The sequence below is a fragment of the Tenrec ecaudatus genome, chromosome 13 (genome assembly GCF_050624435.1).
Source record: "Tenrec ecaudatus isolate mTenEca1 chromosome 13, mTenEca1.hap1, whole genome shotgun sequence".
Taxonomy (NCBI): Eukaryota; Metazoa; Chordata; class Mammalia; order Afrosoricida; family Tenrecidae; genus Tenrec; species Tenrec ecaudatus.
Genome location: NC_134542.1, coordinates 48,289,740 through 48,361,828, shown reverse-complemented (window position 1 = coordinate 48,361,828; position 72,089 = coordinate 48,289,740). Strand labels below are relative to the sequence as shown.

Here is a 72,089-nt window from a genome sequence, read left to right as displayed (position 1 = left end):
CCAGCGCTGGTGGCTGCAAAGGCAGAACAACTCGGCAGCCAGTCCTTTCCTCAGAGATTCGGGTTTGGAAGAAACCCGCGTCGGCTGCTTTCTGCCACAGAAATATCCCTGATTATAAAAGGCCCTCACCCCGCCACCCTCGCTCCTAAGGGGGGGGCGGGTATAGTTGCATCCATGTACATCAGTCATCACCGAGCCATGTCGTCTCGGTGGTGGGTCAGCAGCAGCGCCATTACTTATAGGCTGAGAATGCAGCCGTTTAAACAGTTCTAGAAGGAAGCTCGAAGCCCCAGGGGCCTCCTCCATGCCTTAAGTTGCAACTATTAGTAATTAATGTCCTGAGATCAAGCATTTTCACATGTAAGAAATCAGAGGAAACACTTAAAAACAACAAAATGACACTGAGCACTATTGTTATTAGCACCGTATCTGTCACTCCTCTTGCAGTAACACAAAGGGAACAGGACACAAACCCCGCCGGGGAGGCAGGTAAGCCATCCTCCATTTCCTTGGTCCTTGCATGTGCACGTCCTGGCAGGCAACGCTGTGTTCTCACTGCGCTGCTGAAACGCTTTGGGGGTGGCTCGCTACCACCCCTAGGCAGCTGTGCTTTCAAGTTGTATTCTGGGGTACACTGCAGGCTTTCTGGTCCCCTGAGGTAATGGTCAGAACACGGGTAAGCGTAAATATGGTACTTCAAGAAACTATACAAAGTGAACAGCCTTAAACCCACTGCCTAGGACAAAAAATGAAAGAGAGAGAGCCTTTTGCCAATACTTCAGAAGCCCACCGTGCCCCTTCCAATCACCGTCCTCTTTCCTACTGCAACTGCTATTCTGTGTCTCCCACTTGCTGTTTGATTCTTGAACTCGCTGAGCAGGAGAACTGTAGCCACTGGATAAAATCCATACTCTTTAGTATGTCACCAGGCCACCATATAATTTGGGCTCCACTCCTCATCTTCTGCCTGTGCCCTTGCCACATCTTATTCTCAAGTAATTGGAAATATTTTATGTTTCATTTTAGTTTTACAGTACTTTCTCCAACCCACAGCCCATGCTGATTCACTGCCTCTGTGCTTCTGAAGTGGCTGGGGGTGGGGGTGTGTGCCCAGACTTCCTGTGTCTTTCTACTGAGTCCATTCTGTAAGGCCTGCCCAATTGTCACCTTCCTGCAAGGCCGCAGACTTTCACCCCTCAGCTCCTCTCAAGGTGGAAGCATCACGCTGTCCACTGTGTGACTAAGAACCTCGTGTACCATAGAGCAACTACTTACCTGGGCTGCTAAACCCAAGGTCGGCTGTTCAAAGCCACAAGCTGTTCCTCAAGAGAGAGATGAGGCTGTGTGTTCCTGTAAAGAGGGACAATCTAAGAAACTCAATGGATCAGTTCCTCTTTTTCCTGTGGGGTCCTTGTGAGTCAGAATTGGCAGGATGGCAGTGCATTTGGTTTGGAGGTTCAAGAACTAAGACAGAGAATCCTTTTAAAACGTTCTTCTGAGCACAGAGACCTAGAGTGTGTCCCTCTGTAGGTGCTTAATTACCGAACAGATCATCTCCAGGAGTCAAGATCTTTGGAAGAGAGCCTTGGCCATGTCAACACCTTTGGGTCTGCTTGAATCTGATCATGCTCTTCCTTGTCAAGGGGAAAACACAGTTATCGGGGGAGCACTGGGTGCCTAAGGGGGTGGGGGGAGCAAGTGAAGAAACGGGTGCAGGTTGGGTGGTAGGAGAGAAGAGCGCTGTTTCCTCCTGCTCTGCCTGAGTTCTGCAGAATGACCATAAACCAGAGTGTTCTAGGATATACCGGTGAATCTACTGCACCCCAAGTCCTCTCTTCTTGCTCTGAGGTGACTCCCAGTTTTCAGACCACTGCTTCGTGTGGGAAGTCTAGACTGTTCAGACTTTTTTACACCTTTTTCTGCCTCTCCTTGTCCTGACAGTGTCTATCAGCTTCTCTGACCTGAGAATTGCCACCTCCTCCTGTCAGTCACCTGCCTATTCCTTGACCTCAGCACACCGAGAAGGTGGAGCGCTCCGTTCTTCGAAACTCCTACCCATCCATAGTATGTATGAGTGGGAGGGCCAGGCAACAATGGGGCACACAGAGGGGCCTTGTGTAACTGGAGGATCTGGATCTAAGCATCTGGGCAGCCTGCCACAGGAGCCTTCCGAGCAGTGTAAGTAGTCCTGACACAAGTGAACCTCCCCTGCGAGGCAGGCGGGAACGTTGGAAGAACAGGAATGAGAAGAATGGCTCAAAAGGTCTTAAAACCAGGAAAGATCCTGTGCAACAAAATAACCCCTCCAGATAGATAAGTTTGTCACCGATAGATTCAGATTCAGACCCCGTCTCTTGGGACGTCAGAGGGAAAGACGTCGCGGGTGGTTTGAGCCCTGGCAAAGTGCTTGGGGGTTGCTTTGGGGCTCCGGTGATCAAGGCCACATAGAAACTGTCCTCCTGGGAAAGGGTTGTGCTTGGAAAACACATCCAGAGGGGAAGTCTCAGAGAAAGGGGGCTCCTCGTCTTTCTCTAAAGAACCATAAGACGTCTGGCTCAGATGGGTCTTGAACAGCTTTGGGCCTGGGGAGACGGGCTGTACTGCAGCACCACGGGACCAGAGCCGAACTGTGACATCACAGGTTGTCCAGGCGCCACGTTGGTCACTATTTGGGCACAGAAGTTCAACAAATCCCACTTTTGAACTGTACAACCTGGTGGGCTATAAAAAGTCCCTGGAGTACGGGGTCCTCAAGAAGGAGATATTAGATTTCCTGTGGATAAATGCATCAATCATTAATTAGGGGGAAAATGAATTATTTACAGCTGATTAGAGCAGTTTAAAGTAGCAATGGCCATACATAAACATAGGAAAAAACCCTAATAAGTCTATTTTGAACCAACCCCCCCCCCCAAAAAAAATAAAGCTAATATAAATCCCCAAGAGCATAACTTTACTCAGCCACTCAGAGTCTCGATGAGCTGGAATGAGCAGGATGGCGACTGACTGGTTATGAACAGATACATTGTCTGATCCACCACAGGCACTCAAGACTGTGACTGGACTGATTATGTAATGATGTTCACTATATATTTACTGGGTAAGTTCCTGGTATTTGTTGCTCTCTTCAAATAGCTGGATAAATGTGATACAACTGTATTTTTGCTTTTATCACATCCTAAGTAAACCATATTTGAAGCAGTATTTTTGTGAAAAATAACATTTTCTCCCTGATTTATAAGTAACATGTGTACACTTTTTTATAAAAGATGTTGTAATAACCTCTTCTGAAATGTTTATAAACTTAGAGAAATATCTTGGAAGTGAATCATGGCCGTCTTGGGCTAGCTGATGAACATTTCGACCAAAAACTTAAAGAAGGGGAAAATATGTAATGCCACCCTGGGTGGTACAACAGCTGCAAGGTTGGCAGTTCTAACCCACCCAAGGCAGGTTTGGTGATCTGCTTCCCAAAGATCATAGCCTTATACCTCCTATGCAGCACAGATCTTTCCTGTAACAACTGGGACCCATAAGTTAGTTTAAATTTCCTTCCATATTGACTTAGGTCCATAATTATGGATTGTAATGTTCTGTATGTTACCTGCAATATAATATGAGAATTTCCCGATACTAACCCAAACCAAACCCATCACTGTCACATCAATTCTGATTCAGAATGATCCTGTAGAACCCAGTAGAACTGCCCCATAAGCTTTCTAAGGCTGTGAAGTTTTAGTAAAGCCAAATGTGACATCTTTTCTGGGGAAGCAGCTCAAGGTTCAAATAGCTGATCCTTTGGTCAGTTTGCATCAAGTGTGTTACCCACTAGCTCATTTCCCAATATTACTGTATATTAATTGAACATATTCTATCATGTACATGTGATAGGATTTATTTAGCTAACTCATTATATTGGATGGATTTTCCCCCAACACTATCAATGATGTTGGGATAGCCTTTTCTTAACCGTTTGTCAACTTAGGACAGGATCCTAGAAGTGAATCATTTGGATCAATCGTGAGAGCACTTGAAACCCTGGTTCAGTTTGCCAAGCTGTCCTTCTATAGCCTGATTTTAAGGAATACATTTCATAGTTGAAACAACTTTACTCTTCTAGTTTGAAGAAGCCTTTGCTGAAGTAGGAAATGGGGTTGGGTGAGGGTGGGAAGCAGCAAGAAGTGGAAAATGAAGAAATCAAGGTCTTTGAAATTGTGACTACTGTAGATTGTTGCCAATCTGATGAGTCCCTCTGGGTAAGTCCAACAATATAATTCAAAGTGTGAGGCTTGACCTCCACAATTATATGTGAACAGAATCATGTTTGATTTCCTGGCTTGGCTTTAATGGTCTCTTATTGTATGGTATACTGCATTGCGCATTGTCTTTTCAAAGTGTATTCAGTATAGGGCAACTTGTGACATCAGCCTAACTCATTGATATAAGCCCACTTAGTTTCTCTGTTGAGCGATATGACCATTTGGTACTATAAACAAACCAGCAGAAGGAAAGCCCTTGCTTTGGGAGGGTCATTTTTGAGCCCATGCAATCTTTCTTTCTCTAGCCTGACACATACTTAGCACCACCACTCCCAAACGAAGTAACAGTCACATACAGGCTTGATACAGGCACGTACACATGTGATACATAGAAATGGTAGGTTGGCCCTCTTCTTTGTTCTCTTCGTACAGAGTGCTCGCAGTAACTTCATCCCAGTCTTTACCTGTCCCAGGTCAAGAACATGATTTTGTGGCTAGCTCAGAGGAATTGATGTGAGGGTGGTCTCTTCTTGGCTCCCCCCCTCCCCCCCCCCCCGCTGAATCATGTCTTCAGGGACTTTGTCTTGGGTTTTTACTTCTCCCAGACGTGGTCATGTTCTCTTCCCAGCTTCTCACAAGCGCACAAATGTCTTCCTGAATCTCGATCCTCTTTCCTCTTCTTTCCAACAGGTGCAGGCTACCTTCCTGTGCCTGCTCTCTTCAGTTGTGCCTTTTCTGAACTGGAAAAAGCCCTACAACATCCTGGCTGACAGAGAAGTCACACACCTTTCTCAAAGAAACAAACCCCGCCAGGCACCATTCTGTGGCGTGCTTGCTTGAAAGGAGCTCTCCAGCTGGCGGGGCCTTCGTGGACTGGGATGGCGATGGAGAGAGAGAAACAGTAGTGTTTAAGACAGTGAGCAGAGACCCGCTGTCCATCTCAGCATATGGGCCCCCACATGGCAAACCCAAGCATGTGATTATGAGGGTCACGAAAGCCCAGGACAAAGTGGACACATGGAAAGGGCTTGGGTGAAGTCCAGTGACAACAAGCAGAGGATTCTTGTTTTTTGTTTAGATGTACTCTCCACCACAGCCCAGGTAGTTGGCCACCTACTGATAATCAAATGGCTTTGTAGTAGTCAGTGTTGCCGAGCCGTGGAATGGTGTGAAAATGCACAATACAAGCCTTGCCTGGTGAACTGGAGGAAAAGAAAGGGGTGGGAAGAAGAAAGAAGGAGTAGCTGAGTTGTAGCCAGGGTAACCTAAAAGAGTGGGGAGACAGGAAGACACACAAGGCTCTAATCCTTTAAAAATGTCCGAAAATTATCTTTAGAGTCTTAAAAAAAATTCTGTTTACATTCTCTTTCATTGAAAAAAACAAGCCTTGAAAATAAAACCCAAAGTGTTCTTCATTCAGTTCAATGTTTAGTTCTATTTACTGCCCATTGTTTCAGTATTTCTCTGCCTCTTGTATGAGCAACTTATAGTATAGATGTCTTTATGTACGGTGGACACATGGATCAGATCGAACGCTAAGCCTCCACCTAGCTAATCCCCCCAAAACCCATCCTTCCCTATTTCCATTTGCATGTTATAAGGACCTATAGCAGTGGGTGGGTTTGTAGGACACTAGTGGCACAGCAGTGAAAGCAGTTTGGCTGCTAAGTGTAAGGCAGGCGGTTCAAACCCACCAGCGGTGCTGTGGGAGACAGATGGGCAGTCTGCTCTCATAGCGACTGGGTCACAGCCTTGGAAGCTTGATTTGGCCGTTCTGTCCTCTAGGATCACTGTGGATCAGGACCGGCAAGAAGGCAATGGCTCGGGCAATCTTAGGAAACTAAACACCTTTTTTTGTTCTCCCCACACAGATTGCATTTCAAATTAAAACCAATCAATTTATAAATAGCTATTGAAAAGTAACCTAGTCGTATGCTGAGAAATTTCTGTAAAATATTTTAATATAGTTACAGTCATTATGAGGGAGTTGAGCTACATGAACTATTTGTACAATTCTTTATACCTTAAGGTTCTAAAGTCTCTTGTAATAAAATCCATGAAGATATGTTTCTGCTTTAGGAAAGCAGGTATATATAAAGTTATTGGCTCTTGAAATTATCTTAATAACTTACTGTAAAGAAACTGTATAATCTCTATATTTTTAAATGTTCAAATCTCCATTCACCTGAAAAATAGGTTTAATTCTGATGCAGGTTTTGACCAAAATGTATTTCTAAAATTTTAAATTTCATATTGCAAAATAAGGGAAACCTTTATTTTAATTATATTCCTAGTAATATGAATATTGCACATGACTCAGTTAATTGTAGGGCCACCACCACACTGTGGAAAAGTCAGGAATATGGGATTATTCTGGGGCAATCAAAGAAGAGAGGATACAATTACATTGTATATTAGATTATATTGCTTGTAGTCCAAATGTTATTCTTAGAACCTTTAAAATATAATCTGCTTTCTTTTGAGTCAGTAAAGCATTTTAAAGTAAGAAGAATTTCTGGAAGTAATAAATTAATGTTCTTTTTCATTCAAAAATAAGAATCGATACCAACTTTCTCCAAGCTTTTTAAAAAATCTCGTAAATTTTTATTAACAGCATGCTGATGATTACATATTCAGAAGAGAAAATTATAGACGTGTCATAAGTGGAAAGGCACAAGGTAGCCTTGAAGTTTAAACTTCTGCAGTTCATTGTAGATTCAACATTCTTTACCAACATGACTATTCAATTGTATTAATTGTTCTTCACTCATCCTTTTCCATTGTCCATATGTATGTTCCAAATATGCATGAGGTATTGAAAAGATTACAGCTTGGGAAGATAAACTGGAAAGTTGCGATATGAAATCTATCTTATATTCTCTTATTAGGGTCTCAGGGCAACTTGGAAATGAAATTCAGTCCATGATTTGCACATGATTTATCTGGTCATATAGTAAGGATATTATAATTCTGGTTTTGTTGGGGTTTTTTTAGTCATTTTATTGGGGGCTCGTACAACTCTATCACAATCCAGCCATCCATCCATCCATTGTGTCAAGCACATTTGTACATTTGTTGCCCTCATCATTCTCAAAATATTTGCTAGAATTGGGGTCATGATAGTAGGGGGGGAGGGTAGGTAGCATTTAGGAACTAGAGGAAAGTTGTATGTTTCATCGTTGCTACACAAAGGCTGCAGTTCTTAATCTTAACCAGCAAGTGCTTCAAGTCCTCCTTGTTTTAGCAAGCAAAGTTATTTCATCTGCATCTCACAGGTTGCTAAGAAGTCTTGCTATAATTCCAATACTGCATTCTTCATATAATCCAGGTTCTTAGCTAATTTGCTGAGCATACAGATTAAATAAGCATTGTGTCAGGGTACATCCCTGAGACACGCCTTTCCTAATTTTAAACCTCTTGTCTGTCAGTTCGTCACACTGAGGTGGCTTGTGTGTATCTGTGCTGCTGGAAGCTGTGTCACTGGTATTTCAAATACCAGCATGGTCACCCAAGGTAAATAGGGTTCAGTGGTGCTTCCAGACTAAGAACAGACTAGGATAAAGGTACAGGTTGTTCACTGCTGAGGGATAGGCCACTGAAAAACCTCATGAATAGCCTCAAAATATTGTCAGCTATCGTGCCAGACAATGAGTCCCTTAAGTTGGAAGCCATTGCAAATCCAATGAAGAAGAGTTGCCTCCTCAAAGTGGAGTTGATCATAATGATATGAAGGGTGTGCAGCTTTCAGGACCTTCAGGTGCTGATGGGCATGACGCAACATGAAAAGAAAGAGCTGCAAACACTCATTGATAATCACAATGTGGAATGTATGCAGTATGGAAAACTGCAAGTTATCAAAAATGACATAGAATGCCAAAAGATGAACTCGACTGACTCACATCGACTCGAGGACACCGAAAACAACATGATTAACCTTTTTAAAATGAGAATTGTTTGAAAATATAATGTGAATTTCTATCATTCAAACATTACTTTGAAATTTACACCATCCTTTTAAACATTTTCTTAATCTCAATACTTCATTGAGATTTAACCCTTTATATAACCAGAAAAAGATACTGTCAAGCTCACATTCTTCTATTGCAGCGGCTCTCAACCTGTGGGCCATGACCCCTTTGGGGGTCGAACGACCCTTTCACAGGGGTTGCCCGATTCATAACAGTAGCAAAATTACAGTATGAGGTCGCAACGAAAATAATTTTATGGTTGGGAGGGGCGGAGTCACCACAACATGAGGAACTGAATTAAAAGGTCGAAGCATCAGGGAGGTTGAGAACCACTGCTCTATTGGGAAACATACTCTGTAGTCAGAACATCCACAAAAGACAAACACTAGGTTCGATAGTCAGATCACTTTTCCATGCAATGCAGTTACACCACAAATACTTATCCAGTGCCTAGTAGAAGCCGGTTACTGTTAGTCCACGCAGCTACAGCCGTGACTAATAGACCTAAACAGACACAAGCCCGTGTCTTCTCGGAAATTACATCCTTGTGTCTCTGTATAATTTTATTGAAGTACAACATGATAGTGCTTCTTCATTGGCGTTATCTCAGATATGGAAAAATGCCTCCATTCTCTTTTGAGCGACCATGTTCACTACAGTGTCGTCATATAAATCTACCTAACTACATGCTTAAAACCTTTAAAACTGATCTTTCCTTCATTATTCTTCTTCTCACCACCGCCCCCAGCACCATAAGGTGATGAAGGCAAAGGAAAGTGGGCTAAAAATGCCACTCTTAATGTAGGAAGAATATACTTTCTAAATGTGCCCAGAAAACATAGATGATCCTGTGTTTAACTGTGGAAAGAACCAACCAGTTACACATCAGTAGAAAAAGATCTGCCCTCACATATTTCTTTTTCAGCATCCTGCTCAGTGATGGTCTCTCTCTCTCTCTCTTTCTCTCACAGGATTTAATGTGGTTTCCTTCAATTCTAGGAGCAACTTAATTGGTAGGCTCAATAGTGCAGGTATAAGAGAACGCTGTGTGTGACTCACAAATCATTGATTATATATCGTTATGGAGTTTTCCTCTAGCTGTTCAAAACCACAAATGTGTGTAAAACATCCTAGTGTCAGAGATGAAGAGTAGAATTCTGCAGATTTCATCGCCTGAAAATCCATTGATCTATATGCCTTCCCCATCCTGTTAAGAAATTGCCTGCAGTCTTAACCCTGCAATAATGTACTATTAACGTTTTCTTTCTCAGACTATGATCCACAGTGGAAAAACCGTAACATTAGAAAGGCTAAGAGAAAACTTGCAGCAATGATTTCATCAGTTGAAGAAAAATGCAAGAAAGTAAGTACACATAGTTATTTGAAATATAAGCCCCTCTACACAGAACCTTTCACCAACACTGGAAAAGAGGCTTGGCTTTAATTTTTGTCTGCTGGATTCCATGGTGGCATTACTCATGCCTAGCGCACATGTTTGCAAAAAGAAGGGAAAATCAGTACTGCAATAAGCTCTTTTTCTTTCAATGTTATCATCATCCTACCCCGTGCGGCAACATAAAGATGTGGAACGAAGAATTTCCCATCTCAAAGAATGCCTTGTACACCCATGAGCAAAGTGGGCACACTCTGGAGGCCAGCCAGGATGTGGGAATGGCCTCCTAGAAAACGGAATTTTTGTATGTTTGTCAAAACGAGATTCTACCTGTATTTGCAGCGGTTTCATATTATCTAATGTCCTCCACCATCCAAGAACACACTGCTGAAATTCAGATAATTCTTTCATTTTTTCCCCATTTTGGCAAAGAAATGAGAACTAGTTCCGAAAACAGATTTCCACATTTTTTGGCAATACTATAAGTACATTTTTGGAGGTGTTTTAATACTTTCTTTGGTTATAAAAGTTTATGTAAATCGAGCCTGTACACTGGAACATATGAGGGCTGGAGGTACAGGGAATCCAGGGTGGATGATACCTTCAGGACCAAGGGTGTGAGGGACGATGCTGGGAGAGTGGAGGGTGAGTGGGTTGGAAAGGGGGAACTGATTACAAGGAGCCACATGTGACCTCTTCCCTGGGAGAGGGACAGCAGAGAAGGGGGGAAGGGAGACTCCGGATAGGGCAAGATATGACAAAATAACGAGGTATAAATTACCAAGGGCATATGACGGAGGGGGGAAAGGGGAGGGAAGGGAAAAAAAAAAAAGAGGACCTGATGCAAGGGGCTTAAGTGGAGAGCAAATGCCTTGAGAATGATTGGGGCAGGGAATGTGTGGATGTGCTTTATACAATTGATGTATGTATATGTATGAACTGTGATAAGAATTGTATGAGCCCCTAATAAATTGTTAAAATTTAAAAAAAAGTTTATGTAAATCAAACTAAAAATCCTGTAGCATGCCTTATTGTTGTGTGTTAAGTGCCTTCGTGTGAGTTTGACCCTGTATCTACCACAAAGTGAAACACTGCCTGGTCCTGCACCATCTTCAAAATCCACAGGCATGTTTCCGTCTCGATGGCTTTCACGAATCATCGTCCAAGTATAATGTGCTTTTCCAGGGACCGATCTCTTCTAATTACCAAGTCCAAAGTCGGCGCAACAAAGTCTGGCCATGCTGGCTTCTACAGAGCACTCTGAGCATGCTTCTTTCAAAGTAGACTTAGTCCTTCTGGCAGCCCCGGGTAAACACAATACTCCTGGCTAACCCCATCAGTGGAGGTTTCACATCTTCTTTGCTCTAGCTTTCTCAGGCACGTGAGGCCCCTGAAAACAGCATGCCTTGGATACTCTATTTTGACACACCCCAAAGCTGTACTAGGGCCGTGGGATTTCGACCCCAGGGAAATAACCAATGGTAAAGCAATAAAATAATAGGTTTTCAGGAGAGCTGCGAAGGTGGGAATTAAATTGCCCAGCGAGCGTGGTCGTTTTCAGACGCGCGCTTCGGGGTGGCTAATTTCCCGTTCCTTCCCTCCGCGGTCTCCGAACGCCCAGGCGGTGGTGGGCGGCGGCCGCAGGGGCGAGGCCCAGCTTCTCCCCAACCCGGCTTCTTCTTCCAGCGGAGCACACCTGCCGCCGAGCTTCCTTTCGAAGGTCGAAGCCTCCTTCCTGCGTGCGGGCCCGCTCGGCCCGCGGGGCTGGGGCCGCACCTGGGCGGCCGGCCCGGCCCACCCCACCCCACCTCCGCGCCCTCCCAACGTGGGCGGGGGCGAGCCCGGCGCCCGGAGAAGTGGGCCGGGCGCGCTCCTTAATTTTTCAAGTCTCCCCGCCCCACCCCCAGCCCCGGGGGATGTTGGATTTGGCTGGGTGTGCCCTCTGAAATACTATATTGGGAACCCCATGTTAAAAAAAATATTTTTTTCTTCCTTTTTAATTGCGAACCTCGGTCTCTCCGCAGCTGGAGAGCAGGCCCGAGGCGGTGTCTCCCAGTCCACGCCCCCACCCCCGCCTCTTCCCTCCCGCCCGCGCTGCCGGGAGCGGCACTCGCAGGAGCCTCCCCCTGCCGGGCGCCCACTTGGTTCCTCCCAGCTGCCGTGTGAATGGGCCGCCCTCCGGATCCCGCGGAGGGGGCGGCGGGAAGAGGCCGAGCCCCGGCCCCGGCGGCCCCCGCCCCCGCCCCGCGGCGGCCCACGCCGCGATCTGCGTCACTCGGCCGAGCGTGGGCGGGAGCCGGCGCGGCGCTTGTAGCAAGAGTGGAATCTCCCAACGTGACAGCGTGCGGGGGGGGCGGAGGCGGAGGCGGGCGGGCGGGCGGGGGAGGCGGAGGGTGCAGCGCGCGCGCGCACGGCGGGGGAGGGGAGGGGAGGGCGCGGCGCGGGAGGCGTCGCCGCCGCTGCCCGCGCGCCCTGCCCGGAGGAGCCGCGCCGGCGCGGCCAGCGAGCGCCGTCGGGGCGGGCGGCGAGGAGCGGCGGGCCGCAGCGGGAGGCAGGCCGGGAGCGCGCACCCACCACCTTCCCTCCCCCCTCTCGGTGGGCGCGGGGGCGTCCCGGCCGCCGCCGCCGCCGCTGCCTGAGGAGAGCTGGGGGCCGTCACTCCGGAGTTGGGGCTGAGCAGTCGGCGGAGGAGGGCGTGCGAAGACCGCTGCAGCCGCTGCCCGAGTACGTACCGGGTCGGTCCCCGCGCTCGCAGTGCGGGACGCGCCCTCGCCGGTGCGGCCGCGGGCCAACTTGGGCCGGCGTCCCGGGGAGCGGGCCTCGCGCGGCCCCGGGGGAGGCGAGGGCGGCTCCGGGCTCGTGCGGGCGCGGCGGGGAGGGCGCCGCGCGGCGGCGGCGGCGGCGGCCGGGGCTCGAGCGTTTCCTCGCGGGGAGCCGGGGTCCGCGCGTCCGTTGCCCGCCGCGGGTCGGGAGGGTCGCCAGGCGCCCCGGGGCGTCCGGCTGTGCAGTGCGCGGTGGGTGCTTGCCCTGCGAGTGCGCTCCGGAGCCCCGACTTCTGCAGCGACCTTCGCCGGGGGCGATCTTCTCGTTTGTTTACTTTATAAAAGTGTGCCGCTTACCGTCTAAAGGGGAAAAATTTTTTCCTTCCCCTTCTGAGAATCCGCCCCTTCCAAATAAGAGTTTTCGTCTTCAAAGCGGAACGAGAGTTTTGCTTGGAAGTAGCGTATAGAAAGGAAGCTTGGCGCCGAGGCGCGGGCGAGCAGGAGACTCATTGTGCTAGTTCAGGCCGAATGTGGAATTTGCAAACACATGTGGGACGGACTGGCCTTGAACGCAAAGGTGTGTGGCCTTCTTCATAGAGAAACATTAAAAGTGTCATCAAATACTTGATTTGTGTATACTTATCCCACCCCCTCTGAGATCCGAGACCATGGAAAATCGTGGGGTGGCTGTCAATTTAAAATTTTATCCCAAAGAGTCTATTTGGAGTAACCTGTCACTACCAATTGGTTTGCAAGTGACGTGTCTGCAAACTGAAGGAGTGCAAAGATCAGAAGCGGAGAGGCAAATTCTCAGATCTTGTTTTAAAATATTTTGGCAGTCGTAATAGGTAATATTAGATTGCATAGGCACAAAGAACCGAATTTAAAACGGATTAGTCACATAGGAAAGGCTTGGCTGTTTTGTTAGGAAAAGTGTTCACGCAGGGAATTCTGCTTAGATTTTCACTTAAAAAATTTTTCCCTCCTGTGCAACATAGCCAATTATGACATTTCTTAATTCGTGTGTGGGTTTTAAGGAGGAATATAGGAAGAAAGGATGCGTAAGATTTGCTTCCTCTCTATTGTGGAGGTTTATCTTCCTGAAGATTTAAAGTACTGCTTCTGGTCTAATCTAAGTGCCAATTAAAAATAGCTGTTAAGATTCAGGGGTACCATTTTCCCCCCTCCATGTTTGTGTTATTGGAGACATTTATTGTGGCCTTTTATGAAGTCCTAAAATTACAGGTGTTAACATGAAACTAATTCTCTTGAGAATTTGTAGATGAATGACAAAGTCAGCCTTTTTTACCCTGCTTTTGGTATTAGATGCTGGGAGATTAGTTCTTAAAAGAGAATAATTTCAGAGAACCGATGGAAGATTGCTTGCTTGCTTTAATTCTGTGTACTGTGCTGCACTGCACGTAATAGCTCATTGTAAGGCCTTGTCAGTGTTGGAGGGATTTACCCTTGTTCTGAATCCCCTTGGTGGTGGTAGTGGGGAGTGGGTCCGGTGGTGGCCTGTTGAAATCAAATACATTGCATAATAATGATAATAATGGTCATAATAAAATGCCACTGAGGCTTTTGTGATTTTTCATTCTACCTGCTAATTGTTGATGTAATTCAAATGACAAAAGTCCTTAGGAATTCCAAAGCTCATCCAAGAAAATGTGGTGAGCTTTTAATAAATACATTTAGCCTTTCATATTCCAAACTAATCACTAAATTTAAATAACCTCAGCTAAGTTTAATTTGAATTTTGACTACCTCTTTTTGACTACCAAATAAGATACACAACTCTGTAAGATAGTCAGATTTTCAGTTTCCTTGTTGGATCTAGAGAATCAACTAAAACGTTAGATCCTTTGGTTTAATCACACTAAGAACTTACTGGTTTATTATCCAAGATTTCTGGGATTTGCACTGTAGATGCCTTTCAAGAAGAAATTATGTATTTCCAAAGAGGATACCATTGAAGAATTTGCTGCATAAACTTTAATAGTTTTAAGTAAAGAGATAGTTGGGCAGAAATAGAAGTATGTCACATCTTGGTGTATGTTGGACTAAAGTCTGTCGAAAGACTTAGGCCTTATCTATTTCCTTATAATAAGCTTGTCGTTTTGGTGGTGCTATTCATGGGCTTTGTTAGCAATGAAAGTCCCGAAAACATTTACCTTTAAATGTATGCATTTAAATGTATAGGCAAAACTATGAAATATTTTGTATTAATTTTAGAGAAATGACCATGCCATAATGTGTTCTGACTAGCTTAAGATCCCCCAAATGTAGCACAATCAACTTGTCTATGAGTATCTCATGATGGAATTTATTAAATATATTACAGAATAAGTAGTACCAGCTCAAGCATAACATAGGATTCCTTTCTCTTTGGACTTAAAATCATATCTAGTCCATTCTTTTGCATAGTAAAGTGAAGAACAGTGTGGTTGCTATATTAAATGCAAATATCCTTTCTGTTGGCCTAAAGTCTGTCCAAAATCTGACGTATTTAGTAACTGATCCAATAGTTCCATGTGCTCCCTTAAACGTAAAATGAGCAAGTGGGAAAGTGGAGAAGTTGATGTTGGAAGAAACTTTGCTTTGTTAGAGCTCACCTAGCTAAAACATAGATTTGGCTTGCAGATAGTTTGTCATTTTTTAATGCTTTGTATTTGCATAGTCTCTTAATGATTTTTAAAGGGAAATTTCTGAGTGTGTGTATACACACCTATTTCATACAAAGTACTGAAAAACCACTGCTGTGAAATTGATACCTTGTCATCAAGACCCTATTATGGGATATAGAACTGCCCAAAGCTGTAAATCATTACGGAAGTCAACTGCCACATCGTTCTCTTGCCGAGCTGCTGCTGGTTTTATCTGCTGACCTTTCAGGTCCACGGGCATTAACTACTGTGCTACTGGGCTTTTAATGACTTGATTGTTGATTGACTTAGGAATTTTAGTTCTATTTTATGAGAGCCCTGGTGGTGTAGTAGTTATGAGTTGGGCTGCTATCTGCAAGGATAGCAGTTTGAATCCACCAGCAGCTCTGTGGGAGGAAAATCTGGGCTTTCTACTCCCATAAAGGTAGTCTCAGAAATGGACAGGGGCAGTTCTACCCTGCGCCTATGGGGTCGCTATGAGTTGGCATAAACTCAATGACAGGGAGTTTGTTTCTGTTTTTTTTTTTAAGTATTGCCTAGTATTAATGATTAAATAAATGCATATTGTGTAATAGCAAAAATAGTTTATATTTTCTCATTTTGATAGGTAAATTCACATTACACATTATTGAATACTCTCATTAAAATGTTAATGGAGCTCAGAGAAATAATTCTCCCCCTACCCCCATCCAACTCCAGGCTTGCTGCTGAAAAAAATAAACAATAACGTTTTTCATTTCCAACGTTGCTATTGATTTATTAGAGGTGAAGGTTTAATTTATGGTTATGGAAATAATGAGATCCCAAAGTGTCTCGTCTTAGGGTAGATCTCTGTTTGGACTTAAACCACACTACAGAAGAGTTAGTACCTAGGCCAGCTTATGTAATCTTGAGTAGCCCAGGATGGATATATCTGAACATAATTGTTTTATCTGGTGTTCTGAGTTCTAGGCCTAGTATAAAATTCATCTTCTAGACTTAAGATTCATTCTTCCCTTTTTCTAAACCTTGACAGTTTTATCCCACAGTATGCCCATCTTACCTTTCTCCCCAGGTCTCCCTAACTTTGTGCAGCACCCCTCCAAACTTGGCAGAGCTTCAGAGGGTTTCCATGTTGTCTCTGCCCTGACTGACATCTTCCATTTCCTTCCTTCCTGTGTCCCATCTCCATCTTCTATCCACATCCCCATCATGTGCGCAATGGATCCAATCCAGATGCTGCAAGGAAAGCAGTCTGCTGGAACTCATTCACCTTCCTCTAAATGACTCATGGGTTTTAACCCTCCCCAAGGTTTTTCTCTCTGTTTTACTGCCTGTAAGAGCTTGCTGTTAAATCAGATGATCTTTCAAATTTTTAATTGAGATTTAATATATATAACATTCCATAGTTCAATCAAGTCGAGCAGAATTGTATAATTGCTATCACAGTCAGTTTCTAAACATTCGTTTTCTACATGGACTCCTTCACATAATCTCCCTGACACCTCCCTCACCATCACTGTACCCCTTCTCCCCCAAAACCCATATTCCACTTGATGTCTCTATAGGTTTGTCAATCCCGGGTTTCATATACCGATAAGTGGAAAAACATATAACATAACTTCAAGAGGGTAACCTCCAATGATGTGACATCTCTGAGATACACCCTAATATGAACAAGCAAAAACCAAATCAAACAAAACAAACCAAAAATACAGAAAGTGTTGAACACCAGATCAGGTCCAGCATGCATCAGAGGGGAATCTCCTGATAGTTTTACCTCTTCAAGTCAGATTTATGCCTTTGATCTTATAGACTCATCTCTCCAAAGCCCTCTGTTTGGTAACCACTCTCTTCCCATCCCTTGATTGTAGATAGAGGGAGTTCTCTGGAGACTTACTCCTTCTGTAGTTCCACAAATGAATCTTGGGCTCCTATTGTCGATCGTAGCCTTCTGCACACGCTTCCCCCTCCCTCATGAACCCTTGATAATTTATAAATTATTATTTTGTCATATCTTGCACTTTCTGATATCTCCCTTTACCCACGTTTCTGTTTTCCGTTCCCCAGGGAGGAGGTCACATGTAGATCCTTGTAATCCATTCCTCCTTTCCACCCCACCCGCCCGGTATCGCCATTCTCACCACTAGTCCTGAAGGGAGCATCTGTCCTGGATTCCCTGTGTTTCCAGTTCCTATCTACTAGTGTATATCCTCTGGTCTAGCCAGATTTGTAGGATAGAATTGGGATCAAGATAGTGGGGGGTGGGGGGGTGTCATTTAGGAACTAGAGGAAAGTTGTTTGTTTCATCGTTGCTACACTGCACCCTGACTGGCTCGTCTCCTCCCTGTGACCCTTCTGTAAGGTGATGTCCAATTGTCTACAGGTGGGCTTTGGGTCTCCACTCTGCACTACCCCTCATTCACAATCATATGATTTTTTGTTAGGATGCCTGATACCTGATCCCTTCGACACCTCGTGATGAATAGGCTGGTGTGCTTCTTCCATGTGAGCTTTGTTGCTTCTGAACTATATGGTAAACAAGTGGTTGTTTACCTATCAAGCCTTTAAGACCCCAAACGCTATATCTTTTGATAGTCGGGCACCATCAGCTTTCTTCACTACATTTGAACAGCAACCTTTCTAGATGCCGCTCTACATTGAACAGTTGCCTAGGAGTAGAGGGGAAAGATGATTGAGACCTAGTCTCTGTCCTCAGGGAACCTGTTACCTGAAAGCCACCTGTTCTGCAGAATCTGGTCTCTTCTCTGTTTCTGAGGTTCCTGATACGTAAGCTTGATTTAACTTGTATCACAGTGTATTTACTTTGTTTGTCTCCTTAGCGGATTCTCCTTAAAGGACCGTCTTCCCTCTGTATTTCTAAGTCTGGCTCACTGCTTGGCATATTTAAATAAAGGGATGAAAAGTAAGAGAGGAAGGTAAAATATTGAGAGTACAGACAAGGGAGAGGACACCACCCAGAGGAAGTGGGAAAGACTTGTGGAGGTTGGAGAGGGAATTCCAGGTTGGAATCTGGCCCTTGGGCAGAGAAGCAGGAGTCACATTTGGGGACTGTCCAGTGTGACTGTTGGGCATGTTAAGAGCAACGGAGAGAGGCTGGGGTGATGTTTGGGGTCTGGGCTTCCAGTAGCATTCTATGTATTTTTTCCACTCTGCAGTGGGGACAAATGACATTTTAGGGTAGACACTGAAGGTGAAGACACTGTTCTCAAGCTGGGAAAGAGGCCACAAGAACTAGAATTACATTCTTTGCTTTTGAGGCAGAGAAAGGAAAAGGGTGTTGTAACCCAGGAACATGTGGATTGAAGAAGAAAGAGAAGAAAGCAAAAATGGAGCCCCTTTTATTATTTATCCAGGAAACTTGAATCATAATAATACAACTAAAAGAAATGTGGGTGGGTTTGTGAATCTGGAAAGGAGGAAAATCAGACAGCATAGTTACTTTTGTGCATTATCAAAGAGAAGTTTTGATAATCCCCAGGTGGCAGCTGAAATGCCGAATTATCATTCAGAAGAGCAGTTAGGCTAATAGGTCTCAAATTTTTCAATTATGAAGACAAATTGTTTTGTTTTTTAAAAAATCATTTTATTAGGGGCTCATACAACTCATCACCATACATACATCAATTGTGTAAAGCACATCTGTACATTTATTGCCCTCATCATTCTCAAAACATTTGCTCTCCACCTAAGCCCCTGGCATCAGCTCCTCATTTTCCCCTCTCCCTCCTTGCTACCCCCTCCCTCGTGAACCCTAGATAACTTATAAATTATTGTCATATCTTGCACTGTCCGATGTCTCCCTTCACCCACTTTTCTGTTGTCCGTCCCCAAGGGAGGAGGTCACATGTAGATCCTTGTAATTGGTCCCCCCTTTTGAGGACAGACTATTATCTGTTAAGTAAAATTTATAAATACCTAACCACTGTACTTTTGGTGATTGAGAATACAAAAAGTGGTTATGTCTGCTATGAATTTACTTACATTTTAAAACTAAGACTGTATTTTTTAGTCACCCAAAACCAGAACCCATTGCCTCAAGTCCATTTCAACTTAAAGCGACCTTATTGGCCAGTGTAGAACTGCCCCATAGGGCAGAAGGCCGCATCTTTTCCCACAGCACGCAGTGGGAGAACACTGCATGTTTAAACTGCCAACATTCGGTGAACAGCCAAGCATTGAACCACTGCACCCCAGGGTCTCCCTATCTACATGCTATACCACCCCTCCAGTCTGTCCCCTCTCTTCACCCCCTCTGCCATCAAGTCAGTGCTGACACCTGTTAGCTATACTTTGGTTCAATATAGACTCTTCCTGTAGTGGGAGGGCAAGCAGATTCTCCTGTACGTGATCTAGACGTTAGAAGGTATTATCAGGACTATGGTGTTACGAACAGGAAGGTGAACGTAAAGGGCTTGTACAGCCATAGAACTATAGGAGTTTGTGGTGCCCAGAGGCTATATTGAATAGGGATCTTCTAGTGTAGTTTTACCAAATAGCCACATGATGAGACTTTCCTGAGTTGCAACTCAGGGGCTTGAGTCCTGATATTTTTCAAAAATACTGTGGTTAGTTTCCTGGGTATTAGCAGAGAATGTCATTCATTGTTAGCTGCCAACAAGTTGCCCAAACTCAAGGCAGCCCCCTGCACATGGAGTTGTACGCTGCTTAGTGTTACACTGCTCAATCCCTGTGGCTGTTTGCAGACTGGACATTTGTGATCCATAGGGTTTTCTTTGACTGATTCTGTAAGCAGATCCCCAGCCCTTACTCTTATCTGTCATAGTCTGAAAACTCTGCTGAAATCCATCTAACATTATAGCAACTTGCAAGCCTCCACTGATTGCTCCTGGGCTATATTGGCCAGGAATTGAACTTGCATGGAAGGCAAGAATTCGATCACTGAATTACTAAACAGCTGTAGCAGAAAATAGTGTGTTCCTGTTCAGTCACTTTGTGTATTTTTGGAAGTCATCGGGTCAGTAGGACATGCCCATATCAGCCATTTTGAAACAAATAACCGTAAATTTGAGGAGCAAACTTCAGCTCCCCAGAGGGTTTCAGGAGACGAGGCTACCCAGGAGTTCATTCTTAGCATGGCTGGGAGAAACCCTTTTTCTCAAGGTGACTACAATTTGGGGTAACATTTTGGCTGATGGTGTACAGTACAAGTCCCAGGTGTGGTGCCTTCCTCACCTTGAGGGATGTTTCTGACAGTCGTCTGCTTGCATTACACCCCTTTAATTATTGCTCTCTTCTGTTCTGAAAGCAGTTATTTGCATTTAAACCTCCTATAGTTTTCTCCCTAGAAGGCTACAGGGTTATTTTATTCCTTTGGCTGCTTTGATTACAATAAGTTTGTTTGTTTTAAATGGAAGTATTTGGCCAACTCCTCTTTGTATGTGGGAGGTCTGCAGAGAACTGTGTGCAACACTTGAAGGCCACCAAGAGGTCAGAAAGTGCTTTCCTGGGCCCTGTTCTCTCTCTTTAAAGCAGCGGTTCTAAACCTGTGGGTCGAGGCCCCTTTGGGGGTCAAATGAATCTTTAACAGGGGTCATCCGATTAATAACAGTAGCAAAATTACAGTGACGAAGTAGCAATGAAAGTAATTTTATGGTTGGGAGATCAACACAATATAAGGAACTGTATGACAGCCCCTGAGACACAGAGTGGGAATCGTGCCCCACCCGATCCCACCACACCGAGGCAAAGCACTGGGGGAGTGCAGCGGAACAGCAGGGGAATGGAGCTGCGCTTTGGGCCAGGGCGTGGTGCCCCAACAGACTGGACCAGAAAACACTCCTAAAGGCCAACAAACCACCCTTGAACTAACTGCAAGCTTTTCTTTCTTGTTGTGTTTTGTTTTGTTCTTAGTGGTTTGTTGTTGTTTTGTTGTATACTGTTGCTTTGTTTTCCTCTGTCTTGTTTTTGTGCATGTTGTTATCTCCGCAGGTCTGTCTAAATAAGATAGGCTGGATGAACAAGCTGGAGGAAAAACAATGGGACCGACAGTTCCGGTGGGGGAAATGGGATAGGGGGAGTTGGGGGGTAAGGTAGTGGTGTTAAATCTAGGGACAAGGGAACAACAAGTGATCCAAATTGGTTGTGAGGTGGGTGCGGGGGGCCTTGTAGGGCATGATCAAGGGTAATAAACGAAGAGGTATTGCTGAAACCCAGGTGGGAACTGGGCATGATAGTGGGACAGGAGGAAAGTAAAGGGAAATAGAGGAAAGAGTTGGGAGGCAAAGGGCATTTATAGAAGTCTAGATAAAAGACATGTTCATATGCAAATATATATATGAGGATGGGGAAATAGATGTATGTGCCTATATTTATAAGTTTAATATTAAGGTGGCGGAAGGACATTGGGCCTCTACTCAGGCACTTCCTCAATGCATGAATATTTTCTTCTATTAAATTGACATCCTATGAAGCTCACCCTCCTGACACAACCGCTGAATGAAGACAAAGCAGGTGAATATGTAAATGTGAAGAAAGCTGATGGTGCCTGGCTATCAAAAGAGATAGTGTCTGGGGTCTTAAAGACTTGAAGATAAACAAGCGGCCATCTAGCTTAGAAGCAACAAAGCCCACATGGAAGAAAACACCTGACTGTGTGATCACGAGGTGCCAAAGGGATCAGTTATCAGGCATCAAAGAACAAAAAATCCTATCATTGGGTGCATACCTCCATGATACGATTGCCTAGGACAAACGGGTGCATAAGCAAATGTGGCGAAGAAAGCTGATGGTGCCCGGCTATCAAAAGGTATAGCGTCTGGGGTCTTAAAGGCTTGAAGGTAAACAAGCGGCCATCTAGCTCAGAAGCAACAAAGCCCGCATGGAAGAAGCACACCAGCCCGTGCGATCACAAGGTGTCAAAGGGATCAGGTATCAGGCATCATCAGAACAAAAAAATCTTACCATAGTGAATGAAGGGGGAAGTGCAGAGTGGAGACCCAAAGCCCATTTGTCGCCCACTGGAGATCCCCTCACAGGGGTCTAGGGAGGAGATGAGTCAGTCAGGGTACAATGTAGTACCGATGAAGAATATAGCTTTCCTCCAGTTCCTAAATGCTCCCCCCCCCCCCCAACTACCATGATCCGAATTCTACCTTGCAAGTCTGGCTAGACCAGAGGAAGTACACTGGTGCAGATGGGAGCTGGAGACACGGAATCCAGGGCGGATGGTACCTCCAGGACCAGGGGTATGAGTGGCAATACTGGGAGGGTAGAGGGTGAGTGGGTTGGAAAGAGGGAACTGATTACAAGGATCTACATGTGACGACCTCTCTGGGGCATGGACAACAGAAAAGGGTGAAGGGAGACGCCGGACAGGGCAAGATATGACAAAATAATAATTTATAAATAATCAAGGGCTCATGAGGGAAGGGGGAGCAGGGAGGGAGGGGGAAAAAAGAGAACCTGATGCCAAGGACTTGAGTGGAGAGCAAATGCTTTGAAAATGATGAGGGCAATGAATGTACAGATGTCCTTTACACAATTGATGTATGTATGGATTGTGATATGAATTGTATGAGCCCCTAATAAAACGTCTAAAAAAAAGGTCGTGGCTTTAGGAAGGTTGAGAACCACTGCTTTAAAGGCAGGCCCGTGTCTTGGACTTTCAGTGTGTTTCTTCCTAGCCTGTGTCCTAGGCTCTCTGCTGCAGCAGCATCGTACCTCTCCAGGCTGTTTCACATGGAAGATATTTCTTATCCTACCCTTAGCCGGTTCAAATGTCTTATGTTGAACAGGGTATTACAGGATCCTAATTTCTCTCTGTCCCTAATCATCTACCCCCGTTATCTTCAGCGTTTACTCCTGTAGGCAACTGTCGTTGACTCTTCTCTCCCTGGAACCAAAGAAAGTATAGGCTAATGGTAACGTTTTCCTCTCCATCAGTTAATGGAAAATGTTTCCTTTCCATGCTTAACTCCTGTGTGATCACCAGGTCTTGCCACTCACTTGTTTTAAATTTTGCTGCCTTTTTCTGTTTTTTAAATTTATCACACTGTGTTCACATCTCTCAGTTCATATTGAGATCTTTCTTCCTCCTCCCTGTTAGACTGTTCTTGCTAATTTTCTTTATCTGCAAAGTAGAAATAACCATACCTGTTTCACAGGGCTGTTGTGAGAACTACACATGATGTTAGGTAAAGCACCTATTTTATTGCCTGGCATAAAATAAGTTTTGAAAAGATGGTACAGGATAGACCTTTGTCTCTTACATTTGGACTCCACTTTTTGCCTGTACCATGTAGTAACTAAGTGTATAGTCACAAATATGGGCTGTTGAGCCCTGTGCGGCCTTGGGTTGCATCCCCAGGCCCTTGTTTACTAGTTGTGAGACCTTGGGAAATTCACCACCTTTGAGCGTCTACATTCTCTTTCTTAAAGTGAGAACGGGAACAGTGGCCCTGAAGGTGGCTGGGCATGTAAAATGAGATGGCAGATATAGAGCGGCATATACATACCCTTCGGATGCCCTTTCACAGGGGCCGCCCGATTCAGAACAGTAGCAAAATTACAGTATGAAGTAGCAATGAACATAATTTTAGGGGCGGAGGGTGTCACCACAACATGAGGAACTGTATTAGCGGGTCGCGGCATTAGGAAGGTTGAGAACCACTGATACAGAGGGAATGCTTCCTAGGAGCTGGTTGTAGGCAAATGCTTCTTGTTTTTATTCTTTTTAATCATTTTATTGGGGCCTCTTACAGCTCTTTTCATAATCCATCCTTCCATTGTGTCAAGCACATTTGTACATATGTTGTCAACATTTTCATTCTACTTGAGCCCTTGGTATCAGCTCATTTCCTCCACTCCCCAGCCCATACTCCCTCCCTCATGAACCGTTGACAATTTTTTTTCATGTCTTATCTTGTTTTTATTCATATATTACATTTCTAAATCCAATGATATCTAACTTACTTGGTTTAAGGAGTTTGGGGAAAATATGCTAAGTATTTCCTGTCTTTTTTTTTTTTTCAGGTTAAAACCCATCCACAGTAATGGCTGCAGCGTTACCCAGGACCCTGGGGGAATTGCAGCTATACAGAATATTACAAAAAGCCAATCTGCTCTCTTATTTTGATGCCTTTATCCAACAAGGTGGTGATGATGTCCAGCAGCTTTGTGAAGCCGGAGAAGAGGAGTTTTTGGAAATCATGGCACTTGTGGGCATGGCTAGTAAGCCCCTTCATGTTAGAAGATTACAAAAGGCTTTGAGAGACTGGGTTACAAACCCGGGCCTTTTTAACCAGCCTCTGACTACCCTTCCAGTCAGTAGCATACCCGTCTATAAGATGCCAGAAGGCTCACCAACATGGCTGGGAATCTCCTGCAGTAGTTATGAAAGGAATAGCAATGTCCGGGAACCTCACTTAAAAATCCCTAAATGTGCTGCCACCACCTGTGTGCAGAGCTTAGGACAGGGGAAGTCAGATGTGGTGGGGAGCTTAGCACTACAGGGCGTGGGTGACTCCAGATTCTGGCAAGGCCACCATGCCACTGAAAGTGAGCACAGCCTCTCCCCAGCCGACCTTGGCTCCCCGGCTTCCCCTAAAGAAAGCAGTGAGGCACTGGATGCTGCTGCTGCCCTCTCTGTGGCAGAGTGCGTGGAGCGGATGGCCCCCACGCTACCCAAAAGTGACTTGAATGAAGTGAAAGAGCTGCTGAAATCCAACAAAAAGTTGGCCAAAATGATTGGTCACATCTTTGAGATGAGCGATGATGATCCACACAAAGAGGAAGAGATTAGAAAATACAGTGCAATCTATGGCAGGTTTGACTCAAAGAGAAAGGACGGGAAACATCTCACACTTCATGAGGTAAAAAGTGCACTTTGTTGTTCATTGTGTGTGAGTGCTGCTGCTCCGTAGACTGTGCTTGGTAATGGTCTGCAACAAGGAAGATGGTGACCTCTGAGGACTGTTTCCAAAACATTGAGGTGTTGGCCCCCCCCCCCATTGGACTCTACTACTCCTACGTTTGGGAAACTCTCAGAATCTAAACATTGAAAATTGAAGTCTTTTCATTTATAAGGCAGTTTGTATTTTAACTAGGAAACAAAATAGTATAAGTACAATCATTTGTTCAAAAAAGATATTGTAAAAAACAACTTAAAGCCATTTGAGCTAGTGCAGGGAACAATGAGATGAGCACTGGGAACATTGTTTTGATTTGGCATTAGCTCTTCTGGTTTCATCCTTTGAGTGCGCTCCCCAGAAATAACCTGTATGTACAAGGAAAGCATGCACACACAGCTTCTGCAGTGACTTCCTTTCTCCTAGTATCTGTCCAGCCAGAAAAATTGATGCATTTCAAAAGTTTAATTTTTTTATTATTATCCTTTTGAAGGATTTTTTATTAAATTAAAAAATAGTACTATTCTTTTAAAGAAAGAAATAAAACCTTGGAAAAAATGTCCAGGTGAAATGCAATTATTTCGTGTTTAACATCAGGTCTTGTCCCCTTGGCCTTCTACTTTAACATGAAATTGAATATGTGCTCATGCTAAAGATCCTCCGTCATGACAAAAGGATGTGAAATAAGCAGATGCCTTTCTCTTCATATAAGAGTGATTTAAAAAAATCACTGTTTTGTATGTTGGTGCTGTTAGTTACCATTAAGTCTCCAAATAAACACTATTTTAGGTGTCTTTTCAAGCAGAACCCATAGAGCTACATTGTTATTTTATGGGCTGTATTGTATTCCATAGTATTGATGTACCATAATATATTAGTGGTTTTCACTTTAAATTAGTTGTTCTCTTGAGTTATTTAAAATATTTTGGTATTATATACTGTGGCACGTGAACACCTACACCGACTTGTGTATATATTTCTATAGAATGGGTTCCAATGCATAACATTGTAGGGTCAAAGAAGATGTAGATTTATCACTTTAGTGACAACAACAAAGCTAAACCTAATGCCATCAAGTCCATTCCCACTCTAGAGACTCCATAGCACAGGATAGATGTGCCCCTAGAGCATCCAAGGCTGTAAATCTTCATAGAAGCAGACTGCATATATTCCCTGGAGTGGCTGGTAAGTTTAAACAAATGACTTTCTGGTTATCCGCTGATTGTTTAACCACTGTACCACTATAGTTCAGCCCCCAACATTATAACATTTTAAAAGATAACTAAAAGCCTAAAACAATTTATTTATACTTCTGTCATCATTAAATGCAAGTGCCCCTTTCACTATATATTTGCTAACATTAGACTTTACTTTTTCTTTTACCCCCCCCCCCCAACCTCTGTCAGTCTACCAGAGCTCACTGGTGGTGTAGTGGTTACAAATTGGGCTGTTAACCACAAGATCAGCAGTTTGAAGCCACCAGTCTAAGAAAGATGGAGCCTTCTACTCCCATAAACAGATAGAGTCTCAGAAACTCACAGGGGCAGTTCTGTGCTATCTTACAGGGTTTCTATGAGTTGGCATCAACTCACTGGCAGGGACTTTGGCTTTTGGGCGGTCAGTTTAATAGATGACAAGTTTTCATTGTTTTAGTTTGCTTTCCTATTGAAGATAAATCTTTGCACATACTTAACAGAAATCCAATATAAAGTTCATTTTCTTTGTTTTAATGTTGGGGTTGTTGGTCTTCCTTTTGAAAAGTTAATGGAAGAGCTTTGTGAATTTTGAAGAGATTAACCCTTTGTCACAGGCTGTGAATATTTCCCCAGGTTTGCATGTGTTCTTTGACTTGGCAGAGTGTTTTTCCATTTCAAGGTTAATGATATGGAATACTTATATATTGATCTTGGCCTGTATGGTTTCATTAATTCAAGTCTCTAATCTTTAACCAGTGTAGACTTTAAAAATTATTAGAGTTCTGTAATATATTTTGATATCTAGAAAGACAAAGACCCCTTCATTAGTTTTGATTTCTGCCCTTCTGGGATTTTTTTTGTTTTGTTTTTTAGCATTTATCCTTCTAAATGGAATTTTAAATAAAATAATATGTCAACTTCTTCATAAAATTCCTGTTGTTTTATTTGGCAATGCCTTAAATGTGTGTGGTAATTTGGAGAATTAATACATATACAACAATGAGGCTTTTCTTATAGGATTATGGTTATTGTATTTAATATTTAGATCTTTTATATTTCTCAGTAACAGTTATTTTCAGAAAGGTTATGCACATTTTTGTCATACTATATATTGTTTATGTATACTAATTGTCTACTATACCTTTAAGAATGCATAATTAGTTTCTTTATTTGGAAATTGCAGACAAACTCATTACATTCTTTTTTTAATTGATTTTTTTAATTACATTTTTTAATCTTAGGTATTTACAAAAACTTAATTAATCTTTTTCTGATTTTTAAATACCATATATTACTTGAGTATAAGCCGACCCAAATACCAGCCAAGACATCTAATTTCACTAGAAAAACTGCCTAAAAATTGTGCTGGAAAACTTGGCTTATCAGTCAGGGTGCAGTATAGCACCGATGAAACACAACTTTCCTCTAGTTCTTTGGTGCTTCCTTCACCCCACTATCATGACCTCAATTTTACCTTACAAATCAGATTAGACCAGAGCACGCACAGTGCTATAGACAACTGCCCGCAACACAGGGAATCCAGGCTAGATAAATCCCCCAGGCCAACAAAGAGAGTAGCGATACCAGGAAGATTAGGGGAGGGTGCGGGGAGAAAGGGTCAACATATATAATCCCCTTCCAGGGAGACAAATAATGGAAAGGTGGATGAGGGGTGATGGAGGACAATGCAAGATTATGGAAATAAGTTATCAAGGGTTCATGAGGGAGAGCGGCTGGTGGAGGGAGGGGAAAGAAATGGGGAGCTGATATCGGGCTCAAGAGGGGAGAGAATGCTTTGAAAATGATGATGGTATGCAAATGTGCTTGACCCTGGACGAATGTATGGATTGTGATAAAAGATGTAAGAGCCCCCAATAAAAATGTTTTTTAAAAAACTCGGCTTATACTCAAGTATATGCAATCAGTAAGGTGGGGAGGTGGGCAATCAAATGATTGTAATACCTATAGGTATAAATATGTACAGATATACTAAGTACCTCCAAAGTGCTCCTTAGAGGCAAGGATTCATCATACACACTTTGGACATATTTTCAGGATACTGGACATATTTTTAGGAGACACTAATCCCTGAAAAAGGACATTATGCTTGGTAAAGTGGAGGGGCAACGAGAAAGAGGAAGGCCCTCAACAAGGTGGACTGACCCAGTGGCTGCAACCATGGGCTCAGACATAGGAACAGTTGTGAGGATGGCACAGGACCAGGTAGTGTTTCATTCTGCTGTTCACAGGGTCACTGTGGATCAGAACCAACTCAATGGCACCTAACAATCGCAACAACCTTTATTTGATTTGCATAGTATATAAAGGGAAGATAATCATAAATAGGATTTTTTTTCTCTCATTGGTTTTTTTAAAGCCCATTGCTATAAATCGTGTTTTAAGCAATTTACCATCGGATTTTCAAGTTAAATTATTATAGATAAAGAGTCAATACTGGAGCTTAAGATCAGAGAATTGATTGATAGTGACATAGTAAATTTGTGATTTTATCTGGTTTGAGATATAGATACATAGATGTGTATGTATGTGATGAGCCCTGGTGTAGTAGTTACTGGGCTGCGACCTGGATTGGATGGTCGGCAGTTTGAAACCACCAGCATCTCTGCGGGACAAAGGCTGGGCTTTCTACGCTTGTAACAAGTTACAGTCTCGGAAACCCACACCGAGGGGTTGCTGTAAGTCAGCAGTGACCCGATAGCTGTTCCGTAAGTTATATCTTAAAATTGCATATATTTTCAGTTACTTAGTATTATAATTCAGATATCTTTTGACATTTTTTACTACCTGAACTTGGAGACCTCCACTTAAAAAGTTACTGTATTTGTCAATAATAGAAAATAATGGCCCAAACTGATGGCAATTTAAGTTTCATGACTAGATCAATTTTTATTTAATTTTTAAACATAGAATTGAGTTAGAAGAGCTGTATTGTCAAAATAAAAAATATTTTCAAGATATTGCTTTTGTAAACCCAGCTTCATTTTCTTCCTTTCCATACTCAAAAAAATAAAACACTGAAGAATTACTTGACACTTGGCCTTTTGCTGTGGGACTCTCTCTTCAGATAAATAGGTACAGATGCTATTTAAGTAATGAGACCTTTGTGGGTTTCCCAAAATAAGGGAACACTCAAAATGAATGCCAGTAGGCTGAGGTGTGGGGGTGGGGTCTTTGGAAAATGTGGCTTCTATATTTGACACTTAAGCCATTTGTTACTTATAATTCAAATATGTGAGCTGATCAATAATATAGTTTAAGATACAAGTTTAAGTATCAAGCTTTCTTCAAACTAGCTTGAAGGAAATGATGAAATACTGAGAAAATTAAAAGAAAGTACTATTAAGTATACACCAAGGAATTACAATCATTTAGATTTTTTTCTTCACTTTGCTATTTAAAATCAGAAAAGGATTTAAAGTTTTTGTAAATACCAAAGATTAAAGAATGTTAACTAGTTCTCAATTTCCGAATAAAGAAACTAGTAATTCATTCTTAGTCATTACTATTAGCAATATTTCTGAAAGTTTTCTTCGTATAAAGCTCCTTGTAGGTATTTTTCTTCTAACCTTTCAAGACAGAGCTGTTTGTAAACCAAGAGTGGATGAAAATCAGGAAGTTATACCTCAAAAAAGTTTTTCAACTCTCACAAATAATTCTTGAAGTTATTTGTGTGTGTAGTTTTATACTTGTTTACAAAATTATACACAATAAAACAATTATGGGATGAATCATTGTAAAACATTGATTTGCTAAAGAATCAGTGATGGACCTTACTAAGACGGACTCTAAGACATGGTTTATAGGAGCTAGGCTATCCAGCTAGGGGCGTGAGGCTTAGAACCACACTGGTTGCTCTTGTGGGGTAGACACTAGGAGACAAACCCAGAAACAGTTCTAGAAAGAAGTCTAGTCAGAATATTTTCTCTCTCCAAAGTCGTGTTCAAAGATTAAAAACCAAACCCACTGCTATTGAGTCGATGCCCACTCATAATGGCCCAGTAGGACAGAGGAGAACTGCTCTTTCGGGTTTCTGGGGCTGTAAATCTTCACTGGAGCAGACAGCCTCATTTTTCTCCCTTGTAGAAGATGGTAAATTTGAACTGTTGATCCTTGGTGTTAGCAGCCCAACTCATAACCAGCCTTTCTAACACTATGGAAGCAGAAATTCGCATGTTTTTCGCATGGAGCAGCTGACCTTGCAGTTAGCAACCTAACTAGTTAGCTAGTATACCACAAGGGCTCATAAACCACTGCCATCATAAACCATAGCTCCTTACCTGGGTTCACAGTGGGTGGTCATCTAGATGAGCAGTGTCCATCAGATCCCTCATCAGTGAATGGATGAAGAAAGATAAGCTATAAAGTAGGGAATAGGAGTTTGTAATATTGAAGATTATAAGCAGATAGATAACTTGGCATTGCAGAATATTATTGCAGATAGCATCTTCTAGCCAAGAAGCTTGTGAAACTCAAAGGGATGGAGGTACAGTGAACAGGAATGTTAATTTTCAAAGTAGAAGTCACCAGAACTGGAGTGTTAGACAGGTTTTTAAGATGAGATAAGTCCCAAAGAAGAAGCAGTAACACCAGGCTTAAGTGGATTACAGTGTTGAGGAAATAAGAGTGGGTGTGTAGACTCAATGCAAGAATACTTTCTTCTATTAAATTGGCATTCTATGATGCTGATCTTCCCGACACAACCACTGAAGACAAAGCGGGTGAATAAGCAAATGTGAAAAAAGCTGATGGTGCCCGGCTATCAAAAGACACAGCTTCTAGGTTCTTAAAAGCTTGAGGGTAAACAAGCGGCCTTCTAGCTCAGAAGCAACAAAGCCCACATTGGAAGAACACACCAGCCTGTGTGATCACAAGTGCCGAAGGGATCAGTTATCAGGCAAAAAAAATCCTATCATTGGGTGCACACCTCCATGATATGATCGCTGAAGACAAATGGGTGCATAAGCAAATGTGGCGAAGAAAGCTGATGGTGTCCGGCTATCAAAAGGTATAGCGTCTGTGGTCTTAAAAGTTTGAAGGTAAACAAGTGGCCATCTAGTTCAGAAGCAACGCCCACATGGAAGAAGCACACCAGCCCATGCCATCATGAGGTGTCGAAGGGATCAGGTATAAGGCATCATCAGAACAAAAAATCATAGCATAGTGAATGAGGTGGGGAGTGCAGAGTGGAGACCCAAAGCCCATTTGTCGGCCACGAGATCCCCTTGCAGAGGGGTCTCAGGGTGGAGAGGAGTCAGTCAAGGTGCTATATAGCAACGATGAAAAATACAACTTTCCTCTAGTTCCTAAATGCTTCCTCAACCCCCACCCTCCACTATGATGATCCGAATTCTACCTTACAAATCTGGCTAGACCAGAGGATGTACACTGGTACAGATAGGAACTGGAAACAGGGAATCCAGGGTGGATGATCCCTTCAGGACCAGTGGTGTGAGTGGTGATACTGGCAGGGTAGAGGGAGAATGGGTTGGAAAGAGGGAACCGATTACAAGGATCTACATGGGACCTCCTCCCTGGGGGACGGACAACAGAAAAGTGGGTCAAGGGAGACGTCAGACAGGGCAAGATATGACAAAATAATAATTTATAAATTATGAAGGGCTCATGAGGGAGGGGGGAGCGGGAAGGGAGGGGGGAAATGAGGAGCTGATGCCAGGGGCTTAAGTGGAAAGCAAATGTTTTGAGAATGATGAGCTCAATGAACGTACAAATGTGCTTTATACAATGGATATATGTAGGGATTGTGATAAGAGTTGTATGAACCCCTTAAGATTTTTAAAAAGTGGGTGTGTAAAATGGACAGATTTCAGCATTGACTACTTGGAAAAAATGTTGGATATCTTCTGATTTAAAAAGTAGGTTATAGGACTGGTTAGGTAGTTTGTTTCTTCTTAGGTCAGTTTTAATAAATTACATTTTTTTAAAGTCTGCCTATTTCAAATTTATTGACATACAGTTATTTACCATTTTTAAAGCCTAATTTTGATTGCATGTTTCATCTGTCATTTCACATCCTCCCTCCCCCCAAAAAAATTTCTCAGCGATTTTTTTGTTTCATTAATTTTGGGGGGGAGTCTGTAAGTTACAGTCAGTCAGTCCATGGACCAAGTCTGGCCTGCTGTCCATTCTGGGTTGTTTTGTTTTTTAAATACTTGTTTTCAGAGGAAGTTTGCTGTCATCTGATTATAGAAATTAACTTTTATTGGGATACATCTACGCCTATTTGTTTTATGTATTATGTCTACTTTCATGTTACATTGGCAGAGTTGAACAATTGTGACACAGACCTGCTCATGAAACATCAATGTTCCTTTTTTTTTTTAACCGAAAAAACTTGCCAACCCTTTAACATTTTGAAGAATTGGCATTTGGCTCAGTTAATATTTTTAGTTATGCAGAGGATATGTGTTTGTATTGTGTGCACTTCTGCTTCCTTATAATTTCTTTTATTCTCTTCCAATTTAGGTGGCTTTTCAGTTTATTAATGTCCAGCCATTCAAAATCATTTAAATGTATAAATTATCACTGCATATTAGCTTAAGTTTATCCCAGAGTTTTGTTACGGGCTATCTTACTATTTTTAAATTCTAACTATTGCTCTTTTCATTTATGATTTCTTCCCTGATTCATATACTATTCGTATGGTTTCTTCATCTCAAATATAAGAGTTTTCCTAATGATTTTTTAAAAATCATTTTATTGGGGCTCATACAACTTTTATCACAATCCATACATCCATCCATTTGTGTCAAGCACATTTGTACAATTCTTGCCATCATCATTCTCAAAGCATTTGCTTTCCACTTGAGCCCCTGGGATCAGCTCATTTTTTTCCTCCCTCCCCGCTCCTGCTCCCTTTTGAACCCTTTATAATTTATGAATTATTATTATTTTGTCATATCTTAAACCATCTGACATCTCCCTTCGCCCACTTTTCTGTTGTCCGCCCCCCAGGAAGGAGGTTATATGTAGATCCCTGTAATCAGTTCTCCCTTTCCACCCCACCCTCCCAGTATCGCCACTCTCACCACTGGTCCTGAAGGGATCATCCGCCCTGGATTCCCTGTGTTTCCAGTTCCTATGTGTACCAGTGTACATCCTCTGGTCTAGCCAGGTTCCTAATGATTTTTAACAGAAATATATCCTGGTCAGAGAGCATGTTTTTTTGCGATTTAGTTATGGTTCAGTAAGTGCTCACAAACAGTATCTTCTGTAGTTGTTGGTGAAGTGTTCTGTACATAATCTTTTTCAGCAAGTTTATTCAAACTTTCCTGTGTTCCTTTTTCTGGCCTGCTTGATCTTTCAATAACTGTTACCTATTTCTCTATTATGTAGCAGTCCTAGCTTTTTAAAGTAAGAACCTGTTTTGTTTGTTGTGATAAGAATTTGGTTTATTTCATAGTGCAATATGTGAATTCTATTTTTCTAACTATCTGTCACATTTTTCCCAACCTTTATCTTTTCTGATATCATGTTTTAGAAATGTCTGTGTGTACACCGGTAAAATACCAGTGTTTAAAGAAGCCAATCCTAATTTTCTTTTTGTTTTCTAACGAGAATACTTAGTCCATGCACATTTGTTGTAATGATTCATATTTTGTATTTATGGTCACTATTTTATTTTATATTTATTTCTTTCCCTACCTTATACCTTAAAATTAACCAGCTAAGATTAATTTTCTTCTGCCTGAAGTGCATCAGTTAGAACTTTCCAAGTTGCCTGCTGGTGGCAAATGGTACTCTTCCCCGCACAACGGGAAGATATTTTTTATCGTTTACTAATTCTTAAATGACATCTAATCTGAGTATTTAATTCTGTATTGTCAGTTGTTTTTTCTTAGTACATTGAAATTACATTGACTTTTGGCTTTCATTATGTATGAAGTCAGTGACTATTCTGTTGTTTCTCATCTTTATCTCTGTCCGGTTTCTTTCTTCTCTCTGAATTCTCCATTTTCATGGTCATTTTCATTGTTTTATTCCTTAGTCATATTTTCAGTTTGTTTTATTTCTTTAAATGAAGTTTCTGAGGATCTAATTCTTCTGTCTAGTATTTTTTTTGCTGGTTTTCGTTTATGATGGCTTGCTTTACAGAATGTTTTGTGATTTCTGTTTGTGAATTCATAGTTTTTGGAACTTTACCCATGGAAATGTTTTTGAAGCTTGGAAAGACAGTGTGGATTCTTCTAGAGCAGGAGTTCTCAACCAATAGGTTGCGACCCCTTTGGGGGTCAAACAACCCTTTCATAGGGGTCGCCCGATTCGTAACAGTAGCAAAATGACAGTTATAAAGTAGCAACAAAATTAATTATATGATGGGGGGGGTCACCACAACAAGAGGAACTGTATCAAAGGGTCGCAGCAATGGGACCACTGCTCTAGAGGCTATTTGCTTTATCTTCTACCATGTATCTGGGACCCCTTAAAATTAAATTATCAACCCAATTTAGTGCGAATTAGCACTGAAAATTCTTGTGAAGGGTTAATTGGGGTCTGTGAAATTTTAAGAGACACTTTCTCTTCTGTCCCATTCAGCATCAAGGTTTTTGTATTCCCATAGGGTACAGGTGTGTTTCTAATTCAGCCTCACTTTAGGATTTCAACTTTGATAAGGAGGGGCCTTGAGCTCCTCTTTGCTCATCTCTGGTGGACCCAGAGCTGCTCCTCATGTTTTCTTCCCAGAGCTCTCAGCTCTTCTTGACTGAAGATTGATACACCAGCTCATCTGGTTTAGCCACTATCATCAGCTTACTGCTTGAAATAGTGTCTTCATTATTTTGGTCCCTACTCTTGCCAGCTTATTGGTACACTTAAGATAATGGACTGGTCCCCACTACCCTTTTATCCATTTTTAGGGTGCAGGCATGGGACCTATTCCTCTCAGGTGTTGGAGACAGAAATCCCGATTACCTCATGAGCTTCCCTATTGCATGGCATTCATACAGTGTTTTTATGCCAATAGTTCTTAATCAAACGTCATAATTATTTGATGGTTAATGATTATAATTTTAAGAACCCATAAGTTTTTCTTAGAATCAGTAAACTATTCTTAAGGATGAAGAAGTTTTACTAAGTCCAGATTTAAGGCCAGTTATAAATGAAAGAAAGGAACTTAAAGAAATAGTTTGCAGGAAGATAAGAATGGAATTTGGTTGTTTGGGGCATGAAAAGAAGTGAAGGAAAAAATTAGCAAAGGAAAATATTTTGTTATTTGATTTTACTTTCAACAAAATTATTTTTTAGAAGCTGAGTGATTGAGAATAATTTCTGGTTTTTGGAGCATTTGTATCATTTTTTAAAATTTGTTAATGATTAGTTACCAGAGACATGGAACCTAGATCACAGTAGCAGAACACAGTTTTGACGGAGAAGCCCCTGAATCAGCTTATTCTAACTTCAGTGAGCTAGGCTTATTTCTCTTGCCTCAGTTTTCTCCCAAAGGGCCCCTTGAGTTGAACCTGAGAGTTTATCATCTACTTTGTTCATCTGTTGTAGCCTGAATGCAAATACAAGGAATGTGTTATGGTTTACTTTTTAAAATTTTCTGATAGGGTGATATGATAAAACATTGTTTTCCATTTATGCTGTTTTCTATGATATGTTTAGCTAGTATCTTCAAAAGTTATCAATTCAGTTAACTTTCTGATAATTAGACTTTCCTTATAATTTAGATGTGTGAGCACATGAAAAAGAAAACTAAATGACAAGCAGCTTGATAAAGGCCTTCAAGGTCACTGTAGCTTGTCATGTGAAAATTCTAGTTTTTTTCAGGAAATATTTTTTAAGCTTCATTTCTCTTAGCTGTAATACCACTGTACCTTTTACAACCACTTATAGGAGAAATTGATATATTGGTGATTTTTTAGAAGGATAGGATAAGATTAAAACTATTTTTTCTACTTTTCATATTCATCTAGAGGTTTTTAAATAGTAGGCTTGTGGTTCTTGTTTAACTTCACTGATAGTAGCCAAATAGTTTGCCTTAAAACAAATGATTAAAAATATTAGTTGGGAATTTGAGAAGGAGTACATTAGTTATCTATGCCAAACCACATTCTGGATCTGTTAAAGACCTAAATGGAAAATGGAACTGTTAAACTAAGAGAACATTACTGTATAAGTAGAATGGGAAAGATGCTTTTACACAGGATATTCAAAGTAAATATTATAAAGTAACATTAAAAGGCTAATGACAAGCTTAGGGAAGGGGCTTGGGTTCTATAGATTCTGCAAAGCTTGTGTTCTGAATAAGTAAACATTTTATAAAGCCTATTAGAAGACAAAACAGTGGATTAGAACATCCAGGCAAATAAATGCCTTGAGCAAGCAAATTTCAAAAGTAAGAACTAGGAAAAAATTGTGGTTTCATCATCCAAGAAATGCAAATTATAATGATACCATTTTAAAATCTATCAAACAAAATTTTTACAAAATTGTGACTAGTATTGGTCATTCTGAGAAATGGGGCTTTTTATATAATTTTCTATTTATTTTTACTTTGTCATAAAAACTCCAAAAATAAAATAAGGCAGGTAAGTAAATGAGGCTAAGGTGAGTATTTTGATTAGCTTGGGTTTGAGATATGTAGCTGATGTGATTTGTTTCTGAAATTGGAAGAGTCATTATGAATAAAGACCATGCAGATTTTTTAAAAATCCAATTTTGTTATATAATGATATGATTTAAAAATATTCATAAGTGAAGTATTTTACATATTGATGAAATGAAATTGTTTGCATTTTTCAAAAACTGTATTTTGGATATCCAGCTCACGGTTAATGAAGCAGCTGCCCAGCTCTGTGTGAAGGATAAGGCCCTGTTGACTAGAAGAGATGAACTTTTTGCCCTGGCTAGACAGATTTCTCGGGAAGTCACCTATAAGTACACTTACAGGACTACCAAGTAAGTGTTCTAACTACTTGGCAATATTTTTGAATTGCATTATAGAAATGGTGTTTGAAACACCTTCCATCGATGTGATCAAGCATTTCTGAAAAAGTAGAAATATGATTATAATTTTAAACTATAAAACTGCCGTGATTTTTCAAAGCATTATTCTTCCAGTGATTTTTGTTGTTGTTTCCTTGAAAAATGGTGTCCTGGCTCAGTAGCATTAAGCCAATGGTGTTTTTAGACATTCTTCTCTCACATGTGTGCTTTGGGTTGAAGTATTGTGAGATATTTTACTCATTAACACTTAAGGAATCACTTGTAACCTTCCAGCCATGTGGGAGAAAGAAGGGGCTTTTCTACTCCCTAAAAGAGTTACAGTCTTGGAAACCTACATGGGCAGTTCTACCCTGTCCTCTAGGGTCGCTGTGATTGGGTATTGACTCCACAGCAGGGAGTTTGGATATTGTTGTTGTTGTTTGTTTGCTTTTTTTTTTTAACATGTGAACTTGTTGAACCTGCTTCCTTTTTCAGGGTGTTTGCAATCTAACTAGATTAACTAGATACATAAAATGACTGCTGCTGGCTAGTTTTTAAGGGAATGTTATTCTATGCAAGTGGAATTTGAAAAGCCAGTTTGAAATTTAAAGAATAATGTTGCGAAGTTACAGTGGTTTCAGAGTTTGATGTAAACATTTATTCATCTTCTCCCTTGAGTCCTAGACATTGGCATCATTCTTACTGTGTTCACCGGGTTACAGAGGGAGCACAATTTCCAGAGGCCATCTCGGTGCATGCCACTGCTTCTCTGAGCTCAAAGATCACTTAGGTTAGAGTAGCCCTTGGTACTTGTTGTGACTGGCAGTCAGCCCTGGTAAAGCAGTCTCTGGATGGAGCACTGCCATCTGAGCAGGCACAGCATCACAGGCGATCCTTGTGCAGTCAAGCGTGGAAACCACTGCTATTGGCATTATTTTATGTCACCACCGTTACTTTCCCTAACGCATAGCAGCTTCTGCCTCACCGAAAAGATCTTAGGGGGGAGAGGGGTGTCGTTAAATTTTTTGTGTACAAGTTCCGTTATCTTTTAATTCCATTTTTCTACAAACATTTTGGAGCTCTTTACAAATGGACAAATCGTGTCGACTAGGGTGAGAACAAGCAGCAAAAACAGCTTTATGAGTGTTTATTAGCTGGGTTTGTTTGAAGCGGGGACTGATTAAGTTACTTTGCATGTTCTCCACTACAGTATCCAAAAATCTTTTCTTGGGTACCTAATTTAAATGATTTTTTTAAAATCAAAAAATATAATTATGTAGTTTAAGAATCAGGTGGCACATAAGTCTAATAGTGAAGCAACAGTTGCCCTGCTTTTATTTTATGTTTGCTTTTATATTTTGATATATTTGTTTTTATTCTGTTCCAACATTTCTTGGCACCTTTCCATGTTCATATATATAAATAATTTTACTGCTGCATAGTATTGTAGGAGGGCCTTCAAAAATTTTGTGTAGAATGGAATTAAAAGTTTATGGAATTTTTCCACAAGCTTTTTGAAGCCGCTTTATGTTGTTTGGCTGGACCATGACTCAGTCGGTCCCTATTGATCGGTCGGGAGACCTGGTGCCGGAGTGGTTCCCCATCAGTCCACTGACCAAACGGGCAGCGGTGTGGAACCACCAGGTGCTCTGTGGGAGGAAGAGTAGGCTTTCTGCTCCTGTGAAAGAAGAGGCACGCCCTCAGGGGAAACCACAGGGCAGTTCTGCCCTGCCTGTAAAGTTGCTGTCAGTTGAATTTTGTTTTTCTATTGAGAGGGAATTGCTAGAGACTTGAGCTCTTCCATTCTTTTGTCGGTACAAATAATATGACAATAAACAGCCTTATACATACCATTTTGCTGATTCAGGGGCACACTTTTGTTTAACATTTCTGAAATCGAGGTGTAGCTTAGAATTAATAATTTGTCATCGTTTAATTGGCTGTAGTATTTCTAGGTGGTGTCTGAAATAATGGCATGCCTTACAACTGATGGAATATATTGTTCTGTATGTGTTGGTCTATCTGTGGACTAGATTCCCAGCAGAGAGATTTCTGGCTGAAGGGCAAATGCAGCTGTATTTAGGTAGATAGAATGTCTTTTAATCTTATATGACCTTTAGCATTCAACTTCAGTGATGATCTTGTCATAAAGCATTCTTACTGAATCGTAAAGATCACGGAGTGCAACCCTCCTTGATACTTGTCCCTGCTACTCGTGTGATAATTAAATGCTCGTTGAGTCCTTCTTTCTATGTGGGGAGTTCTTACGTTGAAACGTACAGTATTAATAGTGCCTGCATACTCCTCTAATTTGGAAATGGTCAAAAGACATATTTCCATTGTTTTAACATTCATTATGACTTTATCTTTTGTTTCTGTTTTGCATCAGAGTTACATATTTGTTTGCATACCCAGTTACATGGAAGTTAAATATTTTCATGTCTTTAGAATAAACATTACCTTCTCAAATTTTTCTTTTCCTTTTCCCAACCCTTCAGGTCAAAATGTGGAGAAAAAGATGAATTATCCCCAAAGAGAATTAAAGTGGAGGTATGGCTTTGTATTTTTTTATGCTGACAATTCTTATTTCTATTTGAAGATCATTAAAAATAGAATGTAGTCTTATTAGTTTAGACTACGAGAAGATGAAGAAAAGACAGAATGGTTCCATAGCAAATGAAAAATATGAATTATAGAATCTTACAAACAGTATTGACATCTTGCTACTTATTAGAAGTTAAAGAATTTGAACTAGGACAGGAAGAAAGTTCTTAGAAGGAAGTGTAATGATTATATCTATAGGCAATCATATCCAAGGTTGACTTCTAAGGAGATGTTTTGTACGTACTTTAAACTCTTCACTAGTTAAGTTATACCTTTATAACAAAGTATTTTGTCCAAAGAGCATATTTTATATCAAATATATCCAAAGCAGCTAAGTCTTAGTTCGGTTTTTGTTTTCGATAACCGAGGGAAATGACAGTAAAGTAGCTGTAAAACATAGAGATTTCCTTGTAACCAATGCCTCTGTTAGAAGATCCTGGTTGAGGTCATCCTTCTGATTGTAGACTTGCGCCGGTCAAGCGGAGTTAGGACTTTCTGTGGTGTAGAATGTGTTCAGAACCTCTACTTTTTCTTTAGAAGTCACCACAGAAACCATTTTTTTGACACTTTAATTTTGTTGCCCCACTTTTATGTACTTTTATTATAGAATACCTTTAGGCATGCGTTCAGGAACATAATTTCAAAACTCCCTTAGGAGAAAGATAACAATCTCAGACCACACTGAATATTTTGTAAGTGTTGTTCTTTAGGAATTAACCACCAGTGATGACCAAACGTGAGTGAGAGCAGAAAGCAACTTCTCGTGGTGCAAGGAAAATGCACATGCCGGGCTCAACTGAGAAGAAGAGCCTTTGTTAATACTCTTTAGATGTAGCAGATCTTACCGTTGTTGCAGAAATGCTTACATCCAGAGAAAATTTGAAGAACTTCTATTTCTTCATTTGGATCGAATGTATTTTTCAGGACAGGCCCGGACAGAGTAGACACGTTTTTCTTGGGCAGCGGACGATGTTGGTGTTTCTTAGTCATCCCTTTATTCAAGTCACCTAGGCTTAAGTTTCATCTCAATTTACACTCACTAGGCATCTGTTTGTATTACAGTAGTCTTTGGTTCACATTAAAGCTAGAGTTCCTTTTCTAAAAACATAAATTTCTTTCTTGCTTAAACCATTTCAGTTGCTTTCCATTGCACCTGGGATAAAAATCTAAACTAAGCTACACAATAGATCTGTAACTTCATCTGCTGCTGCACTTCCCTGTTCATACTGAGCTGCAGACACACTGACCAGCTCTCCATTCCTGGGACATGCCAGCTCATGTGTGCTGCAGCAGGCACTGCCTCTTCTCATGACTTACACTTACCTTCCCTAAATCTTCACATATCATCAACGTTAACAACCGGCCTCTCCCTGGCTTCCCTACCCCTCTCTCTAAAGGATCAACCTTTCCTCCACGTCACACTCAGGCCCACTCTCATGGGTTTCATCAATATCTGAAATGTTCTATCACTGCCTCATAAACGGTGCCCCCTTCATGCTTCGTTCAGGCAGCTCATCGGCATGTAGCAACATCTGGATGAAATAGTGAGTGGCTGTGGAGAAGCATCTTTAACTACTGAACACTAGAGTCTAAAGTACTGGTCCTCAGAACAAAGTGCTTTGTCCAGAGAGCACATTTTAAAACACTGCCTGTATTTGTTATTGAGATTCTCACTGTTGGCATTCGATTTGTCTTTGAGGTGGATCTCCTAGATAGGATCCAAAGATTCTTGTTGAGAGTATCTAAAAGGCCACACCAAAAGGCAGTCTAGAGAGCTCTGAGAGTATTTTATATTATTATACCAACAAGGTAGCCTGTAAGGGAGGACCCTTCTAGATTTAGTATTTGCAGGGATTCATTATCTGTGAAAATTAAGGCAAGTAAACATAGACGCTGCCAAGAAGAGGCTTTCAAACAGCCAAGGCCCAAGGCTTCCCCAGTGGTCGGCAGTGAGGGTAGACTAGTATCCGCTTCTTTCTCTCTCATACTGTGTCCACCGTGGCCCTTATTGAGATAATGTTTTGGCCTTTTTTTCTCGTTCAAAGCTCATGTTTCCTTTTTGTTTAGATTCTGACATCACTATTGAACATTGGAATTTAACATGATAAGTTTCATGACCTCTGAGAGCGCTGCACTTTTTGCTGGTTAGGTGGTCATTATCCAGCCCCTCTCAAGGGCCATGATCTGAAACTGAAGCAAGCTGTTTGTTGTATCCAGTACAGTGTTTTTTGAGTTTCTTTTTATGTTGGGTTACAGCATTCTTTGTGACCCTTGCAGCCCCTTAAATATATCCCACTAGAGATCATTGGAGGAGCCCTGGTAGGATAGTGGTTATGCATTTAGCTGCTCATGGCAAGGTCAGTAGTTTGAAGCCTCCAACTGGAGCCTGGGAGAAAGACTAGACTTTCTGCTCTGTAAAGAGTTAGGCTCTCAGAGCACCGCCCAGGCACTTCCACCCTATGCTACAGGGTCTCTGTGAGCCAGGATTGCCTGATGCCAGTGATAGAGATAATTGAATTGTAGTCATAAATATATATATTGCCTGCCTTTAGTTCACAAAGCAAGTTTGAACAGTTCTGGATTCTGAGTTAAGATAATCAGTGCTTCCTTTCCCGTGATTAACAATTTTAATCCTTTCTAAATAAGACAAGTGATTAATCACCCCCAATTTTCTTAAATACTTTAATAGACAGACGTTAAACTCCTGATTTTATTACCCAGAAGTAAATAAGAACTTGGGTTTTGAATTTAAAGTAGTAGTTTGCTTTTTTTGTTGATGTCGCCTTTTTTAATTTTTAGTGTTTTTAGGACTTGTGTATCACAGATCAGTAGTATCTCTTAAAAGTGTGTTTTGCAGGTGTGTGTACCCACTGTGTAGAGAGCTCGTGCTCTGCAAAGTGGACAGTATTGGCATCGGTCATTGTCCAGATTATGTGTGACAGTGGACTTACTCAGTTACATTAGACATATTGGAGCTATTAATTTGATTCTGGATTTGGTTAGCTATTTCATTTGATCCGAAGTACTTAGTATTGGTGGTAAAGGGTTGCTACTCCCTTAAACATACTGTTTGCTGGTATAATAATTCTTCATGTAGTAGTAGTACTAGTAGTATTCAGTAGAGTGTTTTTGAGCATTATTTTCTGTGATGGGACTCTGTGGAATCTGAAATATGTCTTTGTACCTATAATTAAGTACTGTTAATACTAATGCATGCCACATCCCACTTTAATAATAGTAGTCTTTGGAGTAGACTCAGGAAGTATTAAAGCTTTTTGTCTACCTACTATGTGACTACACGGGAAAGGGAGAATTTGAATTTCTGCCTTGAGAAGACTCCATTGGTGGTAAGGTATGATTGGAGGTAGGTTTTGAAAAAACAGGGTTTTAAAAGGTAAGGCTACGAGGTTGGAGGTGGCTAGATAAAGATGGGCACAGGCAGAATAGTTAGAAACCATTAAGTCTTTATAGATGAATGATAAGCCAGTTTGTCAGAACACAGGAGTGACACAAAACCAAAATACCAAGTACATCCAGAGAGCTGGGAATTCTTTAAACCTGTATCTTATTTTTTTTAAAAAGTCTTAAAGGCTCAGCATCACATTTGTTAAGAGAAAACAGTGTTCTGGCACTGTATTTTGAATGACAATAATTTATTAAACAAATTTTATATATTAAAAAAAGAAAACCATGTAAAAACCAGCTTAAAATTAGCTCATTACAAAGTATCGAAAATTTAATGAGACAGGTTTTTTTCCTTTTCCTTCCCCACCCCAGCCAAATCCTTGACAGTAAACAGAAAACAAGCGTACGTGGGAAATTGCTGATTTTTCTTCCATTTTAGAAGAGTACATTTTACAGTAATCAAAAAGAAATGTTAGTGCTCAAAAGATAAACAGAAAAACATCAAAATAATTAGACATGAAAGAGAAAAATTTTCTTGCATCAGAATATACGAATAAAACAAGTGCTTTGTTCAAACTCAGCAGGACGATGTCTTCTTGCCAAAGGCTGTGTTTTCCTGATCTTTATACAAAGGGCTCGGTGGAATGAAGTTTAAAAGTACATGTCTAATTTTTTTCTTCCCTAGAAGGCTCTTATTAGTAATTTGTCCCCCGTTGAAGATAGTTGCTCGAAGAAATGTGGGGTCTGGGGCTTATTGTCAGTGTACTCATTATTTAGAAGTACTTAAGATAATATATTATCCTTAAGTACTGCTCCTCATGGCACGTGAGACATTCAGAAATAGGCTTTGGACTTTATTTCTTTCATTCCTAGGATATTTGAGATAGACACAGAAAAATAGAGCCTGCTGACCTGGCCGGGGGGGTGGGGTGGTTTAGAGGAAGCCACTATTTGCAATGAAACATTGAGAGCGCACCTTCTCAACCCCCCATCTATCTTGGGTGGTGATGTTTAGGGTAGCCCTCACCTGTCCAGGCTAGAGGAGGCCTTGCCCACCTGAGGAACCATAACCCCCCTCCCGTGAATCTACTTAGAACTAAAATTAAAATATGTATTTTTAATTTTCTCTCCGCTTTTCTGAAAATCAGATAGCCCTGGTGGTGTAATGGTTACTTGTTGGGCTGTGAGCCGAATGGTCTGCAGTTTGAAACCACCAGCATCTCCAAGGCAGAAAGACTAGACTGCCTACTCCCCTGAACAGGTAGTCTCAGGAACCCACAGGGGTCACCGAAAGTCAGCCGTGACGCAATAGCAGTGAGTTTGATATGGGTTTGTTGGTTGGTTGGTTGGTTGGTTGGTTTGTTTGTTTGTTTGTTTGTTTTTTAAACAGAGACCCTAAAACTAGCTCTGGGCAATTGAACAAATAATAACCTACTTTTTGTTGGATCAGTCAGGCCACTCCTAGCATATGCAATGCATCATCACAAACTTCCTCATCTCCCCTTGGATGGAGACGCCTTTGATCTCCATGGTACAACCACAGAATGAGAGAACCAGAAAGACTCAGTAACTTGCTCAGGTCACCATATTGCTGGCCAGTGACATAGCCAGGCCTTCAAATCTAGGTTTGAGTCCTGAACTATACCTAAGGCTTACCACCCTCCATAGTGTTAGTGAGCATTCACAAAGCACCTTAGGGAAAAAAACACTTGGGATTTTACCTTCGTCCTTCTCTCCAGCTGGCAAGCTGGGAAGCACACACTGTGCACAGTACATTTTGAAGAAGGGGAAACAGTAGCACTTGCTATTTTCTAGTCAGGGAAACTCACTCACCCAGTCAACCAAACAGAAATTTCAAGTAGAGCAATTAATATAAATTATAAAATAGTTAAATGTGAGGGATTGCCATTTGCTTTACTATTGTTTAGAATGACGAAAAGCAATCTATTAGGAAAATACGCAAACATAAATCAAGAAAAGTTAAGTTTCTTTATCAAGCCTTCACATGCAGAAAGGATTTAAGCTGGCTCCGCAGCCAGTTAAAGGAGAAGAAAAACCAAGAGCCAACGTCCCTGGCACTTAGCTCCCCCACAGTGGTTGTTTTTTTTTTTTTTTAAGATTCAGTTGATATCCTTTTTTTTTCATTAAGAATACATCCTGTTCCATGAAGAAAGTCCTGTCCTTTTTTCCCCGTGTTATAAGTAACATCAAAGAAGGGAGGACAGATACTGAACAGTGAATGACAGTGCACAACCAGCCACCACTCACCGTATTGGCTGTGGTGGCTGATTAAATGGACTATTACTGGTCCTAACTCATCTGTAAGTTTTCTTCATTCACCTAAAGAGCTGGAGGCTAGGCAGAAACATTGGACTTGACAAGTGTTCTTGATCCTGTGTGGGCTGGGAGTGCAAAGCAATCAGAGATAACTGGATGAAAGGAATGAAGTTTTTAATAGAGACCAAAAAGTCAGAGAACTGTGGCTTAAAGAAGAAAGACTTAGAGGAAACATCTGCTAGTAGTTCCAGTAGGGTGGGGGCAGGGGAGTGAGGAAGGGGGAGGAGGGCCAGGAAAGGGGCAGAATATTCTCCACTATCACTAAGCTTGTTGAAAAAAAGGCTGGTCTAATTTGATGTCGACCTCCCCCTGGATCAGAAAAACAGAACCAATCCAATCTGCTATTCATATAGAAAGTGTGCATAGAAGAAAGGAGAAAGCCCATGTGGGACTGAGCATCTGCTTGGAGAAGTCAGCTTAGAGACAGCTAAGCAGTGTCTTTAAAGCGACTTGCTGGTGCTTGGCGGGCAGGAGGAAGACGAGTGGGGGTGGAGACCAAGGCGATGAGAGAGATTAGGTCACGAACAGCACCCACCCAATGTCTTTAATTTTCCCCAGCGCTCAGACCCAGTGTCTCACCAGCAAGGGGGCATTGTGATGAATGGCAGCAGCCAAGAACATGACACGAAGATAAATTGCCCAGAGCATTGTACAGCTGGTGCCTGGGAACAACGCTCGAGAGACATAAAACCCAAACCCCGTGCCAAGCATAATGCGAGAAGAGACCAGCTTCTTGGGAATAGTCTTATCTCTAAGTCAAATATTTTCAGTACCTTCAAACTACTCTATATGTTACAAAGTGATGACTACTCAGTGCAGAGTTTTTCCATGCAGGGATAACTGACGGCTGGGAGGCAGTCAGAATGACTCACATGCCCTGCTGTGGTCTTGCAAGAGAGAGCGCCGATTACTTGACTATTGTTCCTTAGTACTTACTGCATGCTTTTATTTCTTTGTAGTAATAAAAAGTAATGTTAATTCCCCATACATTCTCACATGTAGGGTTTATGTGCCCCTCCCCTCCAGCTGGACTTGGTTCTTATCCAGGAGTTCCTACGTGCAAGTTATGTATTTATGTAGAACTCTGTGCATTTTTAATATTTACCATTTGCAGTACTTACTGATTCGCACAACTTCTGTTGGATAGAAAAAACAGATGGTGAAGTCTCCGTTGAAAAGTTCAAACACTGAAATAATGAAGTTAGCTTTCTGGATTAAGATTGGTTCCTGGACAAGAGAACTCTAGATCGATCACACCTCTTCTTGCTAGGTGCTTATAAAAGGGTGTGGAGGGTCGAGTTCTGTGGCTTTCTGACCTGGGCCCACTCCTCTCCAGCATCCTAGCCTCAGGGTCTGCCCATGAGCTAGTGGGTCTAATGTGGATCCACAACAGAGCACCAAGCTCAATTGTAGGAGCTACACAGAGACCTCATCAGGTAAGACTCGGTGTGTCCCCAGCTGGATTTATCCTGCTTCTCTCCCAACCCTCTTTGAGTTAGTTTTCTGGGTGAATGTGACCACTAAATCTGTGGTTGTCTAAGCCCTATTTCGGGGCTTCATTTGTTTTTCTCCAGTGTCATCTGGGACTAGGCCACCATTCTTTCTTCAACACAGCTATCTCCATAACTATCTCACTGCCAGCCCTGCACGCCTCAGTCCACTCTCCCCCATCTTATTCAGATCGGGTTGCTGAAATGCTGGCCTGATTAAGACCTCTAGTAGTTTCCCTTGGCATTTAAGACAAAGTCTAAATTTCAGCATGGTTTCCGAGATCCCACAGGATTCAGTGCCTATATAACTTTGCAACTGCTTTTCTCCTCACCGTCTTTCTCGTTTAATGACATTAAGTATTTTCCAGTCTCTACTGTGCATCCAGCTTCCTTTTGCCTTCAGGCCTTCTTCAGGCTGCTTCCTTTTCTCAGAGTCCTGGTGCTGTGAGTCTCAGCCGCGGCATGAGCCCTTCAGGGAAGCCTGCCCTCGGCGCCACTGCCGTCCACTGTCCACTCTGCTCCTCAGTCTGTTTCTCCTGTCATGGCAGGAGCCAAGCGTCACCTTGTCTGGCCTTGTTTCCTCAGAACTGAGCATAGTGGATGGAACTGCTCTGCAAGCAATAACAGATTTGGTGAATGAAGAAGCAAATGTTTCTAGATTTCTACTTTTCACTATAACAATTCCCCAACAATATGACCAGCAATCTCTTGCTGGTTTCGATGTTAATTCCGTTTCTCCTTAGTCTCCTATGTCTACATTACATAAATAGCCCTAAAATTTATTTCTGCCCTTTCATAGAGGTATAGTAAAGTTACTTATAACTTGCTCTCTGTTTTCATTTGATTAAATCTGATGGCTTTCAGGAATTAATTTGACAAAAACCAGTAACAAACATTTATTAATTTCTATATACCAAGCATTATGCTAAGTATTTTGCATGAATTTTTCACTTCCTTAAAATAACACTATGTTTGAGTATTATTATTATACCCATTTTATAGATAAAACCGAGGCCCAGAGACATGAAATTGTTTACCCAGTATCACAGCAAATAAATAAGTGGTAGAATTGAATTTTGATCTCGGTGCAAATCATAAACTGAAGACCACCTGTTCAGTGCATGGAAAACACAGTTATAAGATAAATAAATGCTCAGATGTGGGAGATTCAAAAACCTTGTAAAAAGATTTTGTTTTAATATCTTATCCCCACATATTTTCTGTTTACTATTTTGAGTTTTATAAAGGTGATAGCTCTAAAATTTTCTAGACTGAGCATATGCTTTGAAGCCAGTGTCTAGCTATAGAGCGAGAGAAGTTACAGTTGTTTGTGGTGGGGATTATATGAGATACTATAAAAAATAATACTATATATACTTGTGTATAAGCCGAGTTTTTCAGCACAAAAAACTGGGGTTCGACTTATACACGGGTCATTGGTACCCCAGCGAGGTGTAACATCTTGCGGGTGATTGCCGTTTCTCCGCTGTTCATTCAAAGCCCCACTAATTTTGCAGGGCTTTGAATGTTTGTTTACTCACATCTAACCAATCAGAGCCGTCCCATGATGTGGACGGCTCCAATTCTCAGAAGCACCCGTAGTGGCCAGCAGCTGAACTGGTAAGGGTGTGTCTGTGGCTGCGCTCCGTCTCTCCCCTCTGGTCTCTGTGTTAATTCACATCCTGCATTTCCCACCCTAGGCTTCTACTCGAGTCCATCAGTTTTTCTGGTTTCCCAGGTAATAATTAGGTACCTCGGCTTGTACTCGGGTCGGCTTATATTCGACTCTATACGGTAAGTTGTTTCCACTTTGCAGTTGTTGTAAATAGTGCCGCCATGAGCAGCCTGTTTGCCTCTGCTTTCAGTCTGTTGGATAATGGGCATAGAATGGAATGTTGGGATCATCTGGTAGTTTGGCTTTGAGTTTTTTGAGAGCCAGCACCTTGTTTTCCATAGTGGCCGTACTATTTTGCATCCCCACCATCAGTGGATGTTAGTAGCGTGAGACGCACAGTGACCCTGCCCCTGTGTGAAGCAGAACGAACACCACCTCGTCCTGTACCATCCTCACAGTCATTACCACGTTGAAGTTACTGTGTCAATCCTTCTTGGTGGAGGTGTTCCAATTTTTCACTGACCCTTTGCTGACATCAAGCATGATGTCTTACTCTAGGGACTGGCCCTCCTGAGAACGTGCATAAGTAGGAGAGACAAAGTCTAGTAAGAACCATCTGGCTTCTGAGGATCATTCTGGCTGTATTTCTCCCAAGACAGATTTGTTGATTCTTCTCGCAGTCCAGTGTATGTGGGTAAAGATTGCAGTCCCCTAACATCTTTACCAGCAGTTCTTACTTGACATTTTTTGTATCTTAACCATCCTAGTGTGAGTGAAGGTGTCGCCGTAGTTGTGAGTTGCACCTCTGATGGCTAATGACACTGAGACTCTTTGCATGTGTTTGGTGGCTCTTTGAGTGTTCTGTTTGGGGATGTCTCTTCAGCTCTTGTGCTTATTTAGTAATTGGGTTATTTATATTTTTGTTACGTTGTCATGGTTTTATATGTATTTGATTGATTAGATCCTTATCAGATACATGGTTTTCAAAGATACTCTTCTAGTTGGTAGCGTGTCTTTACTTTCCATTTCATTTGGTAAACTCTTTTGATGAACCAAATTTTAAAATTTTTTATGAGATTTCTTTGTCTTTTGCTGTTTGTGTTCTTGTTATTAATATATTAGATGTTAAAAGTTGGACCTGACATTGTTTCCTCAAAGAATGTTAAGGTTTTAGGTAAGTAGATTTTAAAAATGTGGTACGTACAACGGAATGCACTCAGCCAGTAGAAATGAAGTCATGATACGTGCTGTAATGTGAATGGAGCTTAAAGACATATGCTAACGGATATAAGCCAACCACAAAGAACAAATAGTGAATAATCTCAGTGGATACAAACCAAAGTTTATTAATGGTTACTAGGGGAGGGGGGAAAGAGGAGTTAATGGTGATGGGAAAACTACATTGTCCAGTTGTCATTACTCAGCATTTTGCTCAGAGATGTTCGTATAAGAATCCTGACCCAAATGGGGAAATACAGAGCACATTTTCAAATTCTCTGAAAGCATGGGGGCTGGATGAATTCCTAAAACTCTTGCCCTGAGATAAATATTAAACATTAACTCATAAATATCCCCTGAAGTTTAAAACAATCAGTCGATAGCTTTGCTTAACTAGGAGGGAAAAATCTTCCTTGATCCTTACGCTCATTTAAGAAATATCTACCTGGGCTCAAAGTGGCAGCAGCACCTGAAAAGATTGGATGGGAGCCTGAGGAGTCAGTGAGCTGTGACAGCGAGGCAGGAGCAGCTCGGAACGATAGGTAAGAATGCAGTCAGGGTCACTGAGGCACACATTCCAAAACTTCCATGGATTTTTGTTTTGCTGTACTCAGCAAAGCAAAATTTAGGGGGAAAACAGTACAAAGTCTGGGACTTGTCACTGTAGTCATCTGAGAAATGACAGCCGCTTATCTTGATGTCTTTGTTCTGAGAGGTCTACTAGCATGCCTCATTGAACTTTAGAACATGTATGCAGGAGAACTTAATGAAGAGAAAGTTGGAATTTGTAGGTGGAAATAAATTCTTGGGGGAAATGGACTCTAAGAAAAAAAATGAATTTTTCATTAAGATTTGAACTATATGTGTATTTATGTAAACTTTATTCTCATTCTGCTAATGATTATATTTATTATGTTCCGCCACGCCACGGATCTTTGGTCATGTAAGGGCTTAGGTGACTTGTTAAAAATTTTGACCCACCATAAAGTTACAAAGACTGTTTCATGATGTGTTTATTTTCTCCTGGCTCTAATTATATTACTATTTATTGCTAAATTAAGCAGAGCATTATTATTGCAGAAATGAATTTATCAGATGAGAACTTGAAAATATTATGGCTACAGCAGAGAAATAATTTTTAAAAGATGGGAAAACTTTTGAGACTTTTCTTTTAAAGCTAATTACGGTAGAATACTGTGTTCGTACTCCGCATCTGTTCTGTGCTGGTACAGGTGAGAACTTTGGGTTTTCATGACTCATCCTGTTAAGAGTATATAGCTTATCAAGGGAGAGGTTAATGACTTAGTTTCTGTGAGGAGTGTGTTTGTAGCTTTCAAGTAAAGAGTCACACTGAGAAACTCAGCATGGGCAGTTAGTTGTACCCTGTCCTACAGGGTCACTGGGTCAGCATTGACTTGATGGCAGTGAGTTCATTTTGGGTCATGACGTAGTAAAATTGTAAAGTTTCTCTAGAGCCGCGGTTCCCAACCTGTGGATCGCAACCCCTTTGAGAGTTGAACGACCCTTTCCCAGGGGTCGCATGAGTCATAGCAGAAGCAAAATGACAGTTGTGAAGTAGCAACGAAAATAATTATATGGTTGGAAGGCCACAACATGAGGAACTGTATTAAAGGGTGGTGACATTAGGAAGGTTGGAAACCACTGATGTAGAGGAATAAACATGCAAACAAAAAAAAACATACTTGAGAAAAATAGTGGGATTAGCACTACTCTGTACTGAAAACTAAGACAAATAACTGAAGTTTGAGTCTTGTCCAGAGGTAGAGCGGTGGAAAATAGACTCTATTTAATATAAGCATTTAAAATGTATTGATTCCTTATTTAGCAATTCCTGTGTGCTGTAGGCTCTAGGGCTTCTGGTCTGAGCCTTAAAGTAGGTCCCTCTAATACAGGGGTTCTCAACTTGCTGATATTAATTCAGTTCCTCATATGGTGGTGGCCCCAACCATAACATTGTGTTCGTTGCTACTCCATCACTGAAATTTTGCTACTGTTATGAATTGGGTGATCCCTGTGAAAGGGTCATTGCTCCCCTCCCCCCCCCACCCCCAAAGGGGTCGTGCACAGTTTGAGAACTGCTGCTCTGATAGATAAGCTCTTATCCTAGCATTTTGTATGAGGAAACGAGCTTAGAAAGGAGAGATCACTTACCAATAAGGACAAATTCTTCAAAAATATAAGCTAAAATTATTGGGTAGCAGTTGGGGGGGGATTAGTTTGGATGTTTATTCATATTACATATCCCCAAATAAATCCCAGATGGATTTGAAATTTAAGAAACAAAAATAAATAACAGAGTAAAAGTTTAGAATAACTAGGGAATTGATTTTGAGAATTAAATTTCTAAATTAGATACTTAGCTTAGTCAACAGAATGCCTTTCTTTGCAGTAATCAGAGAAGTCACAAAATGGACTGTAAGTGTGCACGACTACACACTTTCCATCTGTTGGCGACTGTGGCACCATGGTGACGTGCGTGGTGCTGTGACACTGAGAGCTGTGCCACCAGTATTTCAGACACCAGCAGGGTCATGCGTGGCAGACACGCTACCTCGAGGCTTCTAGACTGAGACAGACCTGGTAGTTTACTTTAGAAAATTTGCCAGCGAAAAGCCTGTGAATCCCAATAGGATTCCATCTGGTACAGGGTTGGAATTTGAGCCCGCCAGGCTGAAAGTCACTCAGCAAGCACAGTGGACTTGCCATACCAGCCATCACAGAAATGGTGTGGGGTCCTGGCAACGTGCAGTTCTGTTGTACACGGGGTCGTCATGGCTTGAAGCTAACATGACAGCAACTAACAAAAACAGACATTTAAAAATTTTAAATAACAAAAGTTGAGATAAAGTGGCAAATATAAGAAAATAATAATACCCAGTGCTGGCAAGGAGGGAACACTTACTATGTGATAAACCAGTAAAACCCTTTGTTTTGTATATCAAGAGACATGAAAATGTTTATTTCTCTGTAGTAATTCTGCTTAAGGGAATCTGTTGAGTTCAGTAACCCATGCAATAGAAAACGCTATTTATGAAACTTGTTTTTAAATGATGAATTATTAGGAAAGGAATTTAAATGCTTATTTTAAGAATCAAACCCCAAACCAATTTAACACCAGTGAGTTGATTCTTACTCAGTGATCTATAGAACCAAGTAGAAGACTGTGAATCGTTAAAGAAGCAGAAAGCCTCACCTTTGCCCCTCAGAGGAGCTGGTGGATTTAAATTGCTGACCCTGTGGTTAATAGCCCAGTGCTTAACCCACTGAACCAGTAGGGAGCTTAATGTCAGGATAGTGGTTAAGTATTCTAACCACTAGGCAAAATGTTACATAACCATTATTATCAATGATCATGAAGTCAACCTGTGAAAAAATAAAGGTTTAATCTGCTTTTTCCCATACGTCTGTACTGAGGTTACAGCTGTAGAAAATAAGGTACTTGTACCATAAAATAATCAAAATGTAGTATCATACATGAAAGTATTAACTGATATTTAGAATAGTGGGATTTTGAAGGTTTTCCTTTTCAGAGTTATAGACAATATGATTATTGCATTTATTTTAAATTTTTAAATAAAAATGACATATTTTGACCCATAGGATGGTTTTGAATTCCATGATTCTGTGGAGGTATTCATCCAGCAGGCAAAAGCTAAGGAAGAACTGGCAGCTCTTAGTTCACAGGTAACATGAACCACTGGGTTTTTGTTTCTTTTTTCTCTCGATAGCAGCTGTAGGTTAAAAAAATAAGTGGCTGCTTCAACTAGCTTGAAATTTAAGTATCTGAGGACTGAATTTGTATGTTCTGCTTTATAAAATGTCATCTGACTCACAGCTGTATCAACAAAACAGCAGCAGTAACATCTTGGTGTGATTCGATTTGTGAACGGAACCCCATAGAGTGCTACTTTGTTCTTTGTAGTTTTGTGAGAAGCGAGACATACTCTCGGTGTAAGAAAACTCAAACAATTCTATATACGGAAAACAGTCATTGGCTGGCAGCACTACAATACTAAGATAAAACAGAATAGATTTTCCATCAGTATTAATAGTCAACATTAAAAGATTTGTTATAACAATTCAATTCATATACGAGGGGTACCCCCACAAAAATGGAATTTTTTTCCCTTCCAAAGCTATGTATTTAAAGTTTTTATGAAACACCTTATTGCCTTTAAAGTATTCTCAATTACACTTAATACATTTGTCAAATCAGTGATTCCATTCTTGGAAATATTTTTCAAACTCATCTGTTTGGATGGCTGACAGCACCTCCCTCATTTTTTTCTTTACCTCTTCTGTGTCATTAAATCACTGTCGTTTCATGTCCCTCTGCATTTGTGGAAACAAAAGTCACATGGAGCGAGGTCAGGTGAGTAAGATGCATGAGGCAAGAGAGGCATGCTTTTTTTTTTTGCCAAAAACTGGAACGCTGAAATGGCTGTATGAGCAGGTGCATTGTTATGGTGGCAAAATCAACCCCGTCTGCCACAAATCAGGCCTTTTTTTGGTGGCACACTGTTATGCAATCTTTTCAGAACCTCTAAATAGAAAGCTTGATTCAGTCTGACCTAGTAGAAAGAACTCCAAATGCACTATCTGACTCAAGTAAAAAAAAAAAAATCAATGAGCATCATCTTGATCTTTGATTTCACTTGATGAGCTATTTTGGGGTGACTTGACAATGGTGTCATTCCATTGGCTTGATTGATACTTGGTTTCAGGGTCTTAAGAAGAGCACCGTGTCTCATCATCAGTAATGACCTTGGGGAAAGTCTGGGTCCCTTCAGAGCTGTTCTTTCAGAGCTCAGAGTGTTCTCAGTGGCTGCTCTTTTCCTGGCCAGTCAGAACCCGAGCACACGTTCTACAGTGACCCCTCTTATTCCCAGTCTTCGGGTGAAATTTGCCGAACTGAGCTCCATGGTAGTTCAGATCACCCCCCATCTCTTCAGTGGTCCATTGTCATTGGTCTTTGAGCACATGTGCATGGATTTTGTCAACATTTTCATTCATTTGGGAAGTTGACAGGCATCCAGAACGAGGTTTGTCATCAATGGACATCTCACCTTTTTTGAAACAAGAAAACCACCAGTACACTTGAGTTTCCCATAGTGCTGTCCTTGTAAGCTGTGTTCAACATCACAACGGTTTCTGGGACATTTTTCCTGAGCAAACAAAATTTCACAGCTACACGCTGTTCTCTTAAATCAGCCATCACAAAAAACAAGGTTAAAGCAAAACTGCTTTTCAAAAAACTTCACCGTGAACAGAGAACCTTCCAGGCAACACCACTGGGTGCACGAACTCCCAGTGAGTTGCTAGATGCTCACCTAGTGGGAAACATGTACTATGAAAGCTCTGCCCAGTGGAGCTCCCGGTTTTGTTTTGTTTTTTTTGGGGGGGTACCCCTTCGTCTATTAAGAAATAAATGATGTACTGCTCCAGATTCTTTACCTAAACCAGTATTTACTTTTGTACCCTGAGAACTCTTCTGCAAACCTGACCCTTTAGAAAGCAAGTTAAGTTGATTCTCGTGACTTCCGCAGGGTCAGATTTAACGCTGCCACGGTTTTCTCATGTTAAGATCTTTTCCTCCTTAAGGGATGGTTTGACATTTTAGCAGTGGAATCACTAGTTCAAGTAAATGAAGTTAAGATTGTTCTTTTTTCTGGTTTTGTTATTCAGAAAAGTAGTATAAGCAGTTATCTTACATGATAAATTTATATACTTCACCTCTGGCTTTTATGTTGTATATCGAGGCTTTAGAACTAGATTTGTGTGACAGTGTCTTCACACGAAAGTTTATATTGCATGGTAGTGAGTGACTCATCTTTGTGCATTTTTCTCTGTTACCTTCTTGGCAAAATATCGCAAGTGCACTGCTTTGTAGCCCACAGAAGTATTCTAGAGCAGTACATAGATTAGGGATGTAAAACACACGCAAAGATAAATTTATGTGCCAGCCCACTAACTGTGTGTTTTAAAACATGTCATTGTATGATTGGATGGGAAATGCTGCAGTTCTTTTGTGGTGAAGGTTAAGATCCTATTTGGCACGGGTGTTTTTCTGAATACTTTGCATTGTTTAATTTTAGTGTGTTGCCTTGTTCTTCTAGACAGCCAGCCATTTTACACCTTTTCTCCCCCAAACATACTGCCATCCTATCAGAGCTTCTGGAGTGCCAAATCCTAAAATAAAAATGCCAAGATTTCACCCATGTGTTAGAAGCAGTTTATAGCAGATGTTGCGATTGCTTTTAGGTTTCTTTCTTTTTTTTTAAATAAATATTTCAAAGGTCTCGTCATCTTGGAAAACAAAGATAGGGTTATTTTGCTTTTGAGCTGAAATCAAATCACCTTTATAAGGCTTGAGAAGAAAACTGTTTTTCCATTGGTATAGAATATAGCATTTTAAGTTTAAACATGATACAGACTTATATGTATATTTTTGGAAGGTGTATACCACATGAAGTGTGAATTAATTTTAATGAATACTAAATATATTTGCGGAGTCTGCAATTGGCATCTTTAAACCATTAAAGAACCTAAAATGTTTTAGTTACAGATTTTATTTTTGTTTCACACTCTAGCAGCCTGACAAGGTGACGGCAAGGCAGATGGAGTTCCTCTGCACCCAGGTTGGCTATGAGAGACTGCAGCATGCTGAAAGAAGGCTGTCCGCGGGGCTCTACAGGCAAAGCTCAGAAGAGCACAGCCCTAATGGCTTGACCTCGGATAACTCTGATGGACAAGGTACAGCTCTACAATGGCTGGCCCTGTAGAGGCTGCCGCGCGATGCATTGAACAGAGAAACGACAAAAGCAGCAAGATGGCTAATCCTCAAATCATATTTTGTAAAGATTATATTAGAGATCCTCTATCAAAATCAGTTATTAAATTGCCCCATTATATAAAAAGAGAATTCATCCTTAAGTTTTCCAGTTGTGGATAAATTATCTTATTCCCAATCAGTAGTTAGCAAATGTGTTTAGCATATATGAGAGGGCTTAAAAGTTTTCATGGGAAAATAGAATTAAAAATGAACTGGCGAGTGACATTTGGAGATATAAATACTATAGGGTCATTTCCCCACAAAAAAATGGATTCCACGAGAGAAATTGATTGTTTTAAAAAACACCAAAACTTCATGTTTTGTTTCACTTCCAAAAACAAACTTGTGAAGTTTGCAATATTTGACTTTAAAGACAATAAATACGTCTAACATATTATGGCAGGGGATAGAGATTTGAAGTGACACTGTAAGTATGGAGAAACTCAGAGATTTTGCTGTCTTTTATTCATGATCACATTGACCTGCCATTCCTATAAAAATAGTTTGCGTGGTAGATACTAGAAATTACTCTCTTAAAACTGTTAAGCTTAGAAAACTTATGTGATTCATAGAATGCTGTGTATATCTTTAGCCATTTTAAAATTACTTCATTTTTTCATACCCTCACATGAAGAAAAGTCCAAGTCACTGTCATTTTCTCATCAAGCTGCTAGTGTTCTGGAGTACAGGTAGTTCCTGCATTGCCAATGACCATCTGACTTACGCACCTACTTGCCCTCACTTTGAAGTAGTCGAACCAACCCTCTGCTCACAGCACTTCCTCCTTCACAACCACTTTCATTTGCTGCCCGTGCAGTTTTGAATTCATTGAAAAGGTTCTGAACCTTGTCTTATAAAAAAGGCTGTCTAAATAAGAACTGTATGTATGTGTTCTGACTCACCTACAAATTCCACTTAACACACAAGAGCTGATTTTATTCATAACCTGGAGACTGTGTGTTCTGTGTTGGAGGCACAGTTCTAGGTACTGAAGATACAGCTGTGGGCAACTCAGATTCCTTGTTCTCTGGATGCTTATTGGAGCTTATACAGAAAGATATAAAAGGGCTTCAGAAAAATTGATAAAAACATTCCATTATCTTTTAATTTGATTCTTCAGTGAACTATTTGAGACCCCCTCCCTTGTATGAAGGTTAGTTAAAAAGTAGTGCTACCATGTTATAGAAACCTGATTAAATAAAAATACCTCCAGGTGAAGCTTTTTCTCAGCATGTCCTTCACTGCATATACTCATGTATAAGCCGAGTTCTTTCCGCACATTTTTCATGCAGCTTTTGTGGTAAAATTAAGTGCCTTGGCTGATATTCGGGTCGGTTTATACTCGAGTATATGTGGTATACTTCTGAAGGTGTTTCCATCTTTCTGTCCCTTCCCCAAATAAGTCTTTGCCCCTTGATTTTTAGCACATTTAAATGGTAGCCTCGTGGGATTCAAATTGTTGTTTTAAATATTATTTTTAAGTTTTGGGAATATAAACTGAAAGGACCAAAATACAGGCTATAAAGTGGCATACAGCTTCCCAACAAAACAGCAGGATAGCTAGCCCTTGTTAGCCTTGATGGATGACCTAGTGCCCTGTTGTGATGGAAAGAAGTAGTAGGAGGAACTTCCCTGGCAGCTTGCTCATCAGTGCAGTTTTTGCCTTTCTTAAATGTTCATCATAAGCTCCTGTGATTGTCCTGGGTCTTTGAGAAACTCATCAAGATTGAATTTTTCGGTGCCAGTGAGTCGGTTCCGACCCATCATGACCTGTGTGCAGCAGGTGGAACACTGCCCGTCCTGTGCCATCCTCACAGTTCCCGTGCTTGAGCTGAGCCCATTGCTGCAGCCAGTGTGTCCTTCCATCTCATTGAGGGCCTGCCTCTCTTTCGGTGCCCTTCCACTTTGCCAAGCATGATGTCCTTCTGGAGGGCATTCAAGATGACCCCTTGGGAATCCCAAAACCAGATGCCATAGATTTCTGAGGTGATCTCTCTGCCTTGAACTGAACTGTCCTAGCAGAGCCTCTGGGAAGCCCCTCTTTGGATTGGAACTTGCTCTGTGGATTGTAGTGGTAAATCCAGGACTTGTCCCAGTTAACGATTCATGTCATAAAACCACCTTAGCTTCCATCCTGATTAAAAAAAGGGGAAGGTGGGAAGAAATCGTGGGGGAAGGGAGACAGCGGTCAGTATAAGAGAGGAAAATAATAATTTATCAACGGGTGAGGAGGGGGAGAGGGAGGGTAAAAAGAACTGATACCAAGGGCTTAAATAGAAAATAAGTGTGTAGAAAATGATGGCATCGTATGTACAAATATGCTTAATACAATTGATATATGGAATGTTATAAGAGCCCCTGATAAAATGATCTTTTAAAAAAAAGTGGACAGATCAACTCTGAGCTAACCAGTTTTTGTGCATTCGTTTTGCCACCGACACAGCCAACTGCTTGCTGTGGCCGAGACAGTTCGGTAAAACTGGAAACGCCTAACTGTGTGGTCCCAGCTTTAGAAGCTGTCACGTCAGTGGTGGTCGTGAAGTCTTCTTCCACCGCTTTCTAGACTTCAGCCAGTTTGACGGTCTTCCCTCCCTAAGCTCATCTTTGACGTCTTCCCAGTCTTCCTATGCTTGTTCCCGCCAAAGACTGTTCTTTCCCGTGGGGCAGCTTTCCCATAGACTTGTGGTGAAACTTAGTGATTTGGAAAGATGTCCACTTGAGTTTTGTTAAAAATTTTATTTCATCTGTGACTTCAAAATCCTTTTTCGCCTGGGATACAAGTGTCCCCCCTTTTTTTTGTAAAGACACCTTAACAAAACTATGACAGGTGTATTACTGAGAGAGCTTGTCTGCAGACACCACCGATGAAGGGGACCCGATTAAAGATGGTTTCTGTGGAAGAAATCTGTGTGTAGCCACTGGAACCCCAGTTATAGATAAAAGTGAAAGCCACTGCCATCGAGTTACTTCTGATCCATAGCGACCCCATGGCATAGAGTAGAAAAACTGCCGCTGCGGGTTTCTGAGACTAACCGTTAGGGGAGTAGAAAGCCTCATCTTTCGCCCACGGAGCAGTTGGCGAGTTTGAACTGCTGACCTTGTGGCTAGCAGCCCAATGCATAACCACTATGCCAACAGTGCTCCTTAGCTAAATATAATATATACTAAGTACCATATATACTCGAGTCCAAGCCGAGTTTCTCAGCACATTTTTAATGCAGTTTTTATGGTAAAATTAGGTGCCTTGGCAGATATTCGGGTTGGCTTATACTCAAGTATATATGGTATGTAAAATAATGCTAATTGTAGTATGTACTTTACATAGCAACAGATCAGACTACTGGAGAAGACATTTTTTCTGTTTTTAAATATTACAGAAACTTCTCCAGGCAGCCTTAGACTTAGAGTTAATGAGCAGTGGTGTTTATGGAAGAGTTTGTGTGTCATCTGTGAGTCCGGGATAATCGGGGCAACAGTTTTGTTAGCCGTGGTAGATGGCAGAGAGTAGGTATTGGTATATAAAACATTTTTAAACATCTTTACTAATTTTCACAGATTTGCTATGATTTATTGTTTTTAAATCTTCGTTTGGCATGACGCCGTCTCAGTTTAAGATTTGTATTATGACATACCTTGCTATCACGGCTGAGCCAGTAAGAAAATGCCTTCCAAAGGAGATACAGCCTGTGCCAAAGTTGGGAAGCTCACTAGACATCTGTGCTTTGTTCAGGCTGTGTGTGGCTTGGCAGAGTTAAAAACAGGAGTAGTATAACTTGCCATCTTCCTCCTAAATTATTACCTATCTTTCTTAAAATTCTCCATGCCATCCTCCCTTAAGTTTGCTTTGTGGAAGCTTGACCTGTTTGTTTTGGGGTTTGGTGTTTTTTTTTAATTAAAAGTGTGTCTTAAATGTTATTCCTATTTTTTTGTTTTCTTTAGGAGAAAGACCCTTGAATCTCCGAATGCCTGCTGCACAGAACAGACCACCCCACCATTTTGTGATGGATGGGGAGCTTACAAGGCTTTACTCCAGTGAGGCAACGTCCCACTCCTCAGGTGAGCTTGTGCTATAAACACCTGAATAAAGTACCTGTAAGAAAAGATCATTAGGAGCAATGCTACTTGTCCAGTTTTTCTCCCTGGAAATGGTGGCTTTGTATAACAAGTATTCTTTTTAAGAGAATCTGAATGGGCAGTCCTTGGTTACAAACACCTGCCTTACTTGGCCTTTAACGTTGTGTAAAGTTGCCCTCACTTTGAAATGATTGCACCAATACCTATTCAAAACAAATTCTTCATCATAATCACCGTCACTCGCACATGCAGCTTTCAAATCATTGAAAAGCCTCCCAGCCATTTTTTGCTCTAAGCTCAGGCTAATTAAGAGCCTTATGCACCTGCTTCAACTTCCTACAAATTCTTAAAGACAAGGGAACAGACATCTCATTGGTACCCTGAGAACTACCTGTATTTCAAAGAATGACAGAAGAAACACTCGTGAGTTTTTTTGATTAGCTATGATATTTATGGTGATTTTAATAGAGAATTTACGAGTAGATAAGGAACCTGATTATTTGAGTCACGTTGTGGATCTTTCTGGCCATTCAACATGCTTGCTCTCGTGCTGAGTACCCCGTACTCTAAGGTCTAAACTTGCAGTGTCGGTGCATTTAGGGTGGGGCTCATTCTTCAGAAGGACATTGAACTGCAGAGAGAGAGAGAGAGATTTCTTATGGTTGCATTTTTACCAAGTGAAGTGGGTTTTACAAAATTAAAGTATTATAAATCAGAGCCATTTGAAAGAATTCGATCTCTGGGTATTGAGTTAACATTAGGAACTTTATTAAAGTAATTTTGTAGATGAGGAAACTTATGCTACATGATAGAAATGACTCGATTTGCTAGGTCAATGGGGTAAAGAACCTTTACAAGCATTACATTTAAACTTTTTGTATCTGGACAGAGTGAAATAAGTGTTTATTTAAAATGTTATCGAGAGGTTATGAGTCTCAGCTCATACTCCTAGCAGCAGATGCTGAAAAGCCCACAGTCCTAAATAATGTATGTGCTTGGGCAACATGTGACAGCACATACATCTGTGGTCCCGTAAAGTATTGTCATTTTTTCTGTTTGGGGTTGGTTTTTTTTGTTTGTTTTGTAAGGGAAACGTCTTTCGTTATTTCCCCTGATGGTTTGAAAGTCCCCACCTCCCTAGAGGGAAGCAGCAGCAGGACTCCAGGGCACACCTCAGTCCCACAGCACTGCCTCCTGGCTTTATTTTCCACCAACAGCCCTGCAAACTTTCAGTCCATGAGTGTTCCTGGTTGGGCCTCAGTCCTCACAAGCTCACAGGCTGGATGGCAGGTGCATGTGATCAGAAATCAATGGCACCAATGGGGTGGCAGCTCCCAGAGCCAACACTGCCAGTCTTGCTCCCAGTACCACCCACTGGTCCCCAGAGCATCCTTTCTGCCCCTCCCCCACCTGGTACATAAACCTTGGGCCTGACTGCTCTGCCCATTGAGCCTCTACCGGGCACCTAGTCACCTGTATCCAGGTGACTACTGTATGCCATATGGCGTTGTGCAACACCCAAATCACATAGCATCCGACTCCTAGAGTACACTGGAAGTTAGGTGATGCGTACATATTGATGCTGTGGCTTTCAGTGTGTTACTCGCCTTGATTTTTAGGCCCTCTAAGAATGTTAGATGTTGAGAAATTAAAATTGTCTAAGGATTACATCCTAAGTGCTTTAAACAAGCAAACATATATGTGGTCCATACCGTCCCTCCTCCCCCCCGCCACACACACACAATTTATATCCTTTTGGAGATTTTGTCTATAAAACAAATGACACTGTTATATTGACTTTCTGTGTTCCACCACAGGGACACGCTTCATATCCCTGCTACCTAGGACTGGTTGAACTAGGATTTATGTAAAACAGAGTGAAAGAATTCCTGAGAAGGTTGTTTTTTTTTTAATTCAGTAGAAGTTCATACAAGTTGTCTATGATACAAAGGAGCCCTGGTGACACAGTGGTTTACATGTTGTGTTCCTAACCACAAGGTCAGTGGTTCAAACCTGCCAGCTGTTATATAGGCGAAAGATGAGACTTTCTACTGTCAAGATTTTCTGTCTTGGAAGCCCAAGGAGCAATTCTGCCCTGCCCTAGAGAGTCAGGCTGAGTCAGAATCAATGTTGTGGCAGTGAGGGTGTTGTAGGTTTTGGAATAGAGCACAAACTTGTGTCTACAACTGAACAATAATACTTGATCAAGAGACCCTCCCCTTACCCTCGTTTGCTTCCTTCCTAAAGTATAAATTATAATACCTAATCTTACAGGGCAGGAGTGATGAGGACTATATAAGGTTGTCTATATGTGATACCTGCCTTGTAGGGATTTAATAAGTGTTAGCTGGTATTTTTATTGCTCTTTTTTATGTGGAATCTAAAATCCCCTTCTGTTATCAGAAGGCTGGTCCATAAATTGAGCTGCATAATTTAAATAAGGAGCCCTGGTGGTGCAGTGTATGTGTTCCACTGCTAACAGAAGGTTGGCAGTTCAAACCTAGCAGCTGCTTTGGGGGAACTCTGTGGCCGTCTGCTTCTGTAGAGAGTTCTGCTGTCCTACAGTTTAGGGCCACTGTGAGTAGGACTCTGCTCATCAACAGTGGGTTTGGGCTTTTTTCGCTTTTACTTTTAAATAAGCTACTGCTTTACTTTCTAGAATCTTTTCAAGGTGTGTGTGGGGGCGGGGGCGGTTGTTTTTCAGATGCGCTATTTCTCACACGTTAATATTTATGCCTTCAAAAATAGTTCCATATTTGGAGACAAAGCGGTTTCACTGTCTTGTTTAATCGTTGGCAGTCATGCTTTAACCAACTGCTCTTAGGTATTTTATGTATTTTATTTATGGTACTAGACCAGGCATTGGATAAAAACTGCTGTATTGTCATAATTTCACTTGCCTCTCCTGTCACCCTATGTAGATAACTATATTCCTATCTTATAATTGAAGCCACTGAGTCTTACGGAAGCATGGAACTTGCCAGAGAGGTGTATGAGGGAGCTTCAAAATGTTCATGGAAAATTCCAAGAACTCTTTGAAACCCTTATTATACCTATTAATTTGGCATACCCTGAAACTTAGCTCAGATTCCAAGTTTTTAAACACAACTCTATGAAAAGCATTTAGCATACTATTACAGAATCGTGGAAATGTGATATTATTTGCTTTGGAGTTTGATTTTTTTTTGTTTTGTTTTATGGATGCCTTTGTTTTCTGTGGTCCATTGATTTAAAATATCAACCATCTTTGTGTTTCCATTTTTTTCAGAGAGCCTTGGGATTTTGAAAGACTACCCTCACTCAGCTTTTACCGTCGAGAAGAAAGTCATCAAAGCAGAGCCTGAAGATTCAAGATAGCTGTGGGGATGGCATCGCGTTGAAGGATAATGTTCCATCACAGAAACAAGCCTTAACAACCAATGTTGCCTCATTCAGCTCAGACAGATCTCATAGCCAAAGCATAAGGACTGGTCCAGTAGTCTGTGGGAGCCAGGAAGACGAAACAGCAGCCACAAAAGAGAAAACCGAGAGTCTTGCAGTCTATAACAGAAGTATGGATCCATTCACATTCCCTGTCTTCAGTCGTCCTGTGTAAGGCTTACAAGTTAATATTGTAAGCACTTATTATTTAAGAATGTACAATGTATCTGTGTAATTTATAAAAGTGAAATCTCGATGTTGAGACCTGTTTGGTCCAATATATGTGGATGCAGTTTATTTTACTTGAACTTATGTCGTCTGTTTTAAGTGTATTTAGCGTAAATACTATTATTATAAGTCACAGTGTAGAATCTTTGCAATTAAAAGAACAGAAAGCTTAAGTGATGTGGTTATTGGCGAGTTTGCAATAGCTCTGGAAAACTCGAAGGCAAATACTCAGTTTAACCAAGGGAAAATCTTAGGGATTTAATATTTGATAAAACCAATTATGTTAACAGAAACTTGTGTCACCTTTATTCCTGTATGGTCATTTTTTTATTGGTTTAGTCGATACATACTAACTTACACAGTAAAGGAAAGAGCTAAAAAGATGAGCCGTAGAGTGGAGAGGACTGCCTGCTTGGTTGGCCCAGATTGCATGCTACAGTAGCCACTTACGACATAGCAAGAACAAAAACTGTTAAGTGAACAGAGAAAGTGAAACGGGTAGACTGAAGTGTAAAAGACCGTTGCTCAAGTACTGAATTTCAGCATGTGTTAAGTAGACAGACTTACGTAGGTTAGCCCTAAGGGTGCTAAGGGTGGTGACTGTAAACAGAAGCTGTCCTGGAGTGAAGGATCGTTCTGTGTGGCATTCTCCCCTTCCAGGAGGCAGAGACGCCCCCACTGACCCTCACTGGGAAATGTCTTCCCACCCAAACCGTTGCGAGTGTGACCAATCACTGCATCCACATCGGCCGGCATGTTTGACGATGTTTCATTGACATCTATAGTCATTATTTATTTTGCCACTCACTTTTGTCACTTTTTAGATTTGTGAATGCAGTTTTTTCTTAAAAGTTCATTTTAAGCTGAAAGGACTTGTTTTTAATTCCCACTGTGTTAATGATCTACTTGCTTACATATAAATGAGCGTATCACCTTGAGATCCATAATAGCAACATTTAAACAGGACTTCTGTCAATGGGCATTTTCTTGGTTGGTGTGAGAAGAGATTTGGCAGCACTACCTACTTGGCTACAGAGGCTTCTCATCCTGGGTGTTGCTGATTGGAGCGTGTTGATTTGAAAACGTGTCTTGTTGCCTTTCTCTTCAGTTCAGCTCTAGAGCAGAGCGATGTAGCATATACGAAGTCATAATGTTCCTTGCAATTGTCAGCTGAATGTTAGATGATATGTCTGCACTGTAGTCTCTGATCACTGTCATGTAATTGCTTTTTCATTTTGATTTTTAGAATAGCTTTACAATGGAAACACCAGTAGACAACTTTGATACTGTTTAAAGGCTTTTTTCCCTTCCTAAATGTTTTAATTGTACCATAGTGTTTGCCCACTCAAGAAACTTTTTATAGACCTTGCAACTTTGTTGCTAGCTTGAGGTTGATTATTGTGGTTGTATAGTTCACTGTGTGTAGAAATAGTATGAGTACGATTTAAATAGAATGTTCAGTTTTTTTAATATTAGCCATAGCACTGGTTAGTATCTCAGTAGTTTCATGAAACGTTTCCTGTATTCTAATCTATTTTGAGAAATTTTGTGGGTTTTTTTAATGTGTCATAAAGTTCAAGTTTGTAGATTTATTAAGCAACAATGTTTAAAGATGCAGTCATCCTCCAGCTTTTTGTTTATCTGTCTTTTGTGGCCCCACTGACTGCATCAGTAAGTCCTTAAATAAGTTTCCTTAAGTATCCTTTTTTTCTGGTCGTTCAAAGTCAGTGAGTGATAAGGGGGAAGCACAAGAATAATTTCAGTAGAATACAGTTTTTATTTTGTAAACACTAATGTATTAAACTTGCTATACATTAAAGCAAATAATATATATTTTTATTTGAATTGTATATATGAATTGGATGTTATAACTAGTTGGTTTTCCATTGTGTTAAGAGATGTTTTCACTGAACAAGGTCAATTGGTTACCTCAGTATTACAGCCAATATAATCCAAGGGACCATTTCTCCCCCGTCTGTGTTACATAGTTTATTATGTGAAGTCCGCGTTTCCGTGACAATTAAAGCTGTTGGTGAGGTGGGAATGAGCGCACTTGCTTCCTGTGGCAATAAAGATTCTCTGTGCCTCACACACTTAACGTTCATCGCACTTTCTGCCTAGCACTTCCCACTGTTGGAATATGAGCCTCCTCTGCCTGACCTCGCTGGCTGTTCAAGTGGGATGTGGGTGTTCAGAGCTCAGGAGTGTATGTCTTAAATTGTGACTAGGTATTATTGCCAGTTACCTTCATTTCTAAAAAGCCATATGGCAAATAGGTACTCGGCTGACCTAGTTTGGGGTGTTAGAGAAAGATGGTTTTCTATTGTGAAAGAGTCCTTACTTAGAGAAGTTTGTAAGGATGCATTTTTACATCTCCCACCATGTTTAGCCCTGATGGGTTATGCATTGGATTGCTAGCTGTTGCAAGATCAGCGGTTCAAACCCGCCAGCTGCTCTGAAACGAAGACGAGGCTTTGCTCTTGTGAAGAGTGTAGCATCAAAAACCACTAGGTGGGAATCAGTAGCAGTGAATTCGGTTCCCCTCATGGCCAGACAGTAATGAATAAAAGCAGGAACCTTAGGATTTAACATTTACAATACAGAAATGCTTGTGAAGTGCTAACATGATTTGGACTCCGTATTACAGGTTAATTATTACGCTAGCCTGTGGTAAAGAACAGTCCTGATGGCGTAATGGTTACACTTTGAGCAGCTAAACACAAGGTCAGCTGTTCAAAACCAGCAGCTCTTTGGGAGAAAGGAGGCTTTCAACACCTGTCAAGAGTTACGGTCTCTGAAAGCCACAGAAGGTTCTAACCTGCCCTGCAGGGTCTGAGTCAGAATCGACTGTATGGCACTGAGAGAGAGGTAAAGAACTGGCATACCTTCACAACATGATCGCTTGGTAGATTGATATTTAACGAGCTCCTTTGTATCCAGGTGGATTTGAAGGTCCACAGAAAAATAATGTGATTTGCCCCCTTCCCCTCCCCCGCTTTGGATGCCCAGAGCCCTAGTGGGAGAGAACACGAACCACACTTAGAGTTTAGTGTGTGACAGACCAGAGGTGATGAAGGAGCTAGCATTTGACGTCATTCTGTGAGATTTGATAGAATGCTATCAAATATAGGTGCATTTCACTGAGACATTTAAACGCAGTTTCATTTTGAAGCTGAATGCCTGATACAGATCTGTTTATTGGGATAATCTTTAGACATCCGCATCGAATCTGTCAAAGGTAGCAGGGTTGTGGGGTTAAGGGGGGAGGGGTGGACATTTTCCTTTTTGATAATACACTCCGTAAAAAGTTTGTAGATTTAGTGATTATAAGGATATTAGCCCCTGTGTACCTTTACAATTTGAGTTGACGAAGGGTTTAAATCTAAACCAGAGTGCAGGGGATTAACTGCTCACTCCACCCATCACACGCGGTCTGGTAGCTTGGCTGCTCAGACTCAGGAATGAATGACAGGGGCACCCAGCACCACCTCCAGTTTTGCTTGTGAATTCATGTCTGCATGTAATGTAGAGCAAAAGCCACTAGAGGATCAGCCCAGGGAACCCAAGAGTTCTGTTTCTTCTGGGAAATGAATTTAGGAATAGCTGATGCTAGACATTGGATGCTTGTAAGAGCTAACGCACACAGCCGAATATGGTAGCCGTGGTTTTAACAACTCGCCGCCACCACCTATTGTCCCGCCGAGTTTGGGTGGTGCGTCAGGGAATCCACGCTTGTTTATTTGTTATCTGTGGGTGTCCTCAGAGCTCAGATTCTCAAGTGAGTCTCCAAAGTTAGCAGAGGAACAATCCAGTGTCTGCCCATTTACTTTTATTATAAAGATGTTTAATTTCAAAAGCTTTCAGTTGACCACGTGGTGCCCTGTAAGATGATTTTCAGTTCACATAGAAATGATCAAAGACTAAATATACAGAAGAGATTATTTCTTACTTTCTGAGGATACAGTGCTTGAAGTTTAAATACTTCTTTGCCTTCTTTTGACCTATAAGAATTTAAAATTCAAAAAAAACAAACTTCACTTTGCTGCTGTTTTCATCTTTGTGTGCCTCCCCAAACAAAAGACTGATCAGAATTTTTTTTAATTCATCATCAATTAAAGTTGTAATTCCAATTTCTAGCTGTTTTTAATGTTTAAGGAAGCATGGTAGTACAGAGGGTTACAGGTAGGGCTGCTAACTACAAAGGTCAGCATTTTGAAACTACCAGCTGATCCTCAGGAGAAAAGTGAGGCTTTCGACTTCCCTAAGAATTTCGTCTCAGAAACCCACAGGGGCAGTTCTACTCCAGGTCACTACACATTGTAATTGACTTGATGCCATTTAAGGGTTTTTTTTAAGCTTACAAATTAAAAAAAAAAGTTTACTAATCTCTTTCATGCAATCACTTAGGGGGTTACTTGGTCCTTTCAAGTAAACTGACAATTCCAATCCACCAGCCACGGTCACCACAGGCTCACTGTGAGTTGGAATTGACTCCATGGCAGTGGGCTTCTGGAGTCATGGATAATTATTGGTTCCATTTACAAAGTTGGTTAATTATGCTCCTTTCCTAGTTTTCCTGTCTCCTGGGCCACACAACCCTTAAATATTAGAACAACATCCTATTGAACCTTCTGATACTGTCTCACTTCTCGGTCATAACTTCTAAAGATACTGTCCTGATAACTGAGGGACTTGCTTTCCAAGTGCCATTCTAGTCATGTTAAAGGGCCACTCAAAATCAGATTATCTTCATGCAGATTGTTATGTTTTTGAAGCAGTTGGCTGATACCCTCAGCAGGAAAGATTGCAAATTAATTACATAAGATACTAATCTTATTTTTCCTTTATTTCAGCATCCATAAGGTTTACCTATGGCTCCATGTAGTCTTAATTATCTGGTTTTAGTTAATTCATTGAGAGCCATCTCCCCTAGTTTCTGTTGGCTTTACATTCAATGCACTTGATCAACTAGTTAACATATCTGGCTGCTAACCAGGAGGTTAGAGGTTTGAGGCCCCCCCCAGAGATGCTCCAGAAGAAAGACCTGAGAAATCTAGTTAAAAAACTCAACCAATGGAAGCTGCTGGACAGTTCTCTGACACAGGCTTTCCAGGGGTTAGAGCAGACTTGATGGAAACTGGTTAGAAGATATCTTAAAACAGTTCTTCCATGCCAGCTACTTATTTCAGATTGATGGTAGTTTGCCTCAGTAAAAGTCTTCTGTAGTTATAAGTTATGAACTTCACTGTTTTTTTTATAGCTTTCTGTCAACATTTTCCATTGTAGTCTCAGGAGAACCAACTTCTTCATAATCTCAGAAATATCACAGCTGAATGCTGCTCCCCAAAACGTGTGCAAAAATGCAAATGCAGGCATGGCACTGTTCCAGACAATAGTGGCATACGTTGTCAAAATCATGAACCCAAGGAAGTTTCTCACCGCCTCAGAATGGTGAGCTTTGTGAATTCCCTGGTCAAACAATTTGGTTATCAACCCAGACTCCCTTTGCTGTGCGTGAGCCCCAGTGACGGAGTATGCTCGATTGTGCTTCCTTATTTACACATTCTGAAACCTTATGAGTCATTCTTGCATTAAAAGTTTATAACTCGTAAATTTATGTTTAAAGTGCCATGTTTAACACCCACACAGAATCCTAAGCAAGCAGGACCATTCTCTTATAACTGTCACAAACATCCTGTGCTGACAGGTCACTTGGGCTCCGGTTTGTAGGCAGATCTTTAGTGCATACGTAGGTGGAATCTTACCAGTAACTGACGGCGGAGGCATCTTCTCGTTTACGGAGAGTAGCTACCATCGACCATGAACAGTTAAACCAAACCTCCGTGGTCTCACACCATCACCCGGGTGTGTATTCTTCCCAGAAGACAAAGCTGCTACTTGGGTGGCACATTCTCACACAACAGGCTCTCTCCTGAAGCTTCATCACATCATTTTACATTTCTCTGGAAAAGTACCTACTTCCCACCCTCACAGCATGAGGTCAGGATGTTTTCCATCAGTTAGTATAGGCTACTCCATCCTTTTCCCTCTCAATTCTGCTAATGTTATGATAGGGACATAGCCCATGTATTGATGTGAATTTCTTTTGCATATATCTTCTCAAATTGGGCAGAGAGGGAGATCACTATTACACCTTAGTACTTCAGTTCTTAGGGTATTAAATGGCAAGTTGTCAATTTCTTAAAAATTCAAGACGAAAAGAGAAAAATATATTTTGCAATGGAGTGAAGGGATAAGAATTTCATTTTCCATTGCCTTAAGCATGTTTGTGATAAGTGGTTTAAAACAGAAGTAAACTACTTCTATGATTCTTTAGTACAAAGGTAAGATTTCCTAGTAAAACTCATGACTCAATATCAAGTATTATGGATGAATTATGTCATCCCCCCCAAAAATTTTTAATTTTAATCCTCTCCCTTCTGCCTGTGGGGATGTGTTGGCTTTGTTGTGTTGACAGGCGGAATGGGATGGCCTCTCCGGAGTCAGTCTGGAGATCACACTGCAGAGGAGCCCTGGTGCCAGCAGATGGCCGAGGAACCAAGAGGCAAAGGTCAAGTGAGGACCTTCCTCCAGAGCTGACAGCAAAGTTTTCCTTAAACCTGCGGCTCTGAGCTCAAGCTTAGATCCTCCTAAATTGTGAGGAACTAAATCAATTGAAACTACCCAAGTATGGCAGTTTTGTTGAAGCAGTACAAGATAAAACACCAGGCCATCCGGTCAGCTGTGACACATTGCAACTTCACGGACAGTAGAACTGCCCCGGCGGCGTCCAAGCCTCCTTTCTCGGGTGGAGCCTCCGGCTGGTGGTTTCAAACTGCCGACATTGTGGTTAGTATCCCAACGTGTCACCTGTTCATTGCAGTAGTACCATTTCTCAGATTTACTATTTTTTGTCACTGGCTAGCTGTTTACATCTCATCCTTTTTGCAACTACATCAGTTCAGGCCAGGGGTTCTCAACCTTCCCAAAGCCGTGACCCTTGAATACAGTTCCTCATGTTCTGGTTCCCACCCCACCCCCAACCATAACTTTGTTTTCGCTGCTACTTCATAACTATAATTTTGCCACTGGAATGAATTGGGAGACTTCATGTGAAAGGGTCGTTCGACGCCCAAAGGGGTTGCAACCCACAGGTTGCGAACCACTGGTTTAAGATCTCTAAGAATCTGAAGCCATTTTCCTAGGGAGATCTCATTAAGAAGAAAGTTACACTTGTTAGATGCCACAAGTTAGTTCCGACCCATAGCGACCTATCTACAACAGAATGAAGCATTGCCCGGTTCTGCACCAGCCTCACACTGGGCTTGAGCCCATTGGTGCAGCCACTGTGTCCCTGTCATTGAGAGCCTTCCTCTCTTGCCGCGCCCCTCCTCCTAACTGAGCAGCAGGATGCCCTTCTCCAGGACCTGGTCTCTCCTGACAACGTGCACAAGGATGTAAGCACGCTGGCTGTACTTCCAAGACAGATTCGTTTGTCCGTTATGCAGTCCATGGTACTTTGAATATTCTTCTCCAGCACCACAATTCAGATGGATCAATTCAGATGGTCGGCCTTACACACTGTCCAGCTTTCACGTGCATGTGAAGCAATGGAAACCGCAGGCTCGCCTTAAGTCCTCAAAGTAACGTACTGGCTTTTCAAGCAGAATTACCTAGTACCACTCTTTAGCTCATGTGACTGTGGCTTCCATGAACATTGATTGTGGATCCAAGCAAGATAAAATCCTTGACAACTTCAACATT

General features: G+C 41.3%; 1 protein-coding gene across 1 annotated transcript; it reads left to right on the top strand.

Moving 5' to 3' along the window:
• Positions 1-12,087: 12,087 nt before the first annotated feature.
• On the top strand, positions 12,088-66,369 carry NAB1 (NGFI-A binding protein 1). Its single transcript, XM_075530277.1, has 8 exons — positions 12,088-12,344; positions 24,043-24,881; positions 36,921-37,054; positions 39,580-39,631; positions 53,372-53,455; positions 56,362-56,524; positions 60,543-60,659; positions 63,946-66,369. The coding sequence occupies exons 2-8, from the start codon at positions 24,063-24,065 to the stop codon at positions 64,032-64,034; spliced, it is 1,458 nt and encodes a 485-aa protein (XP_075386392.1). The 5' UTR covers positions 12,088-12,344; positions 24,043-24,062; the 3' UTR covers positions 64,035-66,369.
• The last annotated feature ends 5,720 nt before the right edge of the window (positions 66,370-72,089 follow it).

What these genes read in the sequence shown, in the direction of transcription:
- NAB1 (XM_075530277.1), top strand. Translation starts at nt 24,063, where the DNA reads ATGGCTGCAGCGTTACCCAGGACCCTGGGGGAATTGCAGCTATACAGA. An exon ending in TACACTTACAGGACTACCAA is followed by an intron (nt 37,055 to 39,579) that starts GTAAGTGTTCTA and finishes CCAACCCTTCAG; the next exon opens with GTCAAAATGTGGAGAAAAAG. An exon ending in GGATAACTCTGATGGACAAG is followed by an intron (nt 56,525 to 60,542) that starts GTACAGCTCTAC and finishes TGTTTTCTTTAG; the next exon opens with GAGAAAGACCCTTGAATCTC.